Genomic DNA, 72,089 nt, shown 5'->3' with positions numbered 1-72,089 from the left:
AAGGTTAATCCTAATTAAAGGCTGGATAAGAAGAAAGGAGTCCACAAAATTATTTTAGTTTTTAACTTAACTCAAATATCATTGAAGGACTAAAGTGAATATATATATATATATATATATATATATATATATATATATATATATATATAGTAAATATATTTTTATTATATGATAGTGGTTGTGTAATTAATGTACCAAAATATTTTTGTGATAGCTTAATACATGACATATCAAGTAAAAAGATTTAAATATTATTTAAATTATTGTTTAAATTTATCATAATAATAAGAAACAAGCATGGTTTAAATTTTATGATTTTTATCTATATCCATTCAAGTTAGAATGGTCGAATTAATATATATATATATATATATATATATATATATATATATATATATATATATATATATATATATATAAAGATACACTAATTATCTATAAGCCATTATCTGAAAAATTGTATTTTTACAAACACGAAGGAAATTAATAATATTTATGATTTAATAAAGAAAACTATTTTATCTTCATATTCTCACTCACTAAACTGTTGTTAAAATATAACACAATATAAAATAGACATAACAAAATAATTTTTTTAAAATTATGGATTTCACTGCATGTACACATAAATAATATTAGTATTTATGACTTATGACAAGCCCTTCTTTTTGGATTGTGTTATTCTTAATTTTGATAGAAAAGGTTCCAGCCCAATTGTTCGTGTCTACGTTCAGGACCCTTGACACCAGCAAATAGAAGCTCTAAGATTTTTGTTCTCATCTTTTTAAGACCAATACATGAATTTCTCATTACAGACAAGTTAGGCTTTTTATTGCAAGGAATGATCTTTTGGTGTATGCTTTTTAATTGAAAATTATTGATTTTGAAATGATTCCAGGAAGATAATTCGCCTATTTAAATAGATGTACAATGCCGCATTCAACGGTGAGGAGATTGAGACAGTTTAGAATGCTAAGGATGAGTTCCCAAAGGATTTTAAAGCAGAGGTAGGTGCTTGTTTTTGTTACATATTAGTCTGTTCATAATATGATTGGAATTATAAGCACTTTCATCCCTGAATCAGGTACTCTTTTTCACTCTGATGCTGTTGAATCTGATGCCTTAAATTTGTTGCTGCCCACTACCCTTACTAATTTACAGCTCCGCCCTGTAAATAGCATTAATTTTATTAATAAGTAGGTGTTATTAACCAAAACGTTAAAATATTAAGTTTAAAATATAATTGAATTATATTGTTTTTGTCCTTGACCTACTAGTTTTTTTAGGAGCCACGAATTATAAACTTGTCTAGATGGAATATTGAGAGTCGTTAAAGGGATATGCCTCTCTCGGGAATGTTAATTTGATTAATTTTAAATTAAATTAAAATAATATAAATTTATATTAAAAAAATTCTCTACTAACCAGATTTTTATAATATATAGATATATGCTTGACTTAATCAAAATTATGTGTTTCTTAAATTTTTTTTTAAAGAATTAGTTAAAATTTTTAAAAATTTTATAAGTATTAATTATGATTTTTTTCAATTTTATCTATTTTATTTAACGTAGTTTATCTAAAGAGAGAGTGCATATTAATGAGAGGAAGAAATTCCAATTCAGAAGTGAAATTGCCATATCATGTATAACGGACCTAGCTTCAAACGTTAGTCCGTTAAAACAAGCTCATTCCAAACACAATAAAAAGAAAGTCAATATCACAATGGGAATCTCAGAGAACCAAATAACAATAATATCACCAAAACATAACAACCATAATAAGATCAAGAACAACAACAACTATAACATCATAAAAACCATAATATTTTTCCCATTATAGAAACCCTACACAAAGTGATTAAATAAAAGAAAATTGTGAAAGGAACATAGCAAACTCTCAGCTAGTGGGGGGCACGGTGGCCGGCTCGTCTCGTAATTGGCCCGAGAAAACCTGTCGGGTCAGCTGACCCTGTAACCTGTAACCGGCCCACACTATAGCAGGCCCAAGTCAGGGGTTTCTGAACCCGTGACCCGACGGGTTGACCACGTCAAAACCACGAGCAAAAACCTAACCACTTGAGCTACAATTTATTACTAGTATATTATTGGATATATGTAGGATATTTTATTGGGAGACAACTTAAACTATGGGATTACACTTTCACAAATATTTTTTAAAGTTGTTTTTTATACTATATATATATATATATATATATATATATTTAATTTATAAAAAATTAAGAGATCAAATAATAAATTAAAAAAAACTATATAAATCAATTTGTAAAATATCAAAGTACCAAACAATAAATTTTCATAAATATTTTTTTAAAAATAATTATTTTGTTAATCGCCTTTTGGCTCATAAGCACTAAGTCTTTACACATGCACACTCTTAAATTCTATTAAATAGGGGCACTCTTATTTGTTACATATATATTAGATTATTTTGTTTCAATTTATAAAATAAAAATTGTTTTTAAATTATGTATATCAATTTATAAAAAATATATTAGTAAAAAAAATATCTTTGAATAATGGTTAACACCATATTATTTTGATTAGTAACTTTTTTCAATGACAATATAATGAGTACAACAACAACAACAACAACAATAATAATAACCCTATAGTTCGAGACCAAAGTGAAATCTGAGAGCCAACCTAATTGTAATGAATAAATAAGTTGATGATAACTTCAATTTAAAATAAAATTACTACTTGATATTTAATTTTTTTTGCACTTAAAAAAATGTTCCAATAATTTAATTTGATAGATGAACAAATTAAAATGTAACTTTTTATCCTTTTTAAAATAATTTTGATATGTCCCAAAATTTTTAAGTCATTATAAATTATTTTAAATTTTTTGTTGTTTGGGATTAAATTTTAAAAAAAATATTGTGCAACTTTTTTATATTTATTTATGTTTTACTTTAGATTCAAAAGTCGAAGGGAAAGTAAAAGGAGGGAAGGGGAGGGAAAGTGAGGGAAAGAAAATGACGGGTTCAACTCTCGTTACAGGCAGATCTACATTAAGAGAAGTGGGGTCCATGGACCCCACTTTTTTTTTTTAAAAAAAAATTTACCTTATATATTAATATGTATGTATATATCATATATGGCATCAATTAGACCCATAATAATTCCGTGTGGAAACCATTTTAATTTTTAAGTGAGTATTTTAATGATTTTATTATTTATTATTATTTTTTTCAAACCTTTTTTACTCTTTCAAAAGCTTAGTAATTAGTATACCCTAGTTTTAACCACCAGCACCTCTATTTTCCAAACAATTGGCATCTGTTGCATCTGACATCTTTCTTCTCAATTTTCATCTATAAGGCATAGTCTATATATGTGTGTTTTTATCTAGTTATTCATGCTATTAATTAATGGTTTTTTTTTTGTTGTAATATATTGACATGATTCAATTCTACAATTTTATCTTCTTGTCTATTAATTAATGACTTCTATTTATAGAAATATGTAGTTTAGTATTATTTTAATATTATTTTTCAAAACATGAACAAAAATTTCTATTTAATCGAATAATAGATATGATTATTGGACAATTAATTATTTGCACGAAAAAAACCATTGATATACATATATGGACCCCATAGTGTAGAAATCCTGGATCCGCAACTGACTCTCGTTTGGATAGATAAATTTTATGGAGGGAAAGGAAAGGAGAGTTCTCTAATAAACTTTGTTTAATAACGGAAGGGAAAGGAAAGGAAAGGATATATAATAATATGATTTACTAATTATACCTTTATTATTAAAGAAAAAGTTACTTATGAAGTGGTGTCATATAATTAATTTAAAAAATTAAGGGTAATAAGGTCTTTTAAAAAATTTTAAAATCTTTACGAGGTTCTTCCACCCCAAATCCGGAGACTTGGAATAGGAGGGTTTCGGAGAGTAGAGTTAACAATTTTTTTTCCTACATTAAATTAAAAACATTTATCCAAATGAGGGAAGGGCCAACTCTGACACTCCAAAATCTTCACTTTACTTTACTTTCCCTCGCCGGCCCTCAATCCAAACAAAGTATTATACTAAGACAAGAAATATTTGTAGGCCAATTGGTTAATGTGATAATCCTTCATAGGTGATTTGACTTTTTCAAAGTTTAACAACTTTAACTTAAAAAAAAATATTTCAATTTAATAATAAAGTATTATTTAAGATAATAATAATAATAATAATAATAATAATAATAATAATAATAATAATAATAATTGTAAAAATCCGGCGGGCCAAATGGGCCTGGCCCGACCCGACGAGTCTGCGATAACCGGGCTGGGTCCGGTTCATTCTATGAGTGAATCAGACTTGGGGTTCAGCCGGGTCAACCTAGCAAGGCGGGTCTTTTCTCAAGCAGAGATCGGTTCCGAGTCCAGCTATTGATGAACTGGATCCGGTGGGTCAAAAAAACTGATTCCGAGTCTAGCTATTGATGAACTGGACCTGGCAGGTCATGCTTGTATGGCCAGATTAATCGGCCCGTTCCCACCTCTGCTCTCAGCAGCTTGTCCACGGCCAACCAGATCTAGATTCTAGCTAGACGCCTTGCTAAACATTCTGGTTTCGTCCAAGACCAAGCAGCCAGCCACCCTTGACTTCTTCCCTACATCTAGTCTTTTTTTTATGCTTACACCTTGACCCAACAAACCCCTTGTAATGTATTCTGTTTCACTTGCCGACTTGCGTGTTTAGAAAGGTCTTCATTGTCTCATGCAGATAGCGTCAGAGCTCACGACATTCCTCCATTGCATGGTTATCTTAATACAGAACGTTACATCGTATTATTTGAATAGTATGTAAATCCCAGGAGTATTTTAATATTCTCTTACTGTTATTTTGTGGAAAGTTTAATAAATATAACAAATTAAATGGTCCAGGGATGGAATAATCAAACTCAACCCATGTGTTTTTTGCTTTGCAGAAAACTTTCTCCTCTCTTCACTCACAACCCTCCCATTATAAATCAACCCTTCATCTCTTCACTCCCACCACCACCACCACCACCATCTCCACCTCCGCCATCATCACCACCATGGCCTCCTTTTCCAGTGATGCCATCGTCAACAACACCGTCTCTGAAGGTACCGACGAGCATGCATTGCTCCAAGCTCTGCAGCTCGTCAACTCCTCCATCCTCCACATGACCTTCAAAACAGCCTTCGAACTCAACCTCTTCAACATCATCTCCGCCGCCACACCCAACCCCCTCTCAGCCACCGAAATCACCACCCTCCTCCCTTCCTCCACTCCTTCAACCCCAATCATGCTTGACCGCATCCTCCGCCTCCTATCCAGCTACTCCATCTTCACCTGCTCTCTCTCCACCGACCCCATCTCCGGCGCCACCACCCACCTCTACGCCGCCGCCCCCGCCGTCAAATACCTCGCCCAAAACAAAGATGGTTTCACTCTATCCACTCTAGGCCTGTTGAACCAAGACAAGGTCATAATGGAAAGCTGGGACTATCTTAAGGACGCTGTCCTTAATGGAGGGATACCCTTCAACATGGCTCACGGCATGACTTCGTTTGAGTACCAAGGCACTGATCCAAGGTTCAACAAGGTCTTCAATGAAGCCATGAAGAACCATTCAGGCATCATAATGAAGAGGATTCTGGAGAAGTATAGAGGGTTTGATGATGTGAAGGTGCTTGTTGATGTTGGTGGTGGTGTTGGTGGTACTCTTGCTCAAGTTGTTGCTAAACATAAGCATATTAAGGGTATTAATTTTGATCTCCCTCATGTTATCTCTGAAGCCCCACTTATTCCTGGTATTTCTCTCTCCCTCCCTCCCTCCCTGATCTAATCAGTTTCATGTTTGTTTTAATTACGAATATTAATAAATTACATCAGGAATAAGCTCTCACTTTTTATTTGAGTTTTGGTTCAAATCTGTTTCTCTAAAATGATAAAATATTTTATATAAAAAACCATATATCAATACCCAATAGACTAATTGACTTGAGGGATGGTTGAACAGGCTCGTAGATTGGAAAATGAGGATGAAATGTATAAATAAAATTATGTAAGAATAAAATAGTAAATTCAAAAAACTATAAATGCCTTCGACATTTTATTTTAAAAGTAGAAATTTATTGAATATATCAAATCTTGTAGGAACCTATTGAAAACATTGAAGGTCGACCTATAGTTAGTTTGCACATTAAATTAGGATGTAGTAATAATAGAAGTGTATTTTTTTTTTACAAAAATAATTTTAGTAAATATTTATGTTTTGGAAACTATATATACATATATTCACAAGTCTTAAATGTTTTATGACCAAATTGTTTAAAATTGAAGTGTAATAATAAAAACTATACATATTTAAGGTAATCTGTTCACATTGTCAAAAAAAGAAAAAAGTTTTAAATGATTTTTATTTGTTATGTGTTTGACAAAGGCGTGGAGCACGTTGGTGGAGATATGTTTAACAATATTCCAAACGGAGATGCCATTTTGATGAAGGTGTGTCTCTCTTTCTTCATTTCTTTATCATAAAAAAAAAAGAAAATATCACAAGGGTATAAAGATAAATATATGTATTTAAGTATTTTATAGGAACATGGACATTACTAACTGGATATATTAATATTTACAACTACGCACTCTTACAATAATAAATATATTAATTAAAAAAAAACAGAAAACAAGATTATATTATATGATTAGTAAAATAGTTCCGGGCTGGGCACGGGCCGGGTTGCCGTGCCCACCTCTAGGTATGATTGGTGATTTATATTTCTATTTTCCTAATTTATTATTATTATTTTTAATTTGTTCCTATGTCTTATTTTCTAAGTATGTTTTAAAGAAAAGTGATATAAATAATAGAAGAAGGGTGTTAAATATGGGAGAAAAATAGAGAAAGTAAATAAATAACTTAGGCAAAGTAAATTAATTTTTTTTTAATAACTTCAAGACCATTCTTTAAATACATACATTTCTAAGAGAGTACATCATTATACACAACTGTGCACATCTGTAATAATAAAAATATAAATTAAAAATAATAATTAAGTCATTTTTGTAATAGCCGAATGGTCAAGACATTTAACTCTGATAATATGAAAAAAATTATTTACTAATTTATTTATTTAAGCTTTTATATGCTAAATATTATTTTGTTTGCAACGTTAACCAAGTAAAATTATATCCTTTATTACTTATACAAATAAACATTACTAACTTGTTGAATTTTACAGTGGATTCTACATGATTGGAGTGATGAGCATGGTTTGAAAATACTGAAAAATTGTTGGAAAGCTTTGCCTGAAAATGGAAAAGTGATACTGGTAGAGTGCATACTTCCAGTGGCACCAGAGAATACATATGCAGCACATAGTGTGTTTTATTTGGATATGAGTATGTTGGCTCATAGTCCTGGTGGTAAAGAGAGGACTGCACAAGAATTTGAGTCTATGGCTAAACAAGCTGGTTTTTCTGCTATGAAACCTTATTTTAGTTTTGCTGGGGCTTGGGTTATTGAACTGTTTAAATGAGTAGTTTTTATTACAATTTGTTTATCTGTCTTTGTTGTGTCTTCATTTGCACTTGTGATTGATGTACTTTTTTCTTCTAAGTGGCTGATGGATGTGGTTCAATTTAATGCATTTGCTGATCCTAATAACAAAAAGGGTTGTGGCAAATAGATGTTTTTTAATAAATTTCATATATGGGATGTTTGAGTGTGGGATTAGAGTGTGAGTTAATTTTTTAAAAATATTTAATTAAAGAAAAAAGATTTTTATTTGAGTTAGATAAATTTGATTTGAATTAAATAACTTAAAATTAAAATTTATGAGATGTTATAATAAGATAGTTTGAGGAATATATTTGTACCTCAACCAATCAAGATGATGTTGATATTAATTTACATGATAGCTAAAGAAAGGGATAATTATTTATATATTTTGTACAAATTCGTTATGTATTTTTATTATTATAATAAAATTTTATGCATTTGTGGAGTATTATAAATTTATAATATGTAGCTTATGGCTTTTAATTTTTTTTTAAATTACAACACTGGTTAATTCATGTCCCAAATTTAAGGTACCTTTCATTAACTAATAATTAGTGTTGAAATATCAGCTTAAATTGATTTTAAATTAAAAAAATCATTCGTATATCTGATACAATCATGAATTGCAATGAAAGTGGAGTGTGTGTCCTCGAAGAAGATCAATATATACATATATAGAATCACATGGTGGTATCAAATAAAATATATTCTTTTAAAAACATTTTGATTATAGTGAAATTCTCTAGTTGCCTCTACTCTCTAGAGGTGGGCACGGGCTGGTTAATCACATCCGAGGAACACTGAGTTGGGATAATCACGTTAACCAATTAGGCTACAAGTCTTTCTTGTTTTAGTATAAAACATAAATAAATATAAAGAAGTTGCAAAATATTTTTTCTTTTAAATTTAATCCCAAACAACAAAAAGTTTAAAATAATTTATAATAATTTAAAAAATGTTAAGACATATCAAAATAATTTTAAAAAGGATAAAAAAGTTACATTTTAATTTGTTTATCTATCAAATTAAATTATTAGCACACATTTTCAAGTGCAACAAAAATTACATATCAAGTAGAATTCTTATTTTAAATTGAAGTTATCATCAACTTATTTATAATAAATAATTATGGTTGGCTCTAGATTTCACTTTGGTCTCTGACTATGGGGTTATATATTATTGTGCTCATCATGTTGTCATTGAAAAAAATTACTAATCAAAATAATATGGTGTTAACCATTATTCAAAGATATTCCTTTTTTACTAATATATTTTTTTATAAATTGATATACATAATTTAAAAACAATTTTTTTGTAATTTTAATTTTAATTTTATAAATTGAAACAAAATAATCTAATATATGTGACAAATAAGAGTGCCCCTATTTAAGAGAATTTAAGAGTGTGCATGTGTAGGGACTTAGTGCTTATGAGCTAAAAGACGATTAACAAAATAATTATTTTTTTTAAAAAAATATTTATGAAAATTTATTGTTTGATACTTTGATATTTTAAGATTGATTTATATAGTTATTTATTTATTATATGGTCTCTTAATTTTTTATAAACTAAATATATATGTAAAATATTTTGATCCATATCCTACATCTATCTATATATAATTTTTCAATAAACGTTAAAAAATAAATTGTAGATCAAGTGGTTGGGTTTTTGCTGTCCAAGTACTTAGGTGGCGTTTGGTTAGATGTAATTCTAAATATAGTGAAGTTCCAGTTACAATGTAATTGGAAATACTTGGTTTTCAAAATATACTGCAGTCAAATCTTGTGTTTGGTTAGGTGTAGCTGGAATTACTGTATTATAATATTTTTTATTTGTTTAGAAAGATTTGTAAATCTGGAATATATATATATATATATATATATATATATATATATATATATATATATATAAATATATCTATTTAAATTTATGTATATGTGTGTATATATGAATATATGTATATGAGAATATGTTTATGTAAACATACTATGTATAGCTATATGTATACATGTGTGTATATGCATATATGCATGTGTATATATATGTATATATGTATGTATGTATATGTATGTATGTATGTATATCTAAATATACCTATGTATGTTTATATATAATATATATATGCATGTATATGTATATATATATGTGTATAAGTATATGTATGTGTGTATATATGCATGTGTATGTGTATGTGTGTGTGTATGTGTATGTGTATATATTTCTATATATGTATATGTATAAGTGTATGTGTATGTATAAATATATGCATATACATTAATATATATATGTATATGTATATGTACACACATATATATATATACATCATCTATAGATTTTCAACTCTTGGGATTTCGACTTACGTCCAATTTAGGCATAAAATCAAATCCCTAATTGGATATAATCCGAGTTATATGAGTTTTTAGAATCATGTGAACCAAACACTGGATTTCTTAAAACCAAGTAACTCAAGTTACTTATAACTTCAAATTCCTCCAAACAAACACTACCTTAATAATAATAAAAAAATTACAATAACATTAAAAAAAACCCAACAGGTTTGGAATTTGGAGCCCGGTTTGGAACCGGGTTTTAACCCGCCGAGTCACGGGTTGGGAAAACCCCAATCCGTAATCTGCCCGTCTATAGTAAGGGCTGGTTAAGGATCAATGAATCGGCCCGCCGGGTCATTGAATCAATGGGCTGGGCTAGTTTTCCAGATGGTCCGCGCCCATCTCTAGTTTTCTCTTCAGTGGATATTGATGAGCATGTTATTTTATTATTATTATTATTATTATTATTATTATTATTATTATTATTATCTTTTATTAATTTAGGGTTGAGAGACCGCAATACACAATGTCTACAATCATGTTATTAGAATAAAATTTTATTATGATTAACTGATTATAAAGTTATACATATTCATTGACTATAACCATTAATAATTGTTTGATTTATTAGCATAGTTCTTGACATGGGGTGTTTGTCTCTTAGAAAGAAAACAATTTTGAACTTTAGTTCATACAGGGTGAAAGCACATATCTATTGAGATAATAACTCTACACTTATGCAAACTTCCAACGTAACTTGTTTATATTTAAAATAAAAAAATACAATCAAAAGTTATTTTTAAAATAATTTTTTATTAATAAATTATGATCCCAGCATGCCTATCAACTTTTCTTCTTTTGGAATATATATGTATATATATTTATCAAAATCAAATTTTTAGTAAGGTAATCTTCAAATAGTCCTTCAATGTAGGAAATTTGAAAATTTCACAGTATTATGGTTATGACATGCCTGTCTAGTTTACTTTTTTGGCAGCATAATAAACATGTTCTTTATAGTATAATATCAGTCTATTCAAATGACTGCATTTTTTTCTTAAAAAATTAATAATAAAAATTCCCAAATCACACAGTCATATTTACATAACTTTCAAACAACATAGACTAATATAATAATCATCCATACAACAGTAGAGTTGGTATTTTTGTTTTTCTACAACTTAATTTGAATCAGCAATTAGTAGATATGATATATATATATATATATATATATATATATGAAGGTTCTTGGGATATATGTAGATTACGGATTTATTAATGTCCTTGGCGACCATATTAATTTAGGGTTTAGAGACCACAATACACAATGTCTACTATCATATGTTATTGTAACAAAATTTTATTATGATGAATTGATTATGAAATTATTCGTATTCTATTGCTGGAGGTGTAGTTCAGCATGGCTGGATCCCATTTTCTCTTCGGCCACCGCCATTGGAACTCTGGATCACCGAGATCGATTAGGGTCAGGTTTGGTGATCCTCTTCGTAGGGGTGGATGATGTGAGGGATGTTGGGCACTAGCATCACTACACCATATGGGACTTTCAGCGGCATTTTTATCGGCTTTTAGCGGCATTTATAAATGCCGCAACATTTATTATCGGCGTTTTTAAAAAATGCCGTGAATGATGCCGCTAAAGAGAACATCGGTATTTTAGCGGCGTTCCTCAAAATAAACGCCGTCATATTCGCAGCGTTTATTTATAAAATGCCGGCAAAATTAGAAGCAAAGTATACATATATGAACATCAAAATAGTGGCGTTTTTTAAATACAACGCCGCTATTATCGCGGCGATCATTAGCGTGAACGCCGTGCAAAAAGTCGTGATTAATTTACAATAAAACAAAAAAATCCTCGACCAATCAACATCAATCCACAAACCAGATACCTAAACAACCCATCCAAAGCCACAACGCATTATCAACCAACAAGATTGGCAAGCAAAAAATAAAAATAAAATAACTCAGAGATAAAACACCAAAGAAACCCTAATCAAACCACAAATACCAACATATTAAGCATTAAAACATGATAAAACTTAAATACCAACAATCAAACCCTGGATCGCCACAAGAATTCATCAAACAACATAAACAGAAGAACAAACATAACAAAAGATCAAAAGGCGAGAAATGGCAAGGAATTGAGAGAGCTTACGCTGGTGAGGGAGCAAGGATCTCGTGAGAAAGAGGGAAAAAAAAGGAGAACGGCGGCCCGGTCTCTCCCATCGATCAAAGAGGAAGAGTTGAGTAGGGAATCGTTGGTGCTTATATCGCGAGTCGAGGAGTGGATAGAGAGAAAGGAGAAGCGTGTGGGGAGAGAGAGCTCCAAGAAAAAGTTTTAATGTTTACATACATAAAACATTCCCGGCATTTATTACTATAAACGCCGTTATAAAAATTTTATTTTCGCGGATAATTTTAACCATAATCCCGCCAATTACATCCGATGTGTATATTTCATACAACGCCGCCATATCAATAACTATACCGGCATTTATTAATATAAATGCCGCTAAATTAAATATATATTTTCCACATGTTAATTTCCCCAAGCCCATAAATTACATTACCGGCATTTATTTAACTAAACGGCGCTAAATAAGAAAACTTACTAGCGCCTGTTGATATAAACGCCGCTAATTAAAATTAAATTTTAAAACTTTAATTCCTCTTATTTTCTGAGTTAATTAGGCGGCGTTTATTTCAATAAACGCCTCTATTGTACCGGCGCTTTAAAGCAAAAAATGCCGCTAATGTAAATCTTTTTAAAAATGGAAATTATTTAAAACCCAGAAAGAATTAGGCGGCGTTTATATCAATTAAACGCCACAAAATTAAAAACATTGGCGGGGTTTATTAAAAACGCCGCTAATAAAGCGTTGCAAAAGCCCTACTTTGGTGTAGTGCATGGAGACTTGGAAAAAGAGAAAAAGGACATAAGGTGTTCAATGTTTGGCCGCAAAGAAGTGATAGAAGATATGCACACAATGGTAATGATCTGTTGCCCCTTCCTTTCATCTCTTCGCTCTCTTTTTTTATCTTCTTTTGGTATTTGTGTGTGTGTGTGAAAGATTTGAAGTATTTCTTGTTCTTAATTTGTTCAATGGTTCTTGCTTGTTGATGAGTAGAAGCAATGGCAAAGGAAAAGGTAAAGATAAAGAAGGCAGACAATGCAATGCCTGAGAGTTTATGCTTAGTTTGAGATTGAGAAGATTAAGATCATATATTTTGATGTTGTTTTGTATGTTGTTCTCCTATTTTTCGTTTATGCTTAGTTTTTGGTTTGCTTTTTATTGTATTTTAAGTTTTTTTTTTCATCTAATGCAGGATAGTAATTGTAATTATATGGATCATATATTAAGATCATTATTTGTCTTGTAAAACAAATTTTGTTGGAGTAATTGTAATTTATTTGGATTAATAAAATTATTAATTTAGATTTTTTTTTTAGAAAAGGTGGATAAACCACTTCATTAGAATAAAAGAGAGAACAAAACCACAGCCTCCCCCCAACAGAAGAAGAGGGGAGGACACCAAACCACTAGCAGTGGTACAAACAGCTCAACACAAGTACACTAACAGAAACATAAAAGTACATGCCACGGAAACACAAAACAGAGGAATGGGGCCTCCTCTCAACCCAGCAACCCAGCAAGAGAACTACTCCGTCTGCAGACCTGGCGCCTCCTCGGCGAAAGTATCCTCAAGACCCGCCTCAGAACGGGGTTCCAGCTCAGTACGGGAACCCAAGAACTCCAGACTCCTGCGAACACTCCCCATGGCCTCATCAAGCTTCCCCTTGTCACCCTTTGCACAGTTATCGTACCAGGACAATAGCAAACGATCAATTTTTATAATGAGAATATGCATAGGCACGACATTGGCATTAAAGATTATATCATTTCTAGCAAGCCAAATAATCCACACAATAGCTTTCACTAATAAATCCACAAAAGTCCTGAAAGACGGATGCACCGTCCATCTCCACGCGACACAAAGATCGCTCACCGAGAGAGGTGGCGCCGGTAGTTTGCTCTTATTCGAGAAGAATTTGGGATTAATTTAGATTTTGTTAAACAAAATTTTGTTGAAAAAACTGTTATTTTTATTAATTAATGAAACAAAAAAATAATTTTATTTCCCTGTAATAAATTAATTCTCATATGAAATACTTTTTATTTTTATATTTAAAATAGGATTATAAATAAAATTATTTTTGTTTTAATATCTATAATAATTTTTTTTTAAATCGGCTTTAAATCTGTTTGACAATTTAGAAATGGTTTTGAAACGACAGATGAGAAACGGATTATAGTGCATGAAAGAGAAAATTTTATAAAATTTCTTCAAAACCACTCTGAATTCTTGACACTCTTGGGGGTAGAGAGAAAAAATTTATAAAATTCCTTTAAGCCTACCTTGAGGTCTTGACACTCTTGGGAGTAAAGAGAAAAATTTATAAAATTTTTTCAAACCTACCTTGAGGTCTTGACAATCTTGGGGGTAGAGAGAAAAATTTATAAAATTCTTTGAAAGCCTACCTTGTGGTTTTGACACTCTCGGGGTAGAGAGGAAAATTTATAAAAGTTATTCAAACCCACCTTGAGGTCTTGACACTCTGGGTGTAGAGAGAAAAAATTTATAAAATTCCTCCAAACTTACCTTGAGGTTTTGACACTCTTAGGGGTAGAGAGAAAAATTTATAAAATTTTCTCAAACCTACCTTGACGTCTCGACACTCTTGGGGGTAGAAATAAAAAAAATTCTTTGAACTCACTTTGAGCTCTTTTAACACTCATTGGAGTGAAAGGAAGAGTAAATGAAGAATTTTATGAAAATCTGTCTTTGAATTCACTTTGAGGTCATTTGACACTCATTGAGTGAAAAGAAGAGTAAATGAAAAATTTTATGAAAATCTCTCTTTAAACTCACTCTGAGGTCTTTTGACACTTATTGAGTGAAAAAAGGGTAAATAAAAATTTTATAAAAATCTCTCTTTGAACTTATTTGAGTGAAAGGAAGGGTAAATGAAAATTTTATAAAAATCTTTCTTCGAACTCATTTTGAGGTTTTTTGACACTCATTAGAGTGAAAAGAAGAGTAAATGAAAAATTTTATGAAAATCTGTTTTTGAACTCACTTTGAGGTCTTTTGACACTCATAGAGTGAAAGGAAGAATAAATTTCCTTGAAACCCATTGTGAGGTCTCATTCGCAAGAATGAATTGGAGAGCTCAATTGATGACTTAGTTAACAGAAATCAAGTTCATAATTACAGCTTTAGATTCATTTAAAAAGCAAGTCAAAATTGTCAAGTTAAAGACCTAATCATGTTGAAGGCCACAACTTGAAGATTTTATGGTAAAGCCTCAAAAGTATCGAAGAGTCAAGACCTAAATATCTCATATAATTGACGAATGCAACTTTGAAGTCTTAAGACACAAAAAAGTCAAAGACCTAAGGAGTTTCACAAGTCAAAGAACTAAAGATTTTATAAGCACAAAGCGCCAAAGTCTTTAGCGATAAAAGAAACAAAGATGACCAAGTAGGCAACTCATAAATGTAGAGTGGCCGCAGCTTGAGAGTTATGCGATGTATCAAGATACAAACACACATAAAAAAATCGAAGAAGGTCACAATCACCAATCTAAAAGGTCTTCCAATATGCTTTTAGTAAATAAATCAAGAGCGCCAGTCAAGTCATGTAAAAAAAAGAAAAGAAAGGAGTTTGAAGAGCATGATAAAACAATAGTTCTCTTAATACTTTTGTATTCTCATATGCTCTTTGAAATTAATAAAAAAAATTAATTTTATGTTTGCTCAGTCATTTTTCATTCACACTTGTTTCTTAATCTGAGGTTCTTACGACATTGTCTGGAGTAATTAATTTTAGGGTCTTGTCCCTAATAAAAGTCATGAACCTACAATCATCTGAAATATGAAAATAATTAAAATTTTATTTGTGATTCATGATTTTTAACAGGTTAATCCTAATTAAAGGCTGGATAAGAAGAAAGGAGCCCACAAAATTATTTTAGTTTTTAACTTAACTCAAATTTCATTAAAGGACTAAAGTGAATATATATATATATATATATTTGTAAATATATTTTTATTATAAAAAAGATGATAGTGGTTGTGTAATTAATGTACCAAAATAAAATAATTTGTGATAGCTTAATACATGACATATCAAGTAAAAAAAGATTTAAATATTATTTAAATTATTGTTTAAATTTATCATAATAATAAGAAACAAGCATGGTTTAAATTTTATAATTTTTATCTATATCCATTCAAGTTTGAATGGTCGAATTAATATATATATATATAAATATAAAGATACATAATTATCTATAAGCCATTATCTAAAAAAATTGTATTTTTACAAACACGAAGGAAATTAATAATATTTATGATTTAATAAAGAAAACTATTTTATCTTCATATTCTCACTCACTAAACTGTTGTTAAAATATAACACAATATAAAATAGACATAACAAAATAATTTTTTTAAAATTATGGATTTCACTGCATGTACACATAAATAATATTAGTATTTATGACTTATGACAAGCCCTTCTTTTTGGATTGTGTTATTCTTAATTTTGATAGAAAAGGTTCCAGCCCAATTGTTCGTGTCTACGTTCAGGACCCTTGACACCAGCAAATAGAAGCTCTAAGATTTTGTTCTCATCTTTTAAGACCAATACATGAATTTCTCATTACAGACAAGTTAGGCTTTATTGCAAGGAATGATCTTTGGTGTATGTTTTTAATTGAAAATTATTGATTTTGAAATGATTCCAGGAAGATAATTCGTCTATTTAAATAGATGTACAATGCCGTATTCAACGGTGAGGAGATTGAGACAGTTTAGAATGCTAAGGATGAGTTCCCAAAGGATTTTAAAGCAGAGGTAGGTGCTTGTTTTTGTTACATATTAGTCTGTTCATAATATGATTGGAATTATAAGCACTTTCATCCCTGAATCAGGTACTCTTTTCACTCTGATGCTGTTGAATCTGATGCCTTAAATTTGTTGCTGCCCCACTACCTTACAATTTCTGGCTCCACCCCTATAAATAGCATTACTTTTATTAATAAGTAGGTGTTATTAACCAAAACATTAAAACATTAAGTTTAAAATATAATTGAATTATATTTTTTTTGTCCTTGACCTACTAGTTTTTTAGGAGCCATGAATTATAAACTTGTCTAGATGGAATATTGAGAGTCGTTAAAGGGATATGCCTCTCTCGGGAATGTTAATTTGATTAATTTTAAATTAAATTAAAATAATATAAATTTATATTAAAAAAATTCTCTACTAACCAGATTTTTATAATATATAGATATATGCTTGACTTAATCAAAATTATGTGTTTCTTAAATTTTTTTTTTAAATTAGTTAAAATTTTTAAAAATTCTATAAGTATTAATTATGATTTTTTTTTCAATTTTATCTATTTTATTTAACGTAGTTTATCTAAAGAGAGAGTGCATATTAATGAGAGGAAGAAATTCCAATTCAGAAGTGAAATTGCCATATCATGTATATCGGACCTAGCTTCAAACGTTAGTCCGTTAAAACAAGCTCATTCTATATCATGTATCAAAAATCTTACTCTTGCAAAACATTCTCTCATGTCTAAAAATATTTTCAAATACTTAAATAATCATGACAGTCTATGGGTTGAAATTCTACTTCATAAGTATGGGAAAGTTAATTTTTGGCTTGATTCTGTGCCGGCCAAGTGTTCTTGGTTTTTTAGAGGCTTATGCAAATCTGCTGCTTTTATTAAACACCATTGCAAAATTAATACTGTCAATCCATTGAGCACTTCTATTCTTTGGGATCCCTGGCTTTATGATATTCCAGTTGTTCTTAAACCAACTTACCTCAATATGGATGTTGATTTGGATCGGATTTCTTTCTCTGATATCATTGTTAATGACCAGTGGTCCGTTCATGATTTTAACCAAATTTTTGGTAGCAATGTTGAGAACTTGGACAGGAAATTTCTTTCTATTGATCAAAACTCTGATAATCATTGGATATGGGTTCCAAATGCTTCTTGTACCAAAGTCTCTTCTCATTGCTTATCATACTTTGAGCAGTACGATCGGTTTTTTCTGATTTTTGGGATGGTTGGAACATTGTTTGGCGTATTCCTGTTGCTCCCAAAATTAAACATTTCATTTGTGTTTAAGAGGTCGCTTATCCACATCAGCATTTCTTTACAATATTCATCTTGGCCCTGATAACCCCTGTGTTTTTTGTGGTCTCCACAATGAGACCGTTGATCATTTGTTTGGCCAATGTGATAGAATTCTTTTGATTTGGGACCAGATCACCAGCATGCTTAATATCCCTATATCTTTCACTAACGGGTTTTCATCGAGCAATTGGGTTATTGAATCGACGCAGTCTATGCATATCCTAGCTCTCTCATCGCTCATGCGTGGTTCATTTGGTTGTGCGGTGTGATGTTATCTTCGTAAAATTCTCCCCCATTTACACTAATATTGTGTCCGAGGCGATCGCTCATGTTGATGAATTCTCCCGTAGCAACTTTGATCTCGTGGGGAGAAAATTATTGTTGAGCAACTTCTCCTCCATTGATGATAATTTTCTCTTCACTCATGCTCTGCTCAAATCAAGATCTTATGGTGAGTTCGATTGGCTTCTTCTTTGCTTGATGCTAATTACAAAATTTCTCTTGCAGGGTTGCACTTCTCGCAGCTTGTTCGGGAGAGCTCCTTTGATGCGTTGCTTCGTCGTCAGTGGCCCTTCACACTCGCGTTGGATCTGCACATCCCCGTCAAACATATCATTAGTGATCAACATGCAATCCTCCGCCTACTTCGAGTGCCTCGACCACGTTTCTTCCCCGGAGGTTTTGAAGCTCAAGTTAACAATTTGAAGTTCTTATTGGACATGTGCGATCATCCCCGGATACACATCACTCCTTCCAGGTTAGGGGTTCTCCGGGATCAATCTAGCTATTCTTGGATACCAACACCCAGACATCTCAACCTTTTTCTTGTTTGGAAAAGACCTCCTTTCTTGGGTCGATGAATTCGATCCGAAAGTTTGGTTTTTAGTTTCGAATTGGATACTTGTTTCCTCATTTTAGACTCTTGTAACTTAGTTTCTTCTTGTTCTTTTACTTTCAATAAATAGCTTCTCAAGTTGAGAGGTTCTTCCAGAACAAGCTCATTCCAAACACAATAAAAAGAAAGTCAATATCACAATGGGAATCTCAGAGAACCAAATAACAATACTATCACCAAAACATAACAACCATAATAAGATCAAGAACAACAACAACCATAACATCATAAAAACCATAATATTTTTCCCATTATAGAAACCCTACACAAAGTGATTAAATAAAAGGAAATTGTGAAAGGAAGATAGCAAACTCTCATCTAGAGGGGGGCACGGTGGCCCAGCTCGTCTGCCCGAGAAAATCTGTCGGGTCAGCTGATCCTGTGAGCCGGCCGGTAACCCGTAATCGGCCCACACTATAGCAGGCCCAGGTCAGGGGTTTCTGAACCCGTGACCCAACGGGTTGACCAGGTCAAAACCATGAGCAAAAACCTAACCACTTGAGCTACAATTTATTACTAATATATTATTGGAAAAGACTATATATAGATAGATCTAGGATATTTTATTGGGAGACAACTTAAACTATGGGATTACACTTTCACAAATATTGTTTAAAATTATTTTTTATACTCTATATATATATAATTTATAAAAAAATAATATATCAAATAATAAATTACTATATAAATCAATTTGTAAAATATCAAAATACCAAACAATAAATTTTCATAAATATTTTTTAAAAATAATTATTTTATTAATCACCTTTTTGGCTCATAAGCACTAAATCAATACACATGCATACTCTTAAATTCTCTTAAATAAGGTCAATTATTAAATACAACAATTATTCAACAAATAATCTAATGAATAATTAAAATTTTCATAACAATTAATCACAAGTATATAACATTTTTTCACAATAATTTTCATAACGAAACAAATATTTAACAAATATCTAACAATCATTCAACAAATATAAATACTTTTACACAGCAAATAATCACATAAAAATTTTTAGAAAAGATTTAAATTAGATATAAAACAATTAGGAAAAAAAAAAGATAAATCCCTATAATGAAAATAAAATATAAACTTGGAGAAAATTGATAAAAAAGAAAAAAAACTCACCAATCCATGAGATTTGCAATGGTTTGATGTTAGAGATTTTGCGATAGCAATTGCATTTTTTAGGATTATATTTATATTTTTATTTTAATATCCTAAATATTAATAACTATGTATTGATAAGTTTAATAAAAAAAAACCTATTATAAAGTTTAAAAACAAAAATATTTGAGAATTTTTGTTTGGCTAGCCATATTATTTATTATCACTCAACATCAAATTTATTTAATATAATAATTTTATTATTTTTATTTAATTAATTTTTTTTTTTATGAAGAGTGGATAAACCACTAATTTATTTTAAATAATATGAGATAAAATTAAAAAAAAATAAAAGTAGTATTTTTTATATGAATTATAATAATTAATATTTTAATTATATATATATATATGATGAGCCAAGCGGTGCTAAAGCACCCCCTTGCCCCCCTTAAATCCGTCAGTGATTGATGGTGAAGAATGGGAGGAGTGAAAGATTTTCCGGCGGGCTGTGAGAAAAGTGAGGAAGAAACGAGAGAGAGAGAGAGAGAGAGAGAGAGAGAGAGAAAAAGTGAGAGAGAGAGAGAGAGAGAGAGAGAGAGAGAGAGTTAAGGAGTGTTCAATTTGTTTTGTTTCTTTTTATTTTTTATTTTTTAAATATTTTATATTTTTTTAAAATTTAATAATAATATATAAAAATTAAAAAGTTTAAATATTAAATTAATTGTATTTAGATATTTTTTTAAAAAAATAAGAAAAAAATACATAAAATTAAAAAAATTTAAATATAATATTTAACTAATTGTGTTTTTTTAATTTTTTTAAAAAAATATGTCATATTATTTTTTATCATTATTAATTTATTATAATATATTTTTTAACATTTTATTATTGACCACGGTTTGACCCGGTCGAACCCATCGACTCCTGACCCCTGGGCTTAGCCGGGTCGATACCCGGGCCAAGTCTGACTATCTTAGAATTTAATGGGTTAATGAGGTGGCATGTGCATCAAACTATAGAATAGTATAACTACTAAAGCTGCTCTAAAAAATATGAAAATGATAAAAAAAAAAAAATATATCTAAAATAGGGGAAGCTTTAGAGAAGGCATTAGGGTGATCAAAATTTAATGCCTTTAATCATGAAGCATGACATACATGTGCATTCGAAATATAAATGATTTCAAAAATTTAAATTTAAATTTTTTTATTTATTTTATCAAGTATTCTATAATTGTTTTAATTCTATTTACTAATTTAATTTTATGTTGTAGATTTATATAAATAGTTTGTCTTTGTGGTTTGTAATCAATAAATAATCTATGAATTTATTTGAATTTTTCTGGCAATTAGGGCTTATTTTACTCCATTTCAAGTGATACTTTTTGGATTAAAACTATATTTAAATACTTCTTTATGTAAGAGTGTTTTTTTTCTTTGTATATCACTTAATATGCTTATAATTAGAGTTTTTTTAAAATATTATAATTTTTAATTTAATTACAGAAATGAGTAAGTTTTAAATTATACACGTGTTTAGGCAAAACGATAATTATTAGGGAATAACTTAGGTGAAGTTAGATAGGTGTAGTTAGTGTAGTTCACTATTGGATGTTTGACATGTGGCATGAGATGAGTAATTTAAAAATAAAGCGAGGGCATTATAGGAAAGTTATTATATTTTTATATATATTTGGAAACGTGTCACAATATTAATGGTGAACTACACAAACTACATCTATCTAACTTCACCTAAGTCATTCCCTAATTATTATCCTTTTCGAGTGGCTTTAATGGAAAACAGGATCAAGTTTACCGTTTTCAATGCCTAGCACTGAAAACGGTAAGCTTGATCCCGTTTTCAGTTTTTTTTCTTTGTTTTTTTTAATTTTTTTATACAATTGATGTATCTCTTGTCTGACAACTCCGCCACCGGGCACGCCACCAGGTCGACCACCGCCCTCCCCGTCGCCCTCTCCAACGCCAACCTCTCATTGCTGGCCTTTAGAAAACTCTCTTCCAATGAATCAAAATAGGCACTGTACAAAATTGGAGAGAAAAATCTTTTCACGTTTTTCATTCATCATCTTTACAAACATGTACATTGATATAAATAACTCTAACAAACTAAATAAGGTGAGTCGATAATTTTGATCTCCAATATCTTAACTACCTAAAAATACAATTTATAAAATATCTCAATATCTTAACTACCTAAAACACAATTTATAAAATATCTCAATATCCCCCCTCAAGTTGGCGCATGCACGTCGTAAATGCCCAACTTGCCGAGAAGATACCGGAATTGTTGATGTCCGAGAGCCTTTGTAAAAATGTCCTCCGGTTGGAACTGCGACCTTATGTGTGATGTAACAATTGTTCGTTTTTGAACTTGCTCTCGAACATAATGACAATTAATCTCTATGTGTTTGGTGCGCTCATGAAACACCGGATTCGCCGCAATGTAAATAGCTGATTGACTGTCACAAAAAAGTATCATAGGTTCATGATGAATCACAGACAAAGAAGCCAGTAATGACTTCAGCCACACCATCTCACTTGTAGCTGATGCCATTGCTCTAAACTCTGCTTCTGCTGACGATCGAGAGACAGTACTTTGTTTCTTTGTCTTCCATGAGATTGGCGACTGACCGAGCATCACAAAATAGCCTGTTACGGATCGACGTGTGATTGAGCAACTCGCCCAGTCTGAATCACAAAAAGCTCGAATCCTCAGGTCGCTATCAGCTGGCAGCAGGATTCCTTGACCTGGCTGACCCTTGATGTAGCGTACAACACGCATGGCCGCCTCAAAATGCTCCTTACGTGGTGCTTGTGCAAACTGCGACAATACATGGACTGCATAAGTAATTTCTGGCCGTGTGATTGTGAGATAAATGAGACGCCCCACCAATCTTCTATAAGATGCCCCGTCTGAAATCTCATCGCCTTCAGCCATGGCAAGTTGATGGCTTTGCTCCATAGGAGTATTAACCGGTTTGCTACCAAGTAGTACTGTTTTTGCAAGTATGTCTAAGGCATACTTTCTTTGGCTCAAGAACAAGCCTGTTGGTGATCTCGCCACTTCAATGCCCAAAAAATATTTGAGCACACCAAAATCTTTAATATGAAAGCATTTATTTAAATACGACTTAAAATCCACACACGCAGTGGAGTTGTTTCCGGCCAAAATAATGTCGTCCACATAGACCAATAGCCCCAAGTGAACATCACCTCGATGAAAGGTAAATAATGAATAATCCGCCTGAGACTGAATGAAGCCATACCTTTGTAGAACCATTGTCAGCTTAGTGAACCAATTTCTGGATGCTTGTCGAAGTCCATAGATCGACTTGTGAAGTCGACACACTTTGTCACCGTGACACTCCTTGAATCCCAGAGGAAGTTTCATGTATATTTCCTCTTCCAAGTCGCCATGAAAACGCATTGTTGACATCCATTTGGTGTAATTCCCATCCCCGTGCAACTGCCACGGAAAGAAACACCCGAACAGAAACTAGCTTCGCGACCGGTGCAAAGGTTTCATGGAAATCAAGGCCTTCTATTTGTGTGAAGCCTTTCGCAACAAGACGGGCCTTGTATCTCTCAATTGTTCCATCGGACTTTCGCTTGATTTGAAATACCCATTTACAACCAATGGGCTTCTTCCCCGAGGGTAAATCCTCCAAAGTCCACGTCTTGTTTGCTTCAAGTGCGGCAATTTCTTTAGCCATAGCCTCTCGCCAACATTCATTCTTCATTACATCGGCATAACTACTTGGCTCCACTTCTGTGTTGATCGCCGCCAAAAATACCCTATGATCCTGAGAGAAATTATCAAACGCCACATAATTAGCTAAGGGATAAGGAGTACCTGAGAAGCTTTCATGTCGTGGTTGCTTCGAAGAGGGGTAAATGCAACTTGGACCTTTCACTTTAATTATCTTGACCTCTGATTTTTTTTTTTAAAGTATTCACCAGCACATCCCTATTTCCCTTTGATCTCCCTTTATTTTCAAACCCAACCAAACCTTCTTGATTGTTTGAATGTCCTATAACAGCGGAGTAAATAACATAGTCTTCTAATCGAGTGGGTTGCCGAGTTAGCCGCCGTGGCCGACTCACTTCACTTTCTTCTCTAATTATAGGATCATGAGCTTCAGTCATATTATCCTTCAATGCCAAAGTATTCCTTCCGGATTCCTCTCCATTGTCAATGTCCATCTCCGACATATCGAAACCCTCTCCCAAAAATGGTTGTGCATCTCTGAACTCTTGCTTAACTTGTCCACTATCATCAGTAAAAGGAAACACATGTTCATAAAATGTAACATCACGGGAATAGAAAAAAAAACACCGATCAAGGTCATAAAGCCGCCATCCTTTCTTTCCATGTGGATAGCCTACAAAAATGCATCATCGGCTTCTAGGACCAAATTTATCCTTTTGTCGAGGGTTATTATGCGCATAACATAAGCAACCAAAAATTTTAATGTGTTCATAAGATGGCTTTTCACCAAACAAAATTTCATGTGGTGACTTTTGCTTTAACTTAACAGTTGGTGTTCTGTTGATCAAATTAGCCGCTGTCAAAACACATTCACCCCAAAATTGAATAGGTATAGAAGCTTGAAATCGCAATGCCCTTGCAATTTCCAAAATGTGTCGATGCTTGCGCTCAACTCTTCCATTCTGTTGTGGTGTATCAATACAACTAGTTTCATGTATAATGCCTTTATCCCTGTAGAAGTTTTGCATTGGTCTTGAATCAAATTCCATGCCATTGTCACTCCTTATCCTTTTGACTGCATTTCCAAACCGAGTTTCAACCAATTTACAAAATTCCATTAAATGTCTACCAGCTTCACTTTTTTCTTTCAACAAATACACCCAAGTGCCACGACTATGGTCATCAACAATGGTAATGAAATAATGTGCACCACAAGAAGATGCCTTGCGATAAGGCCCCCACAAATCACAATGGATGAGATCAAAACAATTTGAAGCATCATTATTATTCAATGGAAAAGGAGAATGAGTTTGTTTAGCCCGAAAACATGCATCACAAGTATGCTTATCTTTAAAGTCTATTTGACCAACATCAGAAATAAAAGATAAATGCCGACTTGACTGGTGCCCAAGACGTCGATGCCATACTATAGAAGAATCTACTCTTTCAATCTTCATCGCCTGTTGATATCCCACAGTCTTGTAATAGTAGACCCCCCCTCGAAGTTCACCCACTCCAATCGGCATCCTCGAGATATGGTCCTGTATCACACAAAGCTTATTAGTGAACAATATTTGACAATCTAACTCACATATCGACAGACGAATTGAGATTAAATTACATGTCAAATTGGGCACATAAAGCACATTAATAAGAGTCACATCTGGACTCAACACAACCTGACCCAACATAGTTGCCATCGTTTTTGCCCCATTAGGTAAAGTAACCGGCAAAGGTGCCATTTTTTCAATACTGTTTAGTAAATCCATGCATCCCGTCATGTGATTTGACACTCCACTATCCAATATTCATGCTAAATGGTTTCGATTCTTACCAGAAAGCTTCTCAGTTGTCTCACCAGTTTGATCCAAGAGACTCAACAGTTTCTGAAACTGTTCGCTCGTCAGACCTGCAATGCCTCCATTGTTTTCGGCTCCATCTCCCATGACATGGAAAGCTTGTGCACTTCCTGGGGTCCGATTAGCACTGGAACTGGGTTGACCTCGACAATGAATTGCATTGGATCTTCCACGACCGCGTGGTCCTCTCCACCAATCTGGATACCCAACAACCTCGAAGTATTCTGATACTTCATGACCACTCCTTCCACAGTGTGTACAACGCTTCCCACTTCCATTTCTTTGCCGCGGTTGCCCCATGGAATGTGGGGCCTTGATTTTCATTGAAGTTTGTGCTGCAAGTGCAACCACTTCAAGACGTTCTTCTTGGCCTCGAACAATGGATCTATGTCGTTCTTCACGGGTCATGAGTGCATAGGCCTTGTTTACTGTTTGTAATGGATACATACTCAAAATTTGGGATCTAACTGTTCCGAAAACAACATCATTCAATCCCATAAGAAACTGGTGTAGTTTCTCCTCTTCCTTCTCACCAGAAATTGACTTGCTGCCCCACATGTGCAAGTTGGAACCTTTGAATAGCTGCTCAATTCATCCCACATACCTTTTAGCTTGGTATAATAAGCAATTACGGTCATACCTTGCTGTCGGAGTGAAGCTATTTCCCCTTTCAACTCATTAACACGTGGAGCATTTCCAACTGAAAACTGATCTCTCAAATCATCCCAAACTGCTTTTGCCGTTTCTTCATATGCAACACTAGGCTGAATGGATTTCTCAATTGAGTTAAATATCCATGAAATCAACATAGAGTTACAAGCATCCCAACTGTTTGACTCCGGCGAGTCTAACACCGGCTTCATTAAATCGCCATTGATGAAGCCTAGTTTGTTCTTGGCCTTCAAGGAGTTCACCATGGCCTTTTCCCACATATCATAATTTTCTCCATTCAACAAACACGTCATGATCATCGCTCCTGGATTGTCTGATGGGTGCAAATAAAACGGCGACGACAGATCAACCATCTTCTTCGCGGCCGCTATTTTTGCTACTGACTCTGCCATGGACAAGAGAAGGAAAAAGACGTGGATATCAGAAGAAAGGAGAATCGGTTGGAGGGTTGGTTATCTCGGATTGACAAGGTGGATGACGGCTTCTTGGAGAAAACTAGGGTTGTCAAACCTGCTCGGATACCATGTAAAAAATTGGAGAGAAAAATCTTTTCACGTTTTTCATTCATCATCTTTACAAACATGTACATTGATATAAATAACTCTGACAAACTAAATAAGGTAAGTCGATAATTTTGATCTCCAATATCTTAACTACCTAAAAATACAATTTATAAAATATCTCAATATCTTAACTACCTAAAATACAATTTATAAAATATCTCAATAGGCACCGAAAAACCTCAATGCTTCTCTAAACAATCTCAAGAACCCTTCTTCATCATCATCATCATCATCATCATCATCATCATCAACAACAACAACATCAAGCTCTGCTTCTTCTTTGACGACGGTCACAATCCTAAGATTAATACCATGAAGCAAAAATACAAAAAGCTCACGCTGGTGACAGGCCGGGGAGACACCATGCAAAGAGTTAACACAATTGGATGTTCCACTTTAGCACTTGGATGATTTGAGGATCAATCAATCACACATTCTTTGGTATGATTTGAGAGTCAATCAATTATACATTTTTTGGTATGATTTAAGGATTAATCAATTACATAAAGATATCAATTGTAATATTCCCTTTTTATTTAGTTTCCTATTGTAAATACTAGACTCTTGTATAAATAGGTATATGATTGTATTATCAAATACACAATCGATGAAAAATATTTCTCTACATTTGTCTTTCATGGTATCAAGAGCTTCTTAATTTTTTTTTTCGGTCCTTTTCTTCTCCCACCATTCACTCAACAACAAGCCAACTCTACACAATAATTTTCAAACACCATGTCCCCAAAAACTCTAGAAACAATATGCACCCCAACAGTACCAATTCACAACATCACTTCCTTTATTACTATTACTTTAGACTCTACAAACTACTTGACATGGCGAAATTAAGTTGAATCCATCCTCCTAACCTGTGATCTTACTGGACACATCGATGGATCCTCCTCGACTCCGGACCTTTCCACACCTAAGTTTCTTCAATGGCAATGACATGATAGTCTTGTTTATAGTTGCATTATTGCAACCTTATCATCAAGCATCACCTTTTTAGCACTTGGATGTTCCACTGCTCGACACTTTGGGTCAAACTTGAGCAACACTTCCTTCAACAGTCTAGTGCTCATTGTTCCTTGCTTTGTCACCGCCTTCACATGAGAACCAAAGGAAATTAGTCCATTACAGATTACCTTGCTGGAATCTCGACAATTGCGGAAGAATTGGCTACTATTGGAGACCACATTGGCGATGAAGTTCTTGTTCTATTCATAATCAATGGCTTACCCTCAGAATTTGAAGCTTTTATCACTGCCATTAAGAATCTGCATTCTCCTCTTTCCTTCGCCAATCTTCGTGCCAATCTACAAGTTCATGAGCAACGCCTTCTTGTTTTCCACTGGCCACTGCCAACTTCACCTGAAGTCGCTCTTGCTGCCCATACCCAATGCGGTGGAAATTACATGAGAACTAGACGAGGACGCCTCCACACTACTGATTCTTAATCCTCTCTAGGTAATATGTCCTTTGATTCCTTAAATTTGCAAAACCAGGTCGTGGCTGCTAGTTGGGATTAGCCCAGAGCCAATCACTTTGGCTCGCGAAACTTTGTGTCTCCAACCCAAAATCCTATCTCACATTACCAACAACCCATTCCCAATAACCCTTATTCTTACACCTCATCCCAATTTAATAGCCATAGAAATTCCCCATAATGTCAAATTTGCAAAAAATGTGGACATATTATTGCAACTTGTCATTATCAATACTCTGAATCCCGTAATAACTCTAAAAACCAAAACTCAACTTACCACAAAAAGGCCTTTTTTGCCCTCAACCACACTTGTAACACCTATACCTTCAACCCCAATTCACTACTGGAATGGCTCCCTAAACTGGTGCTACATCTCACATAACGCCTAATCCGTAATTAGTAGAATCCATCTCCCCATATCAAGGCTCCACTCAAGTGACTATCGGTAATGGTAATAATCTTCACATTTCTTTTATTAGCAAATTGACATTCTCCACACACATTTGACCCCTCCACCTAAAAGATGTTTTAATTGTACCTCACCTTACTGCAAATCTTTTATCTGTTGCCATGTTTGTTAAAGATAACTCATGCCTCATTGAATTTTACACCTTTGATAATGTTGTGAAGGACTTACGCACCAAGATACCGCTTCTCACATGCAAAATCCACAATAATCTATACCCTATGCAAATTCCTTCCACATTCCAGAACCATGTTGCTTTTGCTTCTAGTCATACCTTTCAAAATTTGAGGCATCAACAACCTGGACATGCATGCCAAGCTATCATGTCTTGTCTTCCTGGTCCTTTATTTACAAAAATCTAATGTAATAAAATCTTGTTCTTCATGTTTTCAAGGAGAAAGCACTCATCTCTCATTTTCTTTATCTACTCGAACTACCAATACACCTTTACACCTCATTCATTGTGATCTCTGGGGCCTTTCCCCTTCTCTTTCTATTTTTTTTTTATAGATACTTCATTGTTTTTATTGATGATTATAGCCTCTTCACTTGGATCTTTCCCTTACTCACAAGTTCAAATCCCTTTCTCACTTCCACCAATTCAAAACTACATCTGAAAACCTCTTTTCCACCACAATCAAGTTCTTCCAGTGTGATGGTGCTCATGAACTTACAAAAGGTCCCTTTGCCTATTACCTCACCTCTCATGGTATTTCCTATCGAATCTCTTGTCCTTATACCCCTCAACAAAATGGGCTTCTTGAGAGGAAAATTCAACACATCACTGAAACTGGCCTCACTCTTCTTATCCTTGCCTCTCTTCCAAAATCCTTTTGGTTTGAGTCATTTTCTATTGTCGTCTATTTTATTAATTTTCTTCCCATTGTTCATAACAAATCTCCATTTGAACTTCTCTATACCACAAAACCAAATATTTCACATTTAAGAATTTTTGGGTGTACTTGCTTCCTTTTTTTAGGTTCCACTCGAACGGATAAGCTTACACCCAAATCCACCCCTTGTGTCTTTCTTGGATATTCTAATTTATACAAGGGTTATCGTTGTTTGATTTTCTGACCTCTAAAGTCCATATATCTCGACATGTTAGATTTGTTGAAACTGACATCCTATATAAAATATCAGCTTCGCCAACCTCCCCTTTCCCCTCACCATCTCGCGAACCCTTCTTCTTTCTCTTCCACCTATACCCACTCCTACACCTCTACCTCAACAAACCTCTTTACCACCTCCTCCCTCATCGCCATTACCAACACCTTCTCCACCACCATCACAACATTCGATGACTACCCGTAACCATAATGGTACTCATATCCTTCGTAATTTCCTTGACCATGTTACTTATACCACCATTATTTCATCTTCTAATCTTGACCCCACATCTTTTACCAAAGCTAATAAGTATCCCACTGGCGACAAGCCATGCTTGATGAATTTCAAACTCTTCATTGTAACTAAACTTGGTCCCTTGTCTCTCCTCCACCAAATGCTAATATTATTGGATATAAATGGATTTTTAAAACCAAAAAGAAATTTGATGGAACCCTTGATTTCTACAAGGCTCTCTTAGTTGCTAAAGGATACCATCAATCTCTTGGCATTAACTATACTGATACATTTACCCATGTTATCAAACCCACTACTATTCGCGTCATTCTTACCATTGCCTTAACTTAAAATTGGCCAATTCATCAACTTGATTTCAATAAAGCTTTTCTTCATGTCACTCTTTCCGAACCAGTCTTCATGTCTCAACCGTTAGGCTTTGTTGACTCTCATCATCCTCATTATATATGTATGTCATCTTCACAAAGCTCTTTATGGTCTCAAATAAGCACCTCATTTATTTTCTTAGTCAAAAACTTCATGACCTTAATTTCATCTCCTCTAAAGCTGACACATCTCTCTTTATTCATTCTACACCAGCCCATACTACTTTTGTTTTGATTTATGTGGATGATATCCTAGTGACAGGTTCCTCTCCAACCTTTCTCGCTTCTCTTATACAAGACCTTCACACCACCTTTACAATTAAATACCTTGGTCCCATTCATTATTTTCTTGGCATTGAGGCCCAATTCACATCAACTGGCCTTCTCCTTACTCAAACCAAATATACTAAAGATATTCTGCATCACGCTCAACTTCACAACTCAAATCTAGTTTTACACTTATCACCCCTATATTACCTCTATAAAAAACATGACACCCCTTTGTTTGATCCATCCGAGTACCGCAGTATAGTCGGTGGTTTCAATACCTTTGTCTCACCCGTCTTGACATCCAATTTGCTATTAATAAAGTATCTCAATTTCTTCATTTCCCAACCGACATTCACTGGGCTGCAGTCAAATAAATTTAACATTACTTGCATTCTACACCATCTCATGGGATTCATCTTACTACCTTACTCAACTCTCTTACCATAAATGCCTACTCCGATGCTGATTGTGCTGGTTGTCCAGATGACCGACACTGTACCTCAGGTTACGGCATCTTTTTGGGTCCAAATATTATATATTGGAGTGTGAAAAAGCATCCCACAGTTTCTCGATCCAGTATTTGATGAATGCACTTTGTATACATGTTTTCATGCCCTAAATCCATCATTTTGCTTGTTCCCAAGTTTACTTTTATACATAAGCAGTGCTATTATGGGTATTTGTTTTATATGTGCAGGAATAGGGCGATCAATATATTTTGGAGTGAAATCGGGAAGAAAACAAGAAAATATTCAAAAGGAGTTCAAGCACTCAAGCTTGACACGGGCTGGACACGCTCGTGTTATACCCACTGAAGTTCTCAACATGATGTTGATCCAGTAAGAAGTCTGTGTAGAAGGACACTTCCAAGTCTGACATGGTCAGGACACAATCGTGTCCATGCCTCTGAAAAACCCAGGCCAAGGGCGATTTTATTGAAGAATAGGCGACATGTTCTGTGTTCTCCTGACATGATCGTGTCATATCATTGCACGACCAAGACACGACAGTGTCCCTTCCACTGAAGTTTCCAGGCAGAGATACTCGTTTTCACTCGGCTCTTCCTCGTTATGACACAGTCTGGACATGCTCGTGCGCAGACCATGTCAAGCCCGAATCTTTCCTTTTTACCTCCAGTTTTTAGGGTTTCTTCTCCATCTTTTGTTTGGGGATCTACTTCTCCACCGGGAGGACATTGATGAGAGCGAAGATCAAGCTTATCCACACTTTCTAAGGCATCAAGGAGCGAGTTGGAGGCACAAGGGAAGTGGTACTAGCACACGAGCCCAACATTGGAGGCAAATCTCAAAAAGAAGGGAGTCATGTCTTCTTTCTTTAGATCTAGTGTTATCTACTCCACGTTGTACCCACCCATGAGGGGCTACTTGGCCATGGTGTCCAGCGGTGGGAACTTTGTCACTTTGTATGCTTTAAACACTTAAACTTTTCATGATTTACGGAGTTCTTTTGGTTCTTATGTTAAATCTTATATTGCAAAACTTGAAGTGCTAGATTTGCGTAGTTTCTTAGATAAAACTTGACGGTGGATTGTCACAGCTGTCATTGCCTTTGGGAATGGCATAACTTGGTGAGCTTGAATAGCCCCAATCAGGCGGTAAATTTCATTCAAGGCTAAATACGGGCGAGAGACCGATAGCGAACAAATACCGCGAGGGAAAATAGGAAAAAGACTTTGAAAAAAGAGTCAAAGAGTGCTTGAAATTACCGGGAGGAAAGCGGATGGGGGTCGGTGATGCCGCTCCGCCGGATGTGGAATGGAGAAAAGTCGGTCTGCCGCTCGGCTCGGGCCATGGACCGATGTGGGCCGCGCCGACGGCCGAACCCCGAGTGGATGACCCCGCCAGAGGAGACGTCATCGGCGCGGCCATGGACGCAGCACGCGCCAGCCCCTCGGCGTGCACACCCGCGGCACGGGCGCATTCTAGGCACCGGCCCGTAGCCTTCCCATCTGACTCGTCTTGAAACACGGACCAAGAAGTCTGACATGAGTGCGAGCCGATGGGCGCAGAAACCCAGAAGGCCCAAGGAAGCTAAAGGGCGGGATCCCCCTCGAGGGGTGCACCGTTAACCAACCCGAATCTTTTGTGCGGCAGCCCGTAAATAGTCGGGTATAAATAAAACTTATAAGGATTATTAGGGCATTCCATACTTTTCTTTTGGGTGTTTCTTAGAGGCGAAATTAGGGAAAATAAGAGACGATTCTCCAGCACTTAAAAGGTGATTTCAAAGGGGGTTTATACAACATTCAAGGGGATTGAAAATCGTAGCCATCAAGTTTACCTTGGTGGCATGTGTTGAAGCTTTCTTGGGGCTTCTCCGGCGATTCTTTATTGGCACTATAGAGAAGGGGATTTTCATGACTTTCATGCTTCCTCCTATTATTTGTATCTTGGATGCTTGCCCCCATTAATGGAGGAGTAATTTATAGTTGTTTGGACGTAGTTGAACTCTAGGGTTTATACATTTGATATTGATTGTTAGATTTTTTATGCTTTAATTGTTTTTTTAATTGTAATCATTTCTATTTGAATCTAATTACGTGTCTGAATGCTTAGTTGATAATGAGGTGAAAGTCCTAGCTATCATGTGTTGGTGTACTATGTGACGAGAAGAAATTCCCACATAGTATAAATATACGACAATTCGAGAGGTTAGTGAGTATACCTCTAGTTAGGGTACTTTGGAGTCTTCTTCTCCTGCAATCCTTCCTAGTGGGTTAGTGATAATCTCCATACTCTTTGCAATTATGTTGAGTGGATTTTAGAAGAAATCGCATCTCTACTCTGTATTCGGACAAGCTAGGGATAATCTCTCTACAGGAAAAATTATCTACTTAAGAGATTGTCATTAGCTCACGGTAAGGTTTCATAGAGTGTTAATGCAATTGTGTGGATATTTGTATCAGCTTTGCACCTATTCAGTTACTATTCACTTAAGAAATCGAGGTTTAGTACAATTCTAGAAACCTCTCGGTTCAAATAGGATTGTATGCATAAACAACCTTTGTTTCGGATTTAGGGTTACTACTAGTATTCACTTTTTTCCCTGTGAACCAACACTCTGCTTTTACACACACTTTATTGTACGATCAGCATGTACACTTGCGTCCCTATCATCTTTGAAGCTCTTTGAAAACTCTCTATATTTCTTTGACTAAACTGATGAGGTCTAATGCAAGATGGACTCTCTTCTTGAGAGTTTATTTTTCCTTTCCACTTGACGCTCACAGGGAGGTCTTGAAAGCTCTTTAAAAACTCTCTATATTTCTTTAACTAAAGTGTTAAGGTCCAATGCAAGGAGGACTATTTCTTGAGTATTTATTCATCATTGCCTCTTAACGCTCACAAAGAGGTATTGTAAAATCTTTGAAAGCTCTCTATATTTTTTTGACTAAACTGATGAGGTCCAATGCAAGGTGGACTCTCTTCTTGAGAGTTTATTCATCCTTACCTCTTGACACTCACTAGGAGATCTTGGAAGCTCTTTGAAAACATTTCATCTCTTTGACCCACTGATGAGGTCCGATGTAAGGTGAAAATTCTCTCTTGCATCTTGACACTCACCAAAAGGCCTCTAAAAAAAGTTCATATTTCTCATGACCCACTGATGAGGACCAATGTAAGAGTATTTTTCCATTCTTTTCTCTTGATGCTCACAGAGAAGTCTCTAAAATATTCATGTTTCTCATGACAAACTGATGAGGTCTAATGCAAGGTCAACTCTCTTCGAGAGCTTCCCACTCCTATCTCTTGATGCTCACAAAAAAGTCATATGAAATTCTCTCATGACCCACTAATGAGGTCAATGCAAAGTAGATGCTTTCTTTTGAGAGTTTTCTTACTTTGCCTTCTTAACGCTCACATGGAGGTCATTGAGAACTCTTCTTTGAAGGTATTGGTCCAAAATATGGTATAATGTAAAACATAACACCCTCTTGGGTAAAAAAAAAATGATGAAAGAAAACTTTTCTCCAAGAAAAGATAAAAAGAATTAATGCTGATTGAGAAACAAGGCGCAAGCAATAGTCTATAAACTAATGTAGGGGGATCTCACATGGAAGAAAGGTTCTTTCATTAGTCAATGGACATGATATTTCAAGTAAAGAAAAAAGAAAAAAAAAAGATTTCAAACATCTCAAAGAAACCAAGATAATGACTCGACAATATGCCTCATGGCTTGGCAAATTCAAATGAACTGACAAATAAAACTCCAAAGCTCTAAGATATAACGAAATCAAAGGCTTAAAATGTTTCACAAGTAAAAATCCTTGCAATTTGAGAAGCATGAAATGTCTAAGTCCTCAAATACCAAACTTAAAGGAGATCAAGTTTATGATTACAACTTGAGATCCATTCCAAAACTAAAAAAAAGCAAAGCTACCACACAAAAGGTTGTAGCTCGATGATGTGCGAGTTGAGGCTCAAACCAACCATAAAAAAGAATGATGAATTAACTCTGAGGTCTCAAGGCATCAAAAGTTAAAGAATCGAAGAGTCTCACAAGTCAAAGATTTAAAGGCTTCACAAGCATATGCATGACATGCCTAAGTCTTCAGACAACATTGAAGGGAAATCAAGTTTATTATTCTCAAATATGATGAGATCACAACTAGAGGTCGGATGATTCTAAAAAAATGAAAATTCAAAGAAAGAAATAAAAGAAGACCAAAGTCAACAAAGTCAAAAAGAAACATTGAAACATGATTTTCGGAGAAAGAGTCGGGAAAATTGAAATCGAATGGGCTCAAACCACGTGAAAATAGAAGAAAACTAAGAAAGTAGTGTTAGGAGGACTAGGTCCCTAGTTTTTCGTATTTTTGGTCATGCTTATGTACTTGTTAGTTCAAAAGCACTTTAATTGGCATGATTTGACACCAAGTCAAGGTAATGTGCCAACCTTTGTGGTGTGGCATAAATGATGACATGGGAACCTTGGTGCCGTAGTAAGGAGTCTTAGATTTGAGGCAAATATCTTGGAAGATCTTGGTGGAGCTATTTTTAGTATGTGTTACAACTTAAAAGCAAGATCTTGTCAATAACATATTTAGGAGATTTGATTAAAGACTAAATATGGATGGAGCTAATTGAAGACTATTAGAGGTATGATTAAAGAAATGCCAAATTGGAGAGATACCTATTGTTGGTATGAATGGCATGATTGATTGAAGATATTTTTTTGGGAAGATTTGAAGGCCAAACTTGGGTGAATTAAAGATCAAGTTTGAAAAGTTTCTTGATGACGCACAAAGTCGTGCACCCCATGCAAGGGGATTGCGTGGTGAGGAACTGAGGAGATGGGCTAGTTGCTGGTAGTCTGGATCGGGAGATCTGGCTACATCAACTTTGACTAAGCATGACAGGGAGGTTGATGGATCTTGAGGTCACTTTGCAACGGAACCAAAATTTAGTCAAGTCAGTAGTCAAGGCCATGTGATAAGTTGTATTACAACAGGAGTTGCAACAGTTAATTTTTGAATGTCCCAAAATTAGTAGTCACGGAGATTCTAAAAGAAATATGGGCTATTTTTGAAACATCGAGGCATCTATATAAGCTACCTTGCTCTGAGATTGTGTGTGAGTGTGAGTGACAAAGTGTAGTGATTTTTATTGGTGAGTATGAGTAACAAAGTGTTTGTACTCATTTATTTTCACCTCTTTTAATGGATTATTTATCTCCGGACTTGGACCATCAGACATAGGCGAGTGGACGCCAAACTGGATTACCAATTTTGTGTGTCTTCTTTTGTTTGGTTTATGTGAGATTTCCTTGAGTGTTTGAGTGTTCTCTAAATCCACAAACCACACCATCTAGACTAACAAGTGGTATCATAGCCTAGGTTACCGTGTTCGCTTTGGTTTCAAAGTCAGCAAGGTCCTAACAAGTTTCATTGATGGTCAGAAAAGAAAGAGCTTCCGTTACATGACCACTGTTGCTCGATGGATCAAATTATCCATACTGGAAGGCATGTATGAAGGCTTTCATCAAATCTCTTGATAAGAGTGCATGGGCAGATGTAGAAGAAGGATAGTCTCCCCCGATCGAAGTTGATGAAAACATGAATGAGACCATGAAGATAAAGAGCAACTAGAGTCCTGGAGATATGCTCAAAGCAAATGCTATGAAAGCACTCAATGCTATTTTTGGAGGAGTATATGAGAACCAGTTCAAATATGTTGTAACATGTGAGTGTGCCAAGAATGCTTGGGACATTCTACAAAGAATTCATGAAGGTACAAATTTGGTGAAAATCTCCAAGCTCCAGATGTTGTCAACTAGATTTGAGAATCTCAAGATGAGAGAAGAATAGACTATCACCATATTCAACAGCAAGCTGATGGACATAGCAAATCAAGTATTTCAACTTGGTAAGAAGTATTCTGATAAAAAACTTGTTCAGAAAATTCTCAAGTCTCGTCCAAGAAGATTTGATGCTAAAGTTGCTATAATAGAAAAAGCAAGGGATACAACAGGAAAATATGCATTTTGCGACGAGCTTTTCCCGGCGGGTTAAGTAAAACTGCCACGAAATTCTACAACTATGAGACTTGATGAGTTGATGGGATCCCTACAAGCCTATGAGATGAATCTGAATCCAAACAGAAGAGAAGAAGATATAGCTCTGAAAGCTGAAGCAACAAGGCCGACAGAGTTGCAAAAGACTGTTGTGACTGAAGACAAAGAAGAAAATGATGAAATTACCCATCTGACCAGGGAGCTATACAAGTATTTCAGAAAAATAAAAATAAAAAAGAAGACAAAGCAAAAGATGTAATCAGCCATCATACTTCTTTTCCAGCCGTGATAAAGAAAGCCGAAGATTTCAGAAATTTCAACACAGTTGCAAGTCCGGTTACAACCTTAGAAGCAACACCATCCGTTGCGGGCACCCCGGGGGGAGGGGGTTAGTTAAATTTTATCAATTTGCATATCAAAATATTTAAGATTATATCCACTCAATTTTAATAATTGTGTGTTTTGATTATATTTATATATTTAATGATTTAATTAAAAATAATATTAAAATTTTATTTATTTTAATTTTAACTTATTAATAAATATTATTATAAGGATCTCTTGATTCTTGAAATAAAGGATGTGTTTTAGAAATTTTAGTTCATAAGTGTCTTTAGGAATTTTAATTGTTTGTTTGCAACTTTACTTTCATAAATATATTGAACAAAAAGAAAAAAAATATATGGGCGGGGCAATGAAGAAAAACAGATTAACCGAGGTAGCGATTGCGGTATTTAGAATACCACCATTTGGGTATGGCGGGGCTAGGTGAGGTGCAAACACTGCTCCTCGGCCCGTCTCATTCTATTACAACCTAAATCACAAACTCAAATTAAGATTCAATAAAAGCATTAATAGACAAAATATAATAAATATTTATTTATAAAGTAAACCAACAATTCAAACACCGGCTAAACTAAAATAAGGTTTCAGACTCAACAAAGACATGGACAGACAAAATATAAAAACTATTTTATTCATAGAGTAAATCAATAAGCCAAACACCGGCTAAACTAAAATAAGATTTAAGACTCAACAAAGACATAGACAGGCATAATATAAAAAACTATTTATTTATAGAGTTCAATAAGCCAAACACCGGTTAAACTGAACTTAGGTTTGATTGAAGAAAAACCAATCTGTTTGGCCATTGATTCAAACTCTTGTGCAGTTCTTTCTTTACCGCCAGGATTAAATGCTAACATGGCCATATCCAAACTAGACAAATATTGTGTTACATTTGTGTTATCAGGAGTCGTCGGACGTATGGATTCTACCGATATCAATTTTCCATTTTTAGGCAGAGTTTTCCAGCAATTTTTCAGTATTTTAAGTCCATCCTCATCACTCCAATCATGTAGAACACACTGAAAAATTCAACACATTATTAATATTTATTTATATTAATAATAAAGAACATAAACTTACTTGGTTAATTAAATATACATATTAAATAATTTAATGTATACAAGATACAAAAGATAAGGGTTTTCCATCCACTTCCAAACTCAACTTATTACTAATGTTTGTTTGTTAACATATTATTATACAGAAATACTAATTCAAGCAAGTTTTAAATCAAAACATGTACAAATATTCTGATAAATTTCATAATTTATAGAACAAGAACATTAATATTAATATTATTTTATAAATTAATTGAAATTAGTCTTGTTTTTACTAATCATATAACATAATCTTGTTTTCAGTTTTTTTAATTTATATATTTATTATTATAACAGTGCATAGTTGTAAATATTAATATACCCAGTTAGAAATGTCCATATTTCTTTGAAATACTTAAATACATATATGTATCTATGTACTCATGTGATATTTTCTTCTTTTTTTTTTTTATGATTAAGAAACGAAGAGAGAGAGAGAGACACACCTTCATCAAAATGGCATCTCCCTTTGGAATACTACTAAACATATCTCCACCGACGTGCTCCACACCTTTGTCAAAGCACATAACAAATAAAAATCATTTAAAACTTTTTTTTTCACAATGCGAACAAATCACCTTAAATATATACAGTTTTTATTAGTACATCTTAACTATGTATTCAAAGGGACTTGACCTCTTGCATTAAAATCAAGTGCCTTAAAACATTTAAAATAGATTCCTACAAAATTTTATATATCCAATAAATCTCTATTTTTAAAACAAAATGTTGAAGGCATCAATATATAATTTTTTAAAATTAATATTTTATTCTTACATGATTTTATTTAAAATTTTCATCCTCTTTTCCGAGTGACAAGTTCTCCCTCATTTTGGGAGCCTGCTCAACCATCCTTCACTTCTCTAGTGGATTTTTCCAAAACCAAACAGTTTCATTAAACCACTAAATTAAAGAGACCATTTGGGGTCACCCCAACCTTAATAAACCATTATGGGATTGCACAAACTCATCAAAACCTTATTAAGGTGAGCGATCGGGTGAAATAGTGAAGAAGATAAGAATTAAATTATAATTTCAAAATAATTATTTAATAAAAAATAAATTACGAGGGTCCTATACGAGGTCCGGGACTTCCAGGCGTTTCTAAGTCCATTCTCATATTTTTATCACAAGTTGTAATTTCACTATTTATTCAAAAAGTCAAAGAGATGCATGTGTCTAAACTTTCAATTGATATATACAGATAAATATTTGCTTCATGGGATTGTACAAAACAAACTTAAAGATTCGGTGGAAAAAAACTTGAAAGCATTAATAACACACACTCGCCCACACGCTCATATATATAATAAATATTAAAAAAATAATTAACCTATTGGTAACGGATTTTTTTTTTTTTAATGTAGAATGTCTATAGCCTCCCTGTACATATGCTTTAATATTGGTAACAAATATAATAAAAGATAATAATTAAAAAATATATATATATATACACACACAAAACCATCAGATAGTCCAATGGTATGACACCAAAATATAAGAGGGAGGTCATGGGTTCAAATCTCTCCCCTAACAGTATTGTTCACCCGAAATTTTTATACTATTCTAATACTGTATATATACTGTACATCCAAGTTTCAGTACTATTCGGTATTGTTATATTCATATAAAAGAGCGTTTGTCATCTATTATTAAAAAAAAAAAAAACATTATATGTAATTAAAACAAACATAAAACTGAATAGATATATCAGGGAGGGAGAGAGATACCAGGAATAAGTGGGGCTTCAGAGATAACATGAGGGAGATCAAAATTAATACCCTTAATATGCTTATGCTTAGCAACAACCTGAGCAAGAGTATTACCAACACCACCACCAACATCAACAAGGACCTTCACATCATCAAACCCTCTATACTTCTCCAGAATCCTCTTCATTATGATACCTGAATGGTTCTTCATGGCTTCATTGAACAGCTTGTTGAACCTTGGATCAGTGCCATGATACTCAAACGAAGTCATGCCGTGAGCCATGTTGAAGGGTATCCCTCCATTAAGGACCGCGTCCTTAAGATAGTCCCAGCTTTCCATTAGGACCTTGTCTTGGTTCAACAGGCCTAGAGTGGATAGAGTGAAACCATCTTCGTTTTGGGCGAGGTATTTGACGGCGGGGGCGGCGGCGTAGAGGTGGGTGGTGGCGCCGGAGATGGGATCGGTGGAGAGAGAGCAGGTGAAGATGGAGTAGCTGGATAGGAGGCGGAGGATGCGGTCAAGCATGATTGGGGTTGAAGGAGTGGAGGAAGGGAGGAGGGTGGTGATTTCGGTGGCTGAGAGGGGGTTGGGTGAGGCGGCGGAGATGATGTTGAAGAGGTTGAGTTCGACGGCTGTTTTGAAGGTCATGGGGAGGATGGAGGAGTTGACGAGCTGCAGAGCTTGGAGCAATGCATGCTCGTCGGTACCTTCAGTGACGGTGTTGTTGACGATGGCATAACTGGAAAAGGAGGCCATGATGGTGGATGATGGCGGAGGTGGAGATGGTGGTGGTGGTGGTGGAGGGAGTGAAGAGATGAAGGGTTGATTTATAATGGGAGGGTTGTGAGTGAAGAGAGGAGAAAGTCTTATGCAAAGCAAAAACACATGGGTTGAGTTTGATTATTCCATCCCTGGACCATTTAATTTGTTAAACTTATTAAACTTTCCACAAAATAAAAGTAAAAGAACGTTAAACTACTCCTGAGATTTACATATTATTCAAATAATATGATGTAACGTTCTGTATTAAGATAACCATGCAATGGAGGAATGTCGTGAGCTCTGACCCTATCTGCATGAGACAAATAGACAATGAAGACCTTTCTAAACACGCAAGTGAAACAGAAGACATGTGGCATGAGAGAAGCAAATACACATTACAAGGGGTTTGTTGGGTCAAGGTGTAAGCATTAAAAACAGACTAGAGGTAGGCAAGATGTCAAGGGTGGCTGGCTGCTTGCTCCTGGAGGAAACCAGGAGGTTTAGCAAGGCGTCTAGATCGGGTTGGCCGTGGACAAGCTGCTGAGAGCAAAGGTGGGAACGGGCCGATTAACCGGGTCAAGCGGGTCTGACTTGACGGTTGCAGTTCATCAGTAGCTAGACTCGGAATCAGTTTTTTTGACCCACCGGATCCAGTTCATCAATAGCCGGACTTGGAACCGGTTTCTTCAAAAAATACCCGCCAGGCTAGGTTGACCTGACTGAACCCCAAGTCCGGTTCACTCATAGAATGAACCGGACCCGGCCCAGTTATCACAGACTCGTCAGGTCGGGCCATGCCCGTTTGGACCGACGGATTTTTACAATTATTATTATTATTATTATTATTATTATTATTATTATTATTATGTTAAATAACACTTTATTATTAAATTGAAATATTTTTTTTAAGTTAAAGTTGTTAAACTTTCAAAAAGTCAAATCACCTATGAGGGATTATCACATTAACCGGTACCAATTGGCCTACAAATCTTTTTTGTCTTAGTAAGCTTCTCCTATTTTAGATATTTCTTTTTTTTTTTTTATCATTTTCATATTTTTTAGAGCAGCTTTAGTAGTTATACTATCCTTTAGTTTTAGCACATGACACCTCATTAACCCATTAAATTCTAAGATAGTCAGATTTGGCCCGGGTATCGACCCAGCTAAGCCCAGGGGTCAGGGGTCGATGGGTTCAACTAGGTCAAACCGTGGTCAATAATAAAATATTAAAAAAAATATTATAATAAATTAATAATGATAAAAAATAATATGACATATTTTTAAAAATTAAAAACACAATTAGTTAAATATCATATTTAAATTTTTAATTTTATGTATTTTTCTTATTTTTAAAAATATCTAAATACAATTAATTTAATATTTAAACTTTTAGTTTTATATATTATTATTAAATTTTAAAAATATAAAATATTTAAAAAAATAAAAAATAAAAAGAAACAAAACAAACTGAACACTCCTTAACTCTCTCTCTCTCTCTCTCTCTCTCTCTCTCTCTCTCTCGTTTCTTCCTCACTTTTCTCACAGCCCGCCGGGAAATCTTTCGCTCCTCCCATTCTTCAGCATCAATCACTGGCGGATTTAAAGGGGGCAACGGGTGCTTGAGCACCCCTTGGCTCATCATATATATATATATATATATAATTATAATATTAATTATTATAATTCATATAAAAAATACTACTTTAATTTTTATTTTTTAATTTTATCTCATATTATTTAAAATAAATTAAATAAAAAAAATAAAATTATTATATTAAATAAATTTGATGTTGAGTGATAATAAATAATATGGCTAGGCAAACATAAATCCTCAAATATTTTTGTTTTTAAACTTTATAATATGTTTTTTTTATTAAACTTATCAATACATAGTTATCAATATTTAGGATATTAAAATAAAAATAAAAATATAATCCTAAAAAATACAATTGCTATCGCAAAATCTCTAACATAAAAACCATTGCAAATCTCATGGATTGGTGAGTTTTTTTCTCTTTGATCAATTTTCTCCAAGTTTATATTTTATTTTCATTATAGGGATTTATCTTTTTTTTTTCCTGATTGTTTTATATCTAATTTAAATCTTTTCTAAAAAATTTTATGTGATTATTTGCCATGTAAAAATATTTATATTTGTTGAATGATTGTTAGATATTTGTTAAATATTTGTTTCATTATGAAAATTATTGTGAAAAAATGTTATATACTTGTGATTAATTGTTATGAAAATTTTAATTATTCATTAGATTATTTGTTGAATAATTGTTATATTTAATAATTGACTTATATATAAATTTATTTAAAGTTATTTTTTAATTGCAGTATTTGTTACTTTAGTGTTTAATTAGTTGAGTTAACCGCTAATTATGTAGATATGATAGCGGATTTACACATAAACCAAAATTTTTAGATGAATGTATATTTTATATTTTTAAAATATTGATTATTATAATCTCAAGTTTGAATTAATAGAATTATTTAATGTTTAAAAAAAATTTAAAATTTAAATTCATCACCCCTGTTTTGCTTCCGCCACTGTCTTCAATCCTCTCATTCTTTTCTTGTTTTTTATAAATTTGTTTTTAACCAGTTAGATCCACTCGATCTCACGGCCGGTTTCCGGTTTTTTCAGTCGAATCGCCCCGGGCCGGTCCGGGTTTGACAACATACCCATTAAACTATATCTCATTACAGTTATACTATACTCTATGACCCACAATTATTTTATTATCTTCTCAACTATTTATATTATATATTTTATTAAAATATATTTATTTTATAATATATTAAATATTAATAATGATGATTAAATATAATATTTTTTAAAAAAATTTATTTTTCAAAATAAATATTTTAAATAATAAAAAATATATTTTAAAAAAAATTAATATGTAGATTCATACTCTTTATTTGAATTTAAAAATATTTTTAACATAAAAAAAGTGGTAGGCTCCATCAATTGATCGCTTAGTGGGCATTGAATGCTCAATACCACTGAGCAATTCTAATGGTCATTCAATCAGCACATGGCTCATTGAGCTTTGATTGAGCGACTATTAATGATGCTTGAACAATTATAGAAAAATAAAAGGAAGAGTAAGAATGAGGGACAACCCAACACAAGCCGGATAGAGAAATAAATAGTGCTCTTGATAGTGGCCATAATTTCTACTTGTGCTAGAGTCGGGTAGGTGATTGTTTTAAATGCCCATAGAAAATTCGCCCTATATATATTATTTTTGGGTAAATAACTTAAATAGTTTATTTTTTTATCACACGGTTTTAAAAAGTTATGATTTGATCTTTTATGTTTAGTTTTTGTTACAATAAAATCATTCTGATTTATGGTGCTAACGGTGATCATAGGTGACTTACTACATAGCACATCTTTTCTAAGTCATCAACCATATACATAGCAAGGCATATATGATTGAGATTAACATAGTATACTATTGTGACCTTATCATAACAAAAAAATTAAACGTACTAGACAAAATCATAATTTTGAAAGCTAAGTGACTGAAATAGAAATTTACAAAAAGATATGGTGCTATTCAGGTTAGTTACCGGTATTTATTTTTTAGTGTAATACTATAAATAGTCCCTCTAAATTATCCACTATACCCATTCAGTCTCTCTAATCCAATTTAAAAGAATTGAATCTCTCTATTATTTGAAATTAGCAAAGAGCCCAGACCTGCTAAGAGGTGTTAGTTTTCCCATTTATTGCGGTTCACATAAATTTTTTCCATTAAAACATTATTAACTTAAAAAAAAAAAGAATCATGTTGAGGTGTCAAGATCATGCTGAGCATCATGCTGACCGAAAAAAAACATTGAGCATCATGCTGACCGTCAAGATTCTTGCACCTCGATCATCATGTGAATTAACGGTGGGGAAGATTCAAGATTCGAGTCGGTGGAGGTGATATTTCGGTGAGTCTAGATTTAATATTTTTTTTATTTTATTTTTTTTTAAATAATAGTTTAATGGGAAAAAAAACCTCAACTACCATAATTGTTGAGTAGAAAGATAATATATGAAACTTAATTTTATTAATTACTTGAAATATTTTACAAGACACTCTAATTTTTTTTCCCCACTCTAATTTTTCGCTCATTATGTACTCACACTTACTCTTACTTGTGGATTCACTCACCCACTCAAGTTGCTTTCTTGTGCTTTGCTTGGTTAGCAATGATACTAATTTATAGGCTAGTAAGTCGGTTGATGGAAGGATCTATGAAATTTCTAATATGTAAGGAGTTTTCTGGATGCTTAAGTCGGTTGTGAGAAGCTTCAAGGAAGGTTGAAGTCGGTGGTGATATTTAGTAGTTTCAAGCTTCTTCTAGAAGCTTTACACTTTATCACTCCCCCTCAGCACCGACTTCTCTTGAATTGATGCTTTCTTGAGTATTCCTAACTGTGCTCGTAGATCTTCAAATTTCTTTGTGTTGAGCCCTTTAGTGAAGATATCAGCAACTTGCTCTTCTGTGGGTGTCAGCTTCATGTGGATCTCACTTTGCAACACTTTTTCTCTTAGGAAGTGGTAATGCACCTCAATATGCTTGGTTCTAGCATAAAATATTGGATTTTCTGCTAGACACACTGCTGACCTGTTATCACAATGAAGCGTTGCTTGTTCAATCGGTTGATGAAGATCTCTCAGTAATTGCATCAACGACGTGCTTTCTTGTGCTGCCATAGCTGCTGCTCTATACTCAGCTTCAGTGGTAGACAGAGAAGCGGTAGGCTGCCTCTTACTGCACCATGACACTGCTCTTAACCCCAAACTAAAGATTTAACCTGTAGTTGATCGCCTCGTATCACAATCTCCAGCGTAATCAGCATCACAATATCCAATTACTTGGCATCCTTCACCTTTACAGTATAAAATACCATAATTTGTAGTTCCTTTCAAGTATCGCAGTATCCGCCGAACTGCTTCCAAATGTGGCTTCTTTGGATTTTGCATGTAACGGCTTGCTACTCCAACTGCATATGCCAAGTCAGGACCAGTAAGAGTTAAATAAATAAGACTACCTACCAGTTGTCGGTACATCTATGGATTTTCCAAGTCTTTCCCTTCTCCTGCAAGAAGCTTAATGTTTGGCTCCATTGGTGTAGATAGTGGCTTGCACTCCAGCATCCCGTATGTTTCTAGAAGATCCTTTGCATATTTTTGTTGACATAGGAATATATCTTCCTTTGTCTTCTCTACTTCGAGCCCCAGGAAATGCTTCAATTCTCCAAGCTCCTTCATCTGGAACCGGATTGAAAGATTTTCATTCGTGCACTGGATTTCATCAGTGAGATCTCTGGTTAAGATGAGGTCGTCAATGTACACCAGTATTATAGCCATCTTGCCTCCAGTGTGCTTGACGAATAGGCTCGAGTCTGATGCTGTCAACCTGTAGCCACTTTGTACAAGAAATTCTGCAATTTTCCCGTACCATACTCTTGGAGCTTGCTTCAAGCCATATAATGCCTTCTTGAGCTTACACACATACTTTGGATGAACCTTGCTCTCAAATCCTTGTGGTTGATACATGTAGATGTCTCTATCAAGCACTCCATGTAGAAAGGCATTCTTCGCATCCATCTGCCAAAGCTTCCACCCTTTGCTTGCAGCTAGTGCCAATAGTACTTACACCGTTGTTATCTTTGCTACTGGGCTGAATGTCTCATCATAGTCTATTCCATACTGTTGAGAGAAACCTCGTGCCACAAGTCGAGCTTTGTACCTTTCGACTATTCCATTTGCTCGAGTTTTCACTTTATACACCCACTTACACGAGATTAGTTTTGCTTCTTTTGGCCTTGGTACCAACTCCCACGTCTGATTTTGCTTGAGAGCAGCTATCTCTTCCTCCATAGCTTTCTTCCATTTATTACTTTTAATTTCCTCTTGCTAGGACGTTGGTTCTTCAACTTCCATGATTAGTGCAACATTTGCATACTTAGGATTAGGGTGTCTTACCCTGGATGATCTTCTTAAGGGTGGAGGCATTTCTTCTGGTAAATATGTAGGGTCTTCTTCAGCTTCTCCATGAACTCCTGTCTTCCATGGGCTCTTAGTCTTTGATGATCTTGGATGTATGTCTTCTTCAGTTGTTGTTGGTACCTCTTGAGCCTGGTCTTGTAACTGTTCTTCTACTATTAACTCAGTCTCCTTCATATTTGGTTGAACTGAGTCTGTTGAAGGCCACCAAGCTGAAGCTTCATCAAAGACCACATTTCTGGATGTGCGGATGCGTCCAGACGTCGGGTCACAACATCTCCATCCTTTTCTCTCATCATCATAGCCGACAAAGATGCATCGTACCGCCTTCTTGTTGAACTTGGTATGAAGATGGTATGGCACAAAAACATAACACACACATCCAAAGACTTTGAAGTGACTTACTGTAGGTTTGATCTTCCATAGTCTTTGGAATGGAGAGAGAAAGCCCATCTTCTCCTGCGGAAGCCGGTTGATGATGTAAGCTGCCGTTCTCATGCATTCAGCCCAAAATCTCCCTGGCACATTCTTGGCATGTAGCATGCTTCTGCATATCTCTGCTATATGCCGGTTCTTCCTTTTAGCAACACCATTTTGCTGTGGAGTGTTGGGGCAGGTCAGTTGTCTTTGAATCCTATGCTCCTTCAGATATGCATTAAACTATTGAGAGAGATATTCTCTTCCATTGTTAGTACGAAGACACCGTACCTTCTTGTTGAGCTCACTCTCTACGTTCTCCTTCAACTCTTTAAACTTGAAAAATGCTTCAGATTTTTCTTTCATAAAGAATACCCATACGTACCTTGAGAAGTCATCAATAAAGGTCACCATTATTTGGCACTACTTATAGATGCTTGTTTGACTGGGCCAAATACGTCAGAGTGTACCAACTCCAAAGGCTTCTTAGCTCTTAATTTAGATTGCTGGAAGGGAAGTTGATGAACCTTACCGAATTGACACCCAGCGCATATTGTGTTAGTTCGTACTTCTATATCGGACAGACCTTTGACCATTGATTTCTCCACCATCAACTTTAACTTGTGGTAGCTCACATGCCCTAGTCTTCCGTACCAGAGATCAGATGTCTCGTTCTTCCGGGTCTTGTCCACATAGGCTGATTCCGTAGACATCACATAGATAGACTCCAGTTTGCGACCTTCCATTTCTGGAGTTCCTGATCCTTGTAGATTGCGGTATACCTTGACTTCTTGTGGCTCGAATACCATATAGTTTTCTTGTGCTGTCAGTTGTGAGACTGACAACAGGTTCTTCTTCATCCCGGGAACATGGTAGACGTCCTGCAGCTTAATGTGATTTGAATTGAAGCGTGGAGAGATAAGTGTCTTACCGATGTAGGTGATGGGAAGCTTGGAGTTATTAGCTGTCACAATCACCTGCTTCCCCTTGTACCTCTCCAGATCCTCTAATTTCTTGATGCCACCTGTTATGTGGTTGGAGCAGCCAAAGTCGATGATCTAATCACTTTCATAATTAATCTTCTTCTGCTTTGTTATTGCTGTTAGAGCTACCTCTTCTTTCTCTTCTTGCTCCTCCACTTTGGTGGTGACCACTGCAAATGCTGCTTCAACATCCCACCCTTCTTCACTATCATACCTACCTTGATGTTTGGTATCTTAGAAGCTTCTTGATGTTGCTGCATTTCCTTGGCCTTTCTTCTTATGCCAACAGTCTCGTGCATAGAGCCCTTTCTTTCCACAGTTGTAGCAGCGATCATCTCGACTGTCGCCTCCTTTGGACGGACGGTTGGTGCTACTTCTTTGACTGTGAGCTCCCCCTGAAAAGTTGGTCTTTTCCTTCAACCTTGTTTGCTGATTGGGTTTATTCTCCGGTGTGGGCTTCTGGCCATTTCTCCGGTTGCTAAACAATGCCTCTTCTTCCTGCTTTAGCGAGACACCAGCCATCTGCTTCGCTAATACTTCTTGATTAGCGAGCATGTTTTCTAATTCCAACAAGGTTGGTTGAGTTGGCCAACCTCGAATGGCAGCCATAAACCCACTGTATTCAGTTTAAGGACATTGATAATTATCCTTCTCATTCGCTGCTCACTGATCTTTTCTTCAGGGGCAACCTGTGCAATCTCACTACATAGTGATTTTATCTTGGTGAAGTACTGACTGATTGTCATACTTCCTTGCGAGATTGTCATCAGCTCACTTTCAAGTAGTTGGAGACGGGCATCATTCTTTTTGGAGAATAGTGTAGCGAGAATGTCCCATGCAACTTTTGGTGTAGCAGCATCTCTGATATACTCCAACAGCTCATCTTCAACAGTTGTTCTCAGAACAAACATTGCCTTACCGGCCTTGATGCGCCACTTCCGCAGAGCTTCATCTTTTGACTTCTCTACCGCCAGAGCCTTCTCCTTTGATTTAGAATCACCAGCAGCATCTGCCACTTCTTCAAAAGTGACATCTGGTGGAGTCGTTTCCGACCCACCTACAACCTCCCATAGGTCCTGTCCATGTAGATAGGACTCTATGCAGGCCTTTCAATTTATGTAATTATTATTGTTTAATTTCTTTAAACCACCAGTCGTACCTGTGAACTCCATCGCTATGTCTGGGTCACCTGACGTCCAGCAAGCCTCCTCGGTAGAATACCGGTACTTTACTTACTTCGACTGGCGAACTTCTTGCAGCACTAGTGAACTCATGATACTATGCTCGAACACTCGTCGACGATCTGGCAGAATCGTCCTGGCAACCTGGTTTTGGTATCATAAATGTTGAGTAGAGAGAGAATATATGAAATTTAATTTTATTAATTACTTGAAATATTTTACAAGACACTCTAATTTTTTTTTCCCCACTCTAATTTTTCTCTCACTATGCACTCACACTTACTCTTACTTGTGGCTTCACTCACTCACTCAAGTTGCTTTCTTGTGCTTTGCTTAGTTAGCAATGATACTAAATTATAGGCTAGTAAGTCGGTTGATGGAAGGATTTATGAAATTTCTAATATGTAAGGAGTTTTCTGGATGCTTAAGTCGGTTGTGAGAAGCTTCAAGAAAGGTTGAAGTCGGTGGTGATATTTAGTAGTTTCAAACTTCTTCTAGAAGCACTTTATCAATAATAAAAGAGAAAACTAACACTCTTTAGTTTCTGTGATAGTTTTAACACTTTTAAATAATAATAGAGGACTCAATTCATTCAAATTGAAATAGAGGATGAAGATATAAAGTTAATAACTTAAGGTTTAGAGCATCTCCAATCAAGCTTCAAATTTGAAGCATTTGATTGGATTTGGCGCAAGGTGCGCTCCAACCCAGCGCTAAATCCTGCGCCAAATCCACATTTTGCTACAGTGGCGCGCCACATTTTGCGCGCCACTGTAGCAGCATTATTTTTTTTAAAAATTCTTTTTAGATTTTTTGGTTTTTTGTTTTCTTTGTTTTTCTGTTTTCATTTTTATTAAATTTATATGTATAATTTCATTTTTTGTTTTCTTTTCTGTTTTTTCTTATTTTCTCTTTTAAATTTTTTTTTTAATTTTAATTTTATTTCTGTAAAATTTATATTTATAACTTTATATTTTAATTAAATTAAAGAAAATAATTTGCGAAATATGAATTCATTAAATTAATTAAAATTACATGTGCGATAAAATAAAAACATAGAAAATAATCTTAAAAATATACAATATCATCGATATCAAAAATAAAAACCCCACAACACCTAAAAATAAAGTTTGAAGTAAATAGGGGCTAATAGACTGACGTATATCGCTACTCCACTAATATTGCTGAAGATGTCATTAAACATATTAGATTCAGAATTTCTTGTTGTTGTGCTTGTATACAAGCACGAATATTTGGATAAGTGATAGAATTCAAATCTCTCATCAGAATTGGATTTTATTTTATATTTAATAAATATTTATAATAATTATAAAAATTAAAATCATATTTTAAATAGTATAATATTTAAATTCAATGGTTAAAAGTGGAAAAGATTTAAAGATAATTAAACTTGTTGATAGTATAAATATATAAATTGTGAAATAAGAAGAATATTCTTAGAATATTATATTTTAGAGTTAAAAATAGAGATGCGGTTTGATAAACTTTCTAACTGTAGGTTCAGATTTTTAAGTATCGTCACCAAATATAAAGTTTTTGGGTTGAGATACTTTAGTAGATAACTTAGAGAGGATATTTGAGGTATTACAACTTATTTATTTGTTTATTTATCATGCATACTTTTCTATTCAATTTAAGAGTTTTTTATTTTATTGTATTTCTTACGTGCATAGTTTCAAAGCACGGCCCGATAAAGATGTGGCAAGAAATAAAGATTTCTCAATGTAAAGAAATGGTTGCGTGTGAAAGGATTGAATCGGTAAGGGGAAATAATAGATGAGTTATTTAATATTTGACTAGATAGATGATGATTTGAAAGGGAGATTTATTTTTATTAATATTTATATAAAATACTTTTTTTATTAACATCTTTTACCTTGTACTAAATTTTTTGAAAAAATAAATCTAAAAAATTGAACCAACGGGAGCTCACCCATACGAAAATTTCTGCCCATTTTCTGCATCTCAAAATCAAACACTATTAAATTCTCATCTAATTTTGTCCCTTAGGATGCGTTTGATACGCAGCTAAGTACAACACAAACAGTACAGAAACAGAACAACTGTTTATATAATACCATGTTTGATATTTTATAAATAATTTCTCGAGTACTGGACAAAAATATTATAAAATTACTTCTAAACCCTTTGTACTATCTTATCTTTATTTTACAATAAACAACTTCACAACAAACTCTCATTTTCAATAATTTAATTAATTTTTTTTATAATTAATCACTTAGTAAATTATAATTATATATATTTTTTAAATTATCAAAATACATTCAAAATTAATTTCTAGTTAAAAAATACATGATAAATTCCGTTATGTTTGTTTGATATGTCTATGACAATCATATCTATGATTCAAAAATATAAGATATAAAGAGATTTATATTTATTTTTTATGCTATTTAAATTTTAAATTTTTGGATAGAAATATTTAAAAAATTATGTTAATTTTTATGATTTAAAATTTTAATTTTAAGATATTGATCTTACATTAAAAAAAATTATATATTATTTAAATTGAAATGAAAACATAAATAGCATTAGGAAAAGTATAAAATATAGTAATATAACTCTAAATCCATCATAAATATAATTAAATCCATTTTTTATTAAGTTATTGAATGAAATAGATAAAAAAAAACTTATAATCTCAACATGTGCTTTTTTCAACGTGAATCTTTAATTGATATCTCTAGAGTCCCTGGAATCTCTAAATTTTCAAAAATGCCCTAAAATTTGAGAGAGAGAGAGAGAGAGAGGAACGAAATTTATTTTATTTAGGCCTAAAATACATATTTATCTACACGAACCAATTAAGAGATTAGAAATATTTTATGTTTTTCATCTTCTGTGAATTATTAGTTTTATGTAGTTATAAACATTATTTGAATTTAAAACAACTTGTTTAAATGACCAAATTTCTCTCATTTGAATTAATTTTCACTTTTAAACTCATAATAAAATTACAAATTAATTTGCATTATTGTCATATTGACTGAGTTTGGTGGCTAATTAAAGCTTAATCTAATTAAAGAAGAAAAAAAAAAGGAAATTTGCTTATGTGAATATTAGTATTTACTATAAACTATTTTCATGAAAAAAAAATCCAATTTAATGAGTTTGTAAGGTTTTCCAAAAATATTTTATTTAAATATGATATTTAATTAATTAGTTGAAGTTGTGCCGGCATTGATCATCTATTTATTCATTTATTTCTCTCCTAGGCAAATTCCATTGCTTCTCGGTTTTAGAAATTATTATATATCGACATATAATTAAATAACTTCCTAAAAGTGAAACTACTTCTACTATTTTTTTTAATAAATGTTTCTTTGAACTTGTGAGGAACTTCATATCTTTTAAATAAATGAAAAAAATATATGTACTCTTAATTTTAAAATCCTTATTTTAAAACTATTTTTAATATTTTTTTATTTCCTTTGAATGTTTCTTTGAACGTAAGCAGTTCAAATGTCGTAAGAACAAAACAATTATTATTCTAACCATCACTACCCAGTACAATGTGCAGTTACATGGCTAGTGAATGAGGCCGTGAGGAGGTTGAATTTGTGTTGTTCCACAATATCATTCATCAATTATTCCCAAAGTACTGTTTATAATATTGTTTGAGTAGGCCCGGTGGGTTCCATATAAGAGGAGGTTTATCAATTTTTTCCAAGATTGTATAGCACTGAGGATTTGTTAGTTTGGTATAATTTTTATAAATTTTCTGGGCATGTACATGATAGATTTTATTATTCCATTTAACGTGTGGTCGAGTTAATAAGTCTTTAGAGGTAAGCCATCGTAACTAACGTACCTCCATACCTATATGAAAAATTTATTTTTATCCTGACATGTCTATGAATTCTTCTTCTTTTATGAAAAAAATGAATTTTCATAGCATTATGGTGATGGCCTATCGTAATCCACTACTAAATAATATTTGAAGACTAATGTGAAAAAAATCAATTTTGGCATGAAGAATAAAGTTAATATTGTGATCAACTTTCTTTGTGGAATCGCTTTGCTATTAGTGATGTATCAATTTTATAAGAGATGATAACGTGTCTTAGGAGTTATGAGCATGAACTATGGATGATCTCTTTGTCCATATATCTGCTGGCCCCACAAACTAGAACCGTGGCCTACCAGCAACTAATTTGGGCAAGAAACTGTATAACATTATGATCATGATATGTGCATTAATTCTTGTACGTGGAAAAATTTCATATGTGCATTAATTCTTGTATGTGGAAAAATTGAAATATTACTAGTAATATGACCATGACATGCGTATCACAACTCGTTTCTCTAGAAAAACTGAAGTTTTTACAAAGTCATGGCATGCACATCAAGTTAGAAAGTAGCAGTCCAAAAGCAGTGAAAGCTGGCAAACATTGACTATAAAAGAACATATATAAACTTATAAATAAGTCCAAAGTCAATTGTTACACAATGCAAATATCTAAACAAATGAACATGACTTGTCAAATTGTTCACATTACACACTTTTCTATGTATATAGCTGAATGTCAGTTGGTACCAGAAACATCACGTTTGTATTTTTGTATATATAGCTGAATATATGTATGAAACAAAGTCATTGTAATTTATATGAATACGAAAACTATATTGAAAAGTCTATCACATGTTGTATTACTTTTCAACTGAAAATCATTACAAAAAATCTTAAAGGATTTTATTAGATGAAATTTATTTATTTTACCTCCTTACAATCTTCTTTCTATGAGCAAATGTATACAAATGTGCAATAAAATAAAATAACAATAAACTAATTAAGATAATTTTTAAAATTTTTTTTATACATTTCAATTCACATATTTTTTTTACTATATATTGGGAAGGAGTTAAACTTCCTTATATGAAAGTCAGGTATTTTAATCGTTGGGTTATTGATGTGGCAGCCCAATTTTTTTTTATTTATGGTTATTAAAAAAATATTTTAATGACCAACAAGAGATTTGGAGTAAATATTTGTGTTTAAATGGAATTTAATATAAATTTTAATGTTTGAAAGGATGAAAACTTTTGACGTAAATAAAATTTTAATTTTCTAATTAATGATTGTTATTTATTGATTTTTTAAAATAATAATTAAATATATTTATTTGGCATGATTAAATGTTATAATAAAATAAAATTATGCACATAATGACAATGAATATAATAAAAATAAAATTAAACAATCTTTTACAATTCTCAATATCTCTTCATTAATAGATATTAGAAGAAATTTGATCACGAACAATAAACTAGGAGCAAACAGTTGTATTTGGGTTAAGATTAGGAAATTTTGAAGAACCTTTGGACATAGGGTAAATATGTTTCTTTTTTAAAAAAAAAAATAATTATAGAAATTCTAAGTCATATTCATAAGACTTCCAAATTCCAGAGATTATTGTTAACAATTAAATTTGGTGAATGTTTACTATCTTCAAATAATAACTATTCTTTTTCTTCTATCTATTCACAACTAATCCTACCAACTATGAATTTAGGAAAGTGTGAGGTGGGAGTTAATTGAAAACTTTTGATCAAACTAAAATTTTATTTTTTTAATTAATAAGAAAAATGTGCTGTCTTTTGACATTTGCGTACTCACTAAAAGGTTCTTTTTAAACTTTTGCACTGACCAACAAGTTTATATTTTTACCTACAATTTTGTTGTTGTCATTATTACAAATATCAAATTAATTTTTAGAATATTAAAAATGCCGATATTTTTTTTTCTTCTTTTCTTTCACTCAATAAAATGTCTCCAAAGAATTTAATTTAATTTCCTTCCCTCCCTAATGGACCCCACCTCCCCACTATATATAACTCTCCACATCTCTTCACCACCACCACCATCAATGATTTAAATTTGTTTTATATAGTCACAAAAAGCAAATACTTTTTCTTTTCACTTTTTCCACTCACAAATGAAATTGCAACTTTTATAAAAAAAAAAAAGGCATGGTAGACTGGTAGTAATATGAATAAAATTAGTAAATGTTGATGTGTTTGTTTGGTTGTATGTGTTTGATGAAGGTGTGGAGCATGCTGGTGGGGACATGTTTGAGAGTGTCCCAAGTGGTGATGCCATCCTCATGAAGGTTTGATCTTTTTCTTCATTTCTTCGTACACTTATTTAAGATAATATTCTTTTAATCCATAGAAAATTGTTATGCATTATTATAATATTGAGTGAGTTTGGTCCAAGGCTGATTAAAGAAGAAAAGAAATATGAATTTACTTATATTTTTATATTATATTCAACTAAATGAGATTGTAAGGTTTCTCAATATTTTTATTTAAATATGATATTTATTTAATTAGTTAAAGTTGTGCTGGCATTGGTTATTTATTTCTTTATTATATGGATTTTTTATTAGATGCCAGGAGCTGTTTGATCATGAACCATATTTTTTTTGTGAGTTGACTGAATTGTTGTTGTAGACTTAGAAATTGGATGAAGACGGGTTAAATTATTTAGTAAATTAGGACTTTTACTTTGTTTTGATCCTTCATAATATATATATATATATATATATATATATATATATATATATATATTTATATTCTCTGTCTTTGTTTATTTTTTTATTTTTTTCTTTTTCTATATGAATACTCAAATTTATCTTATTTTTTAAAATATATGTTTTAATGCATAAACAAGAGAAAAAGGGTGTTACAATAGGAAAGAAAAGAGAAAATAAATAAATAGAAGAGGCAAAGCCAATTCAATTTTCTATTTTTAATTAAGTCTCTGCAATATCTTTGTTTAAATAAATATACACATCTGTAACTAGGTATATGCATATACACAGTTATGCACATTTACAAAAATAAATATGTAAAGTAATAAAATAAAAAAAATAAAAAAGCATGCAAGATTATTTATTGATTAATTTGTAAAATAATAATATTGATTAATATTTTTGTTTTATAAGTTGCGATATGTATTAGAATCTAATGTTTGCTCATGTATTTATTTAACCAGCTTCTCAAGTAAACACTTTTTTTTAAAAGCTTTTATATATTTAATATATTTAATATTTTTATTTATTTTTTTGCATTTGCAACATTAACTAAGAAACTATATATATCCTTTATTATTAATATAAATAAACATTAATAATGTGTTGAACTTTATAGTGGATTCTACATGACTGGAGTGATGAGCATGGACTGAAAATCTTGAAAAATTGCTGGAAAGCTCTGCCTGCAAATGGAAAAATGATACTGGTAGAGTACATGCTTCCAATGGCCCCAGAAAGCACACATGCATCACAAACTGTACTTCAACTGGACATGATCATGTTGGCTAATAATCCTGGTGGTAAAGAGAGGAGTGCACAAGAGTTTGAGTCCATGGCCAAACAAGCTGGTTTTTCAGCAATGAAACCTCATTTCAGTTTTGTTGGTGTTTGGCTTATTGAACTTTATAAGTAGATGGTTCTTATATTTTGTTGTCTATCTATATCTTTACTTTTATCGGTTAATAAAAGAAATTAGTGTTGATTTGCACTAGTGAATATTGATGCAATTTTTTTTTTTTTCTATATGTTAGTGATGGATGTAGTCCAATGTAATGCATTTGTTCGCCTATAATAAAGAATGTTATGCATCTATGCATGGTTAGGTTGTGGTTATAGATGCCTTCTGTCCTTTATTTCTTGTTTATTTATTTATTTATTTGTTAGTTTTTTTACAATTTCGTCTTTGGAATGTTTGATCATCGGATAAGAGTGTGAGTGTAAAAGAATTTTTTGATATTCAAGAAGGAGCCTAAAAAACTATCAATCTTTATTACTCACAAAGTTTTTAATCTATACAAATGATAATCGTAACAACTAAAACAATATTATTAAAACATAAAAGATACGATAGATACTAATCAGATCTAACTAATTATTAAATTTGCTAACATTCCCTGCCTTAAACTGAACTTGTTTAGTTTAAAGAAGCTTTGCTAAACACCGTCCTTGTCTTGAAGAACACTTTCACTCATGATACCAATTTTACTCCTTAGATACATGAATGCTGCTGTTTTGAGGGGTTTTGTGAATATATCTGCTGATTGTTCTTCTGTTTTACAATGCTGCAACTTTATATCACCTTTTTCAACCAGCTCTCTTAAGAAATGAAACCTGACATGAATATGTTTGGATCTGCCATGAAACACTGGATTCTTGGAAAGTTTTATGGCTGAGCTATTATCACAATATAGAATAGTCAGCTTTCCTTTTTGTTACGCTTTCATATGCGCTAGAATCCTTTGCAACCAAAAGCACTTGGCGAGTGCACGATGTTCTCTGCAACATACTCTGCTCGTTGAAGAAAAATGTCACGATCGAGTCGCTTCTTTGAACTCCAAGCTATTGCTCCCGTACAAACATGAAAAATATAACCAGTAGTACTTTTTCTGTCATCAGGATCCCCCGCAAAATCACTGTCTACATAACCTGTTAATTGACCTTGAACACCTTTTTACGTAAAAATATGCAGAAATCCTCATGTACCCTTCAAATACCTTAAGATCTTTTTTGTCTGCTATCAAAGTGTTGTTCTTGCGGATTTTTCCGAAAAGCGACTAACCAAACTTTACATCATGCATAATATCTGGTCTCGTAGCTGTGACGTACATCAAACTTCCAATTATTTGCTTAAACATAATACTGTTTACCTCTTGACCACTAGGATTTTTCATCAACTTGGTTTCTTTATCCATTGGAGTAATTGTTGAATTACATGCTGTCATTTTGAACCTATCAAGTATCTCAGCAACATATTTTTTTTGACAAACAAAAATGCCATCACCAGTTTGTGTAACCTCGAGGCCTAGAAAATGATGTAACATACCAAGATCTGTCATATCAAATTCCAACTTCATGGATAATTTAAATTGTTTCAACAAATCAATATCGTCACCAGTATAGAGCAGATCGTCCACGTATAAACATACTATCAATATCTTCCCATCAACTTGCTTAACATAGAGAGTGTGTTCATATGGACATCTAATAAAGCCTTCCTTAAAAAAATATGTATCAATCCGACAATACCAAGCTCTAGGAGCTTGTTTCAATCTATAAAGGGCTTTCTTAAGCTTATAGACCTTATGCTCCTGTCCAGCTTCAATAAAACCAAGTGGTTGCTCAACAAATACCCGTTCATTTAGTTCATCATGCGGAAAAGTCGACTTTTACATCAAGTTGATACATCGGCCAATCATTTTTTCTGCTCTTCGCCAAAAGTCGTTTCTTCTAGTATCTAGCCACTACTGAGTGCAAACACCTCTGTATAATCAATTCCGGGTTCTCGTATGTATCCTTTAACCACTAGTCGAGCCTTATGTTTGTCTACTTCTCCATTTGGCTTTCTCTTAGTTTTGTAAACCCATTTGACACCTATAGCTTTTTCATCATCTAGTAAATCCACTAGCTCCCACGTGTTATTCTTCTCTATGGCCCATATCTCTTCTTCCATTGCTATTTGCCATTTTTCCTCTTTTACAGCACTTTCATAATTAACTGGATCACAATCTGCAAAAAGGGCCAACTGTGAGACAATTTCAGTATTAGGCAATCCTGTAACATCATAATCCTCCATCCATACTGGTGTACGCCTTTGCCGCTGAGGTCTTGAACTTGTTTCACCTCTAGATTGATCTTGTGTTGAATGTTGTGATGTGTTGGACGTTACTGGTGTCTCAAAAACAGTTTCCTCATCATCATCATCATCATCAATGACTGCAATTGATTCTCTGTGTTGTTCTTGTGGAGAATTCCAAGGCCAAAACTCAGTTTCTTTGAAAAACACATCCCTGCTGATAATGATTTTCTTTGAAATAGGATTATATAATTTATAAGCTTTAGATTCTTCACTCACTCCTAACAGAACACACTTCAATGCCTTGTCATCAAGCTCGGTTCTTCTTTGTTCAGGAATTAGTGAATAAGCAATACAACCAAATACACGGAAATAATGAACTGCAGGTATCTTTCCATTCCATAGTTCTTCAGGTGTTCTTTCTACATCACTGGTTGGACTTCTGTTCATCACATGAATGCACCAAGCCGCAGCTTCAGGCCAGAATGTTCTTGGCATGCCACTCCTCTTCAAAACACTTCTAACCAAACCAAGAACTGTTCGATTCTTTCATTCACAAACTCCATTTTGCTGTGGAGAATATGGAGTTGTTAGCTGCCTCTTGATTCCATGATCCTCACAAAAACTGCTGAACTGCTGAGAAGTAAATTCTCCACCTCTATCAGACCTGATCATCTGAATAGTTCTTCAAGTTTCTTTCTCGATCTCTAGATTGAATTTTTTTAACACATCTAATGCGTCTGACTTGGTCTGTAAAAAATAAATCCATGTCTTTCTGCTGTAATCATCAACAAACAAGATGAAATACCTATTTCCCCCATTAGATGTTGGAGTGATAGGTCCACAAATATCTGTGTGGATCAATTCCAGAATATGTTGTGCTCTCCAGTGACTAGTTTTAGGAAAAGATTCTCTGTGTTGTTTACTGAGAATGCAGTCCTCACAGGCTTCTATTGGCAAATCAATTGATGGTAACCCTTTTACCAAATGTTTATGTTGCAATTTCTGTAGGCCTCCAAAGTGCAGATGACAGTATCTATAATGCCACAACCAAGCCAACTCTTGTTGCTTAGTAGTCAAACAAGTGAGCTTTATATTCTGCAAATGCAAAGGAAACATCCTGTTCCTAGTCATTGGAGCACTTGCTATCAAATCAAGACTTGAATTTTTGATTTGACGAACACCATCCTTTATCACAACTTCAAAACCTTTTTCTTGCAGCTGCCCCACACTAAGCAGATTTGTCTTCAAATCTGGGACAAAGAGCACATCATAAATATACTGATTTTGACCAACCTTGGTCTGAATTTTCACTTTTCCTTTTCCTTTAACTGCTACAAGTGAATTGTCACCAAATTTAATAGTATCAGAAAAACTGTCATCTAGCTCAGAAAATGCCTCACGATCACCACACATATGATTACTGCATCCCGTATCAAGATACCATAAATCCTTGGCATTTGCTTCCTTGTTATGACACACCATTAGTAAAGAAACTTCTGCTTCCTCCTTTTCTCTTTGCTCAGCAAAATTGGACTTCACTTGCCTATAAAATCGTGCCTTGCATTCAGATTTGTAGTGTCCATATCGATGACACTTGAAACACTGGATATGAGCCTTTGAATACTTTCTCCTTTCTGCTTGTCTTGAAATTGTAGCTTCTTTTGTCCTTCGTCCTTCTTCTCGACTCCTTTCCCCTTCCAAGTTTGAAAGCTTCTTGCACCAGGCTTTGTTGTAACTTGTAAAGCCTGCATCTGTGCCTGCAACAACTACTCCTCCTTCTCCTGTTTCTTAACTTTTTGCTCATGTATTTGCAGTGAATTTTGAAGTTCATCTAAGGTCATTTCATCAAGATCATGAGATTCTTCAATGGCAGTGACAATATAGTTGTACCTTGTTGTCATAGACCTTAGAACTTTTTCAATTATAGTGACATCCTTCATTTTTTCACCATTAATTCGGAGCTTATTTGCTATAACCATTGTCCTGGAGAAGTATTCTGAAACAGATTCCTCTAGTTTCATTTGTAAAGTCTCGAATTCAGCTCTGAGACTTTGCAGTTGTTGCCGTCGAGCCCTCGCATTCCCTTGATACTTCTTCTTCAGTGAATCCCAAATTGGTTTTGATGTATCTGTACATAGAATAGTCTCCAAAACAGCCCGATCAATCGCTTGGAAAAGATAGTTCTTTGCTTTTAAATCTTTCAACCGCAAACAATCATGCTCAGCTTTCTGTGCATCAGTTGCACCTTCTGGTAGCATTAAAACTCCAGACTCCACCACTATCCAATATTCTTTGGACCGAAGAAAATTCTCCATGAGCATACTCCAATGGTCGTAATGACCATCAAATCGTGGGATTGAAGGTTGAACAAAATTATCATTGGCCATTGATGATTGTTTTGATGTTTGGAAAATTAGATCGTAGACTCTCTGATACCAAATGATATTCAAGAAGGAGCCTCAAAAACTATCAATCTTTATTACTCACAAAGTTTTTAATCTATACAAATGATAAAATAAATCTAATTTGTTGTAACAGATAACAAATCGTAACAACTAAAACAATATTATTAAAACATAAAAGATACGATAGATACTAATCAGATCTAACTAATTATTAAATTTGCTAACATTTTTTAGTATTAGATTAAAGAAAAACTTTGGATTCTCAACACCAAGTTTTTGGTTTAATTTAATTTTTCAAAAAATATTTCTTTGAATTTAAGGAACTTTAAATCTTCAATGGACCATTAACAGGTGTTGTAATATGATCTCAAATTAATTATAAATACTAAAAAGGCTAGATTACAGTGGAGAGTTAATTTGCTCTTGAAGCTAAAGCAAAATCAATTTTTATATAGAAATTTAATCACATGATGCTATCAAATAAAAAATAATTTTTCTTTTAATAACATTTTTTATTATAGGAACTTTAAATCTTCAATGGACCATTAACAGGTGTCTATTTTTTTATTCTATTCACAACTAACCATAACAACTTGATAATTCATTGACTTACAATTGACATTGAGTCAATTTTTTTTCCTTCTTTTAAAATCCAAAAAATAAAAGAAAACTTATGATTAAAACAAAATTATGGCTTATTGTTTCAAGATTTTGTTTATGACCTATTTATACTCTTCTTCAATCAATAGAAAATAAACCACAATTTTATCAATTCTAAATTCTTACAATAACAAAGGAGGGCTAATTGACGGGCTACGCATTAGAAGTGGTGGTGGAGATGGACAAACTATAGATGTCCTTGAAGGCATAGGTGGTGGTGGTGGTGGTGGTGGTGGTGGAGGGAAGGCAGTGGTCTAAGTGGCGGTGTTGGAGGTGGAATCTGATTTAATATTCCTCTAACCAAACCTGAAATATAACAAGGTGAGGAAGATGAAGTGAACTCATGAAGATAAATGTTAGGTACAGTACCAGGCAGGTGATGAAGTATGAGCTTGCAATGCAGGTGGGACTGGATTGATTTGAACCATGTTCACCTCTACGTCCCTCTTGCTATCCTGCAAATCTGCTCTGCATTACTAACAATCTCTTCTGCCAAAAAAACTCTTCTATTGACCCAACATCCATTTCATTCTCATCTTCAACTATATCTATATGGTGGCATCATATTCAACAACATCCAAGTCTGAAAAGAGTGCCTGATTCAGGGATATGAATATGCTTTCAACTCCAATCACATTATGAACAAATCACACACTAATATGTAAGAAAAACAAGCACCTACCACTGCTTTGAAGCCCTCTGAGAGCTGATCCTTAGCATTCCACACTGTGTTTATTTCCTCACAGTATAACCGCAAAAACATTTGATTGAATAAATGCAGTGTGAAGAACCTCTCAAACAGAGAAGCTATTTATTAAGAAAAAGAAACAGAAAATACAAAGGCCTAAACAAAAACAGATAATCTAAAACAAGAGAGATAGACTAAAACAACTTAGAAGTAAAACCCACAACTTAAAATCGATTTCATGATCCAAAAAGGTGATTCTTTCCCGGATAAGAAAAGGTTGAGGTGTTGATGTTGAAATCCAAAAGACGCAAGATTGGCAGCAGGAGAACCCCAAGACGATGGAATGATGTGAATACGAGGACAACAACACATGTCCAAAAGGAATTTCAGATTGCTAATTTGCGGTTGAAATCTCCAGGAGGAAGTGAAATCCGAACTTTGGATAAGATCAAGAATAGCATGATGAGCGCAGAATATATGGTTAACCGGGATCCGAAGTTCCAAAGCAGTTTGAAGCGCAACTTCAATAGCAAGTATGTCATCCGAGATGCTGTCCATCTTACGCTGAGAACCACTACCTGCAAGTGAGATCTCATACTTAGTGTTTGTAAAGAAAAAACCAAATGAGCTTACTTGAAGGTTGCGATTATTATCTGCATGAATGAATAGGAAGCCACCGTCAGCAGTAGTAAAATTATGCAGAATAAGTTTCCTGCCCAGCATCTCATTGGTACAGAAAGAGAAATCACCGACGTGGGCCACAGTTCTGGTAACAATGGAATGGAGATTTGAACGAACATGTTTAAATATAACATTACAGTGACAAAGCCAAATATGCCATGCGCCAGCCGCAATGAATGCCAGGGTACGCAGTGAATGACCAAACTCGGTGACCCAATTACCAGAGGAGAAACCGTTAATAAAAGTTATAGGAGTGTTCAGTAAAGAACTAAATTGATCCCATATATCCAAAGTACAAACACACTGACCAAAAATGTGGTCAATGGTCTCACGATGGATACCACAGAACACACATGGAGAATCAGGGCCAATGTGAATACTATGAAGATATGCATAAGTGGACAGACGTCCTCTTTAACAAAGCCAAATAAAGTGCTTAATTTTAGGAGCCACATGAATCAACCAAACCATTTTCCACCCCTTCCACTGATCTGCATAACTATGCTGTTTGTTCAAAAAATGATAAACTGCAGAAGTAATTTTAGAGGTAGAAGAATTAGGCACCCAAACCCAATGATTGTTTGAAACATGATCAATTGAAGTAAAATTCTTATCAGTAATATCAATATGATTTCCAAAGAGAAATTGAAACCCCAGGGGATCCCAGTGATCATCGATAAAAAGGTAAGAAAAATTAATTTGATCAAAATCAATATCCATGTTGAGAAAAGTAGGCTTCAAAGCAATCGGAATGTCAAACATCCAAGGATCCCAGAACATAGAAGTATTCACTGGATTAACAGAAATGATTTTACAGTGATGCCTAAGGAAAGCAGCAGACTTACATAAACCACGAAAAAACCAGGAACACTTAGCAGGGACAGAATCATGCCAAAAATTAATTTGCCCATATTTATTAATTAAGATCTCAACCCACAAACTCTCATGAGGGTTTAAGTATTTGAAAATGTTTTTGGACATGAGGGAATGCTTAGCAAGAACCAGGTTTTTGACACCCAAGCCCCCCTCAGACTTACCTTCCATTAAAATATTCCAACTCACATTATGGATGCCCGTTCCATTGCCATTCCTGCTCCAAAAGAATTTTCGCACGACTTTGGAAATATCAGAAAGAATGAAATCAGGAATAGGATAGACAGTCAGAGTGTAAACTGGGACAGAGAGGAGGACAGAATTAATTAAGATCTCTTTAGCCGCAGGAATAAGATGAAATTTGACCCAATTAGAAACACATCTCTTGACCTTGTCAACCATAGCCTAGAAAGTTTGAGAAGCCATTTTTTTTGGAGAAATGACACTCCTAAATACTTAAAGGGAAATTGAGCTTGTCTTAGATTCAGAATAGAACAAATTCTAGTTAAAACATATTTATTAAACCAAGACGGGAAGAAAACTTGGGATTTAGATAGATTGGGATGCTGCCCAGTGATTCTAGAATAATGAGATAAGCAAGTCTGGATATTTCTAGCAACCACTCGAGAAGCCTGAGTGATAAGGATCAAATCATCAGCAAACATAAGATGATTGAAATTGTGCTGCAAAGTGCTGTTGAAACCAGGAATCGAGTTATTTTGGAGATTAAAATTGAGCATAGAAGTAAGAGTTTGGGAAACTAGAATGAAAAGGTAAGGCAAAATAGGGTCCCCCTGACGAATTCCTCTGGAAGAAGAAAACCAATCAATAGGTATACCATTAACTAAAAAAGAAAAAGAGCATGACTGAAGACAAGAAGCAATCCAAGCGATCCAAAGAGGAGGAAAGTTCATTTTGGCAAGAATGGCAAGAATTGCACTCCAGTTGAGGGTATCGTATGCTTTTTCAATATCCAGTTTTATTATCATCCTACGGGGACTATGGGTATCATTTTCTATCGAGTGGGCAACCTCTTGCAAAGCAATAATATTATCCATCGGACATCGATTAGGCACAAATCCCACTTGTTCACGACCAACAAGTTTATGAATAACAATTTTTAATCTGTTGGCAAGAAGCTTAGTGATAATCTTAAAACAGACATTACACAATGAAATGGGACGAAAATCAGAGACCAGCCTAGGCTTATCAATCTTTGGGATGAGATCAACATAAGTTCTACCCCAAGAAGATGGCAAACAAGAGGCTTTAAAAAAATGTTGAATAGCTTCAAAAAGATGATTGCCAACCACAGGCCAAAAGATTTTGAAAAATTCGACATTGAAACCATCAGGTCCAGGGGACTTACCTGGGGGAAGATCAAGAAGAGATCGATGAACTTCCTCCATTGTAACATCACGAATGAGCATAATTTTATCTGAATCCGACAGCAAAGGAAGATCAGGAGGAAGAGCATCGGTAAAGCTGGTCAGATTATTAGTAGAATCACTCCAGAGATTTTGGTAAAAATTCATGAAGGCGTGATCAATGCCTGGCGAGTCACTAAAAACATTGCCATTATTATCCCCAATCTGAGAAATAAAATTGGAGTGAGATCGAGTACGACAAAGAGCATGGAAAAAATGAGTGTTCTTGTCTCCATCCAAAACCCACTGTAAGCGAGCACGCTGGGCCCACTTAATGTTATTCTGATGCTGCAAGACAACAAGTTTGGCATATAGATTCGTCAGAACAGATTGAGAATTGGGATCAATATCTGATAATTCCAAAGAACCAATATCAGCTTCAACTTTAGAAATGGCAGCATCCAAGTTATTCACCCCCGACCGAGACCAAAAATTGAGATTAGATCGAGTACGAGAAAGAAAATGAGTAAAACATGCATGGGATTACCGTGCGGAGAAAAATCCCAAGCATCACGAACACAATTATGACAACCTAGATAATCAGCCCAGAAATTATCAAACCGAAAAATTTTCTTTTTATAGGTAGAGGATAAATTAATTGTGAGAAAAAGAGGGGAGTGATCTGAAAAAGAACGAGCAAGATGAGTAAGATTATAGGATTTAAAAATACCATTCCACTCAAGATTGACTAGGCACCGATCAAGCCTGGCCCAACGACGAGCAGAGCCGTGTTGATTGTTGCACCAAGTGTAAGCGGAATCGACGTATTTAAGATCCAAGAGGTTGTTACTATTAATAAAATCGTTGAAAAAATTTGATTTACGACTATAATGAGTGAAAGGGCCCCCCTTGTGTTCATCTCTGGAAAGAATAGAGTTAAAGCCTCCCAAGATAATCCACGGGAGCACTAAAGAAGAAAGCTTAGAAAGTTCATGCCAAAGAAAACGTTGAGAGGAACAGCGAGAAGAGTTATAAACCACCGAAATAAAAAGGGTTTTAGTAAACGAAGAGGAGACCACTAAATGTAAAACATGACGAGAGATAGCGATAGGCGTAACCTGACCAATGGACGAATTCCAAAGGATAAAGATGCCACCTAAATAGCCGTCAGCGAGATTCGCAGCCCATTCCTAGAGCCTAGGAATATTCTTGCAGAGACGCTCAACCCGGGCAGAGTTGGCGTGGGTTTCAACAAGGCAAACCAAGAGGGGCTTAAGCTTTCTGATGAGTCTGAAGAGCCGAGAAGAAGTATCCCGATCGGAGATACCCCTACAATTCCAACAAAAAATTTTAGCTAGATTCATGGGAAACAAATTATGAAAAAAAAAGAAAGATACTTCCTTAAAGAAAGAAGGTGAGATCACAAATCAACAATGACCAGATCCCTCAGGATCCATCCTGCCCTTCTTAGGCGATATCTCATTTGTGTTTGACCCTTTCCTAATGAGGGCTTCCCGTCTAACCTCCCCCTGATAGTGAACCAACGTCATAGAGTCGTCAGGGCCGTCCTCGGCTTCATCTGGCATTACATCATCGTCATCATCAGTTGAACCCTCCTCATCTTCACTGTCTTCCTCCATTTCGCTGGATTCAAGGGCAGAAGAGACTTAAACAACAAGAGAGTTATGCAGGTGACCAGTGGGAGGGGAATGGAGAGAGACATCCGGAACAGATGTACGCATGATGGGAGGAGGGGAGGTGGATCTAGGAAGGCAGTTCATCTTAGTGGCTCCTCGGGAGTTACGAAAAGTAGTGTTTTGAGTGGGAGGATAGGGCGGTGGATTGTCTTGAGAATTGTTTAGAAGGGTGTTTTGAAATGAAGAGTCATGCAGCATGGGGACTCCGGGATTAGACGACACAGGAGGATATTGGGAAGGATCAGAAGGGTTGTTTTCAATGCGGTTGGTGGGGTTCTGCATGCTTAGATCAACGGCTAAATTCGCCACAGGATACTGATCAGTAGGATTTGCAACTGCTTCAGAAATAACGCCATCATGGGATGCGTGCGTAGTGGAGGGCTGCCCACTGCCAACGACTCGGGAATCGCCACGTAAGCGGTGCAAGGCGGTGCCTCGGGACTCAGTGTCTTCAGTCTCTGGACCAGCTGCAGATCTCGAGGTCACGTAAGCAGCACGAACAACGCCACCACCACGCCCCCGAGCTCGGCCACACCGACGAGAAACCAGAAGCCACGGCCCGAACTACGATTCCGGGTTATCATCAGCACCAGGGACAAAAATAGGATCAGCAGAGTCCATGCATTGATTAGCGTCATGCGAGACCTGGGAGGTATTCTCTACCGGCTTTCATGCATAACGAGAGGGCAAAAAAGACTCACCAGCCCCAGACGACGGTGATCGATTGCAAGACTTACTGCCATGCCCAATAAGCCCACAGTTGTAGCAAAATATCGGTAATCGCTCGTACAACACGACAACAAAAACCTTATGAACATCATCTCCGATCCAAAAAACTCTGCAGAGAGGTTTAGATAAGTCTATTTCGATGCATACACGAGCATATTTGGACCTTGCCAATGTGGATGTAAAATCATCTATTTTTATAAGATTTCCAAAGTTACTTGCTATATTTTCAATGGTTTCACCATCCCAACATTCAACAGGCAATTAAGTTGTGAAACTGAACCCAGATAGCAGCAGAATTAAGCTTAGCAAAGCTTGGTTCAAAGAAGGGTTTCCATGGAGACAATTGAAGTATAATGCCGTTTATAGACTAGGGCCCATCGAGAAGGAGACGCTGCATCACTTGCTCAGAAGAGCATTTGATCAGTAAAAAACCATTAGGGAGATCAGAAATGAAAACCTCACCAATATTACTCCATTTATCCAGCAGCGACAACTTGACTTGCTCGAAGGAAGGTGATTTACCAAACAATTTTCCGTAGAGAGCATATTGGAACTTCATACGACCTCTGTTGATAGAATCTTTATCCAAACGGACAAAGCAAGAGGTGGAAGCTTTGAGTTTACTTAAAAGCTGGGCATTATGGAGTGGGGAATTTTCTAAAGTTTGTGTCATAGAGGAGGCAATTTGAGACCATGATTTGGGACGGGAGGTAGGAGGGGGTAGCTGGCCCCCGCTTGCCATGGCAAGAGGGGAAGCAGAATGTCAAGAGGAGGGGAGGTTCTATGTCCAAGAAGCAGATTGTGAAGTAGGCACTCAGATAATGTACATACCAAGCATGTCAACTTGAACATCATTTCCTCTCGCTCAAAATCATCATCCATGTGGATGCACTCAAATACGACATCCTTTTGAATACAAAATCCTACATCTATTTTAATAGGCGAATTATCTTCCTGGAATCATTTCAAAATCAATGATTTTCCAGTTAAAAAACACACCAAAGATCATTCCTTTCAATAAAGACTAACCTTTCTCTAATGAGAAATTCGTCTAGTGGCCTTTAAAGATGAGAACAAAATCTTAGAGCTTCTATTTGCTGGTGTGAAGGAGTCCTGACCGTAGGCACAAACAATTGGCCTACAACCCCCTTTTCCATCAAAATTGGGAACAATTGTAAGAGTAACACAATCCAAAAAGAAGTGATTGTTATGAGGAGGCCACTCCAAGCCTCGTCTTGAAATATACTGAAGATATCTTAGATGAGAAGGTTGTGGATTCCATGATAACTGTGTCATGTCAAACTTTAAGTTTTTTCGATTTACTTGATTGTTGCATATCTCACCAAGAATTTTTCAGACATTCACTTTAATTAATGTAAATATAATTAACATATGTAGGATTTTGAAAATGCTAATGTGAAGTCACAAGAAAAGAAAAAAGCAAAAGCGTATTATACTCAGAAAAACCGATATAATACAAATAAACCTAATATATTACACTGGTACGTATGTATAATGCACAATAAACTGCTCATGAGACAACATTTCTTTTTTAACTACATTTTGTTGCATTCTTTAAAAAAATCAGCATTGTACACAAAAAACCATTTGAATGTAGCACCATTCTTTAAAATATCAGATTTTTTTTTAAAAAAAAACATCATATTAAACATCCCCAAAACCGTATGAATGCACATAATACACAAAAAAACACTAGTCCAATAGTTCGATCGCTATGATTGTGTTACACGATCGCCGGTTATGGCCAGGTTCGTGGCATCGACTACAATTTAACTCGCGGGCTTCAAATCCTTGTGACTCGATTATCTTCATTCGTGGAAGTCTAGGTCATTTTTTAGCGATCGGGGGACGGATTCGTAGTTCTTGGTGTTCATCACATGGTTTATTGGTGTCAGGGATTAGGTATATAGGTTCAGCATACGCACGACTGTACCATTCCACTATGAAGTAATCAGCCACGTAACTGTGCATGTTCGTGTCTGTTTGCACGATCTCCGTACATGCATGCTTGCACAGGAGGCCATGACTTCCCATTTTCTGCAAGAACACTTCCGGTTCCGTAGATTGACAGCATTGCTGTCGTTATCAACTATTTCATAAGTGTCAGACGTTGAACGACCCACCCTCAATAACCTGTTATCTTTAATAATCAGTTCAACCTTTTTGTGTATCTCCGGACAAAGATGCGTATCCCACATGTTTGATTGTCCACATCTATCAACCATCATATTCATAAGTTTGAACATGTGAACATACACGTTGACTGAGTACAAACGTTGTGTGCAGAAAGGATTACAGAGAAAATGACCTGATATTACATAGAAAATAAGAATAATACATAGCAATTGCATGATATTACACGGTAAAAGAAAATATTACACGGGAAATAAAAATAATAAGCATAAATGGCATGATTTAACACAGAAACTCCGAGTAATTATACACAAAAAGTAGGGAGTATTACACATGGAAGCTCACCTTATTGAGTGTGCTTCACTTTCGGGTGGACTGTCGTACCGATACCCCATCGCAAGTGTGCGTCACTTGCATAGTCTTCACTCGGAACGTCTCATCGATCCTCTCTTTAGATGCATGGACACGCCATTGGTAATCCGAAGAAGCACACCTTACAATCGAGCGAATTCTGTTATTTTTTTATAAATGTGAAGTCAAAATTGTGCCGTATGGCGTGGCTGCACAATGCATCTTTGAACTTATTCACACTCTCGAACCGTTGTCCTACTTGAAATGTCGATCCATCAGATGTTTGTGAAAATGAAGCAATACTGAACACACCTGCAGGAGGATGTTGGGATAGAAATGTCTCCATATCCGCATTCATGTTTTTGGAGATTGACTCCTTGTGGATGCCAACGCATAAGGTAGGGAACAAGTCAAGAATAATACACAGTAAAATGCAAAGTAATACACACGAAATCAATATAATACACAGAACACGCGTATAATACACATGAAATGCATATAACGCACATGAAAGATATTGTGATACACATAAACATATACAACAACACGGAAAAGTAGTGATAATACATAGGATGACACACGACATAATAAGAGTTATCTTTGTTGTTGAATTGCGATAGTGGTAAGAAGCTATTAATGGTTGCTTCCGCTGCCCCACTGACTTCTTCAATGATGATGTCCACCACACTCTTCTTAAAAGTGTGGTGTATGTGGCACATGCGTTGGAAATCTGCATCTGACTTAATTGGGCAAACCGTGCCGTATGAGTCAGGTGTCACAAACTTCACAGTGACCCAAGAAGAGTCCAGTGACCACCGCTCACATATCTCGGCCCCAACAACCTCCCA

General features: G+C 34.4%; 4 protein-coding genes across 4 annotated transcripts; 2 read left to right on the top strand and 2 right to left on the bottom strand.

The window, feature by feature from the left end:
- Nucleotides 1-5,016: 5,016 nt before the first annotated feature.
- On the top strand, nt 5,017-7,673 carry LOC120254057 (tricetin 3',4',5'-O-trimethyltransferase-like). Its single transcript, XM_039262203.1, has 3 exons — nt 5,017-5,806; nt 6,439-6,503; nt 7,241-7,673. The coding sequence occupies exons 1-3, from the start codon at nt 5,068-5,070 to the stop codon at nt 7,535-7,537; spliced, it is 1,101 nt and encodes a 366-aa protein (XP_039118137.1). The 5' UTR covers nt 5,017-5,067; the 3' UTR covers nt 7,538-7,673.
- Nucleotides 7,674-38,313: 30,640 nt separating this feature from the next.
- On the bottom strand, nt 38,314-41,492 carry LOC120254059 (flavone 3'-O-methyltransferase 1-like). The gene is made up of 3 exons (XM_039262206.1): nt 40,634-41,492; nt 39,350-39,414; nt 38,314-38,825 (listed from the first exon to the last, which is right to left on the bottom strand). Exons 1-3 carry the CDS (start codon nt 41,370-41,372, stop codon nt 38,529-38,531), a joined length of 1,101 nt encoding a protein of 366 aa, XP_039118140.1. The 5' UTR covers nt 41,373-41,492; the 3' UTR covers nt 38,314-38,528.
- A 12,810-nt stretch (nt 41,493-54,302) lies between these two features.
- On the top strand, nt 54,303-57,557 carry LOC120254061 (tricetin 3',4',5'-O-trimethyltransferase-like). The gene is made up of 3 exons (XM_039262208.1): nt 54,303-54,408; nt 56,070-56,134; nt 57,177-57,557. The coding sequence occupies exons 1-3, from the start codon at nt 54,303-54,305 to the stop codon at nt 57,471-57,473; spliced, it is 468 nt and encodes a 155-aa protein (XP_039118142.1). The 3' UTR covers nt 57,474-57,557.
- A 3,845-nt stretch (nt 57,558-61,402) lies between these two features.
- LOC120254060 lies at nt 61,403-62,023 on the bottom strand. The gene has a single exon (XM_039262207.1). The coding sequence runs from the start codon at nt 62,021-62,023 to the stop codon at nt 61,403-61,405; it is 621 nt and encodes a 206-aa protein (XP_039118141.1).
- Between the last annotated feature and the right edge of the window lie 10,066 nt (nt 62,024-72,089).

This window comes from Dioscorea cayenensis, unplaced genomic scaffold, assembly GCF_009730915.1.
Source record: "Dioscorea cayenensis subsp. rotundata cultivar TDr96_F1 unplaced genomic scaffold, TDr96_F1_v2_PseudoChromosome.rev07_lg8_w22 25.fasta BLBR01000327.1, whole genome shotgun sequence".
Taxonomy (NCBI): Eukaryota; Viridiplantae; Streptophyta; class Magnoliopsida; order Dioscoreales; family Dioscoreaceae; genus Dioscorea; species Dioscorea cayenensis.
Note: the sequence above shows the minus strand (reverse complement) of the source record. Positions and strands in the feature narration are given on the sequence as shown.

Coding starts and splice junctions, on each gene's coding strand:
- LOC120254060 (XM_039262207.1), bottom strand. CDS start 62,023: ATGGCCAATGATAATTTTGTTCAACCTTCAATCCCACGATTTGATGGT.
- LOC120254057 (XM_039262203.1), top strand. CDS start 5,068: ATGGCCTCCTTTTCCAGTGATGCCATCGTCAACAACACCGTCTCTGAA. Junction 5,807..6,438: donor TGAAGCCCCACTTATTCCTG/GTATTTCTCTCT, acceptor TGTTTGACAAAG/GCGTGGAGCACGTTGGTGGA. Junction 6,504..7,240: donor GAGATGCCATTTTGATGAAG/GTGTGTCTCTCT, acceptor TGAATTTTACAG/TGGATTCTACATGATTGGAG.
- LOC120254059 (XM_039262206.1), bottom strand. CDS start 41,372: ATGGCCTCCTTTTCCAGTTATGCCATCGTCAACAACACCGTCACTGAA. Junction 39,415..40,633: donor TGAAGCCCCACTTATTCCTG/GTATCTCTCTCC, acceptor GCTTTGACAAAG/GTGTGGAGCACGTCGGTGGA. Junction 38,826..39,349: donor GAGATGCCATTTTGATGAAG/GTGTGTCTCTCT, acceptor TGAATTTTTCAG/TGTGTTCTACATGATTGGAG.
- LOC120254061 (XM_039262208.1), top strand. CDS start 54,303: ATGACATGCGTATCACAACTCGTTTCTCTAGAAAAACTGAAGTTTTTA. Junction 54,409..56,069: donor TCCAAAAGCAGTGAAAGCTG/GCAAACATTGAC, acceptor TGTTTGATGAAG/GTGTGGAGCATGCTGGTGGG. Junction 56,135..57,176: donor GTGATGCCATCCTCATGAAG/GTTTGATCTTTT, acceptor TGAACTTTATAG/TGGATTCTACATGACTGGAG.